At 39.3% G+C, this 72,089-nt stretch overlaps 2 protein-coding genes across 3 annotated transcripts in view; both read left to right on the top strand.

The window, feature by feature from the left end:
• Nucleotides 1-1,726: 1,726 nt before the first annotated feature.
• rbbp8.L (retinoblastoma binding protein 8 L homeolog) lies at nucleotides 1,727-44,665 on the top strand (the record flags this gene model as incomplete). Its single annotated transcript, NM_001092356.1, is given in 19 exon segments — nucleotides 1,727-1,834; nucleotides 17,427-17,634; nucleotides 20,117-20,159; nucleotides 22,015-22,110; nucleotides 23,153-23,265; nucleotides 23,983-24,055; nucleotides 26,362-26,552; nucleotides 28,596-28,691; nucleotides 28,847-28,935; nucleotides 29,089-29,180; nucleotides 30,192-30,966; nucleotides 32,124-32,241; nucleotides 34,840-34,931; nucleotides 35,018-35,117; nucleotides 36,511-36,675; nucleotides 38,209-38,281; nucleotides 39,291-39,387; nucleotides 40,158-40,299; nucleotides 43,389-44,665. Coding segments are annotated over 18 exon segments (2,571 nt in total). The 3' UTR covers nucleotides 43,487-44,665.
• A 5,327-nt stretch (nucleotides 44,666-49,992) lies between these two features.
• The window catches only part of cables1.L (Cdk5 and Abl enzyme substrate 1 L homeolog), a 53,258-nt gene continuing 31,161 nt past the window's right edge, over nucleotides 49,993-72,089 (top strand). Inside the window, exon 1 of one of the 2 annotated variants that reach the window (XM_018267942.1) lies at nucleotides 49,993-50,928. In XM_018267942.1, the coding sequence (XP_018123431.1) occupies nucleotides 50,351-50,928 (578 nt within the window). In that variant the 5' untranslated portion in view covers nucleotides 49,993-50,350. Of the gene's footprint in view, nucleotides 50,929-57,324; nucleotides 58,177-72,089 lie in introns of those variants that run through there. The other variant, XM_018267941.2, reaches the window with a different exon arrangement.

Below are 72,089 nucleotides of genomic sequence, written 5' to 3' on the forward strand. Positions count from 1 at the left end.
AGAATTTAGAAGTGCACCTTTACTTTAAATGCTTTTTATGTAATTGTAATCTACGATCCTAATGTATGCTTACCTATTGGTCCTGATTTCTTCTACACATTGTAAACAAGCTGTCAGCCTGCCTAATAATAAGCTGTGAGTTCTCTTCTAGTCTTCTTATGCCTTGGATATCTGCTCTTTGGGTCACCATCTCCAGGTCTGATAGGTGGTATAAGCCCTGCCCTGCCTGCATAGTTTACTATGAGCTAGGAAATATCTTTGCCAGTTGTAATCAATTAAAGTCTAGATCCTAATAAGATATGTAATTTGAAAGTAATACTGACAAACTTATAATATCAATCTCTCTCTTTGCCTTTGGCACTCACGTAGCAAAAGCCCACATGTGCCAAGGTGCACAAACTCCGAAGCTTGAATTGTGAATAAATTTAGAGGTAGAGTTGCACTTGCAACAGTTTTTTTAATAGAAGGAGACTGCCGTTTTGGCTAGAACCCTAGCCTTTCTCAAAGTAACACAGGTGAAAGCAAACACTCTATTTACAGGTGTAGGGGATGACATTATAAAACAGAGACAAGTGAACAACAAAAAAACCAAAGTGATATGGGAAAAAGCAAAATAAAGTAATAAACTATAAACCACTGTGATAGACTTCACAAACTAGGAACTCAAAAGGAAACCAAATACCTAGCAACTAAACTTTGTTGCAAGTAATACAACGTAAATCATAATTTAATATTGCAAAATCTCACTTCAAAATATCTGCATTATAACAGTACAAAAGTGCTTGTAAAACACTGACTACAAGACATCATAAAAACCTGAGTGGGAAATGAGCGGAACAAACTAACATCAAATTAATTGGATAATCGCTTTTACATTCAAAGGCCCACCATTTTAATGATAATAAAATGTAAAAACTTTCAGTGGAAAACAGGCCCATGTTGATTACTGTGAAAGTCAAAGTAATCAACATTTTTACATAAGTGCAGCTCAAGGACTGGCATCCTTCAGTACTAGTTGTAGACTTGCAATAGACGGAATATATCAGTGGGAGCCTCAGCTACTGTAAATATATACAAGCCTTCAATATATAAGCTCCCCTAGAGGCCATAAACAAGCGGTGTTGTTTTTATCTACAGAACTTTCCAGTGCCAAGGCAACAATATGGCAGCTGGCACACATTTACTGTATATCAAGGTCAATATGTAGAAAAGGAATGTTTTGTGTACAAAAGATATGCCCTCATACTGGAATGCAATGCTTACCTATAATTAAAGTATATTTTACATGAATGTAAATATAACAAAAGCTATATGAATACCACATTGTGAGAGCAGTAGACTCTGTATTTGACACAGACTTTCTTGCCACTCCCCCAACAGCCTGCAAAATTATTTTGCTGGAGGCTACAACATTCTCTCTCCATTTGTTGGGAGGTGCCTAAGGAATCAATCATTCAGAGAACTGTATGGAGCTTAGCGGTGCTCAGCCACAGCATGTTTCTCTGTGCTTTGATGTAGACTAGTTGGACTGGTTCCTGGCTCACTGAGGAACCGGTTTGACTGGCCTTTTATGCCAACAAATTCTGGTATCATTCCATGTTACACAGAAGGCTGAAACCTGCCCAGCAAGTTGAATGAAAGGCATATTAGGATATCCATTGCACATTGTATATATGTGAGGTGTAGCTTAGCACACATGCACTTCCAACAACACTTGCCCTAGGATGGTTAAGTCTAGAGTCTTCTCTTAGTTGCCTAGGTAGAGGCTGAAAGGAGAACAAAGCAGTAGATACTCAGCATCCCTAAGAGCTACTCATACGTCTTCAGTTCAATGGTAAGCTCTGGCATTTTTACATTTTTATTGTATACTTTTTATGTGAACTTTATTTTTCCAGTTTAAATGTATGGGGTCAAGGTTTAAGGGCTATTGAAGACCACTCTTTTTTCACTTGCGCTTAAACAATTTAAGTTTTGTACCCACAATTACATTTCACTGCACAAGCTGCAGTACTGGATATGTTTTATTTGGCTATACAGAGACATGTTTGACTTCTTTTGAAGTGGTCACATTTCGTGGCAATCAATGTAATTATTCATTTAATGGAGCAAGTATTGCACAACTGTAAACTATTGGCATTGTATTGCAGTTGTAGTTCATTTTCGTGCTGATCACACAAATGTCCATTAAATATAATCAGAGGCAAGTTTGCATGGCACCTTGTGAAATGAACTCTAAAGGACGTGCATGGTAATAGGGGCATAATCACTGCCAGGTAATGAATTAACTCTGTCTGAGGTTAAGTATTATGCACAATATAAACGAAATAGAAAGGAATGAAGGCAGGTTTTATCATGCCTGTGTGTCCTGGAACATTCTTTAGCTCAGGACAAATGGAATCAGCAAATCTTTAAAATACTTTTTTAAATGGACCTTGTTGCCTTCTATAGTATTCTATAGCAGTTCCTACTCAGAGGCTAAAATATGTAATACAATCCATTGTTAAATGATGACTTTCAGTGGCGTAACTACCGGGGGAGCAGGGGGTGCATTTGGGCCAGGGCCCGCACCCCCTCAGGGCCCCCCGGCAGTTCGCGCGCCACTTCATTGGTAAACGCGGCTGTAAAAGCTGCCGTTTCTGGGCGTACGGAGAGGGGCGGGCCCGGCTGCACGTCCCGCGCCATGACCCACCCCCCTCTAGTTACGTTTCTGATGACTTTCAAACCTCCCCTTTGAAGGAGAAGGAATGTCATCCTGTACTTGGGGGTGCCAAATGTTAGGCACCCCCAAGTGATTGTTTTGACTTACCTGAAACCCCAGGCCAGTGCTCCTATCAGCAGAAAACTGCACCGGCCCAGGGTTATACAAGTGAGCACCACGGAACGCTTCTCTTCTGTCTTCCTCTTCCTCCGTTCGGCTGCGCATGAGCAATGGAACGAAAAGCCAAACTTTAACTAAAATTTTGGCTATTTCGGTCAACTGCGCATGCGTTTGCCCAGGGAAATTTGAAGCAAGAAGAATACGGAAGTGAATCGCTCCATGGTGCTCACTGGTATAACCCCAAGCCGGTGCAGTTTTCTGCTGATAGGAGCACCGGCCCGGGGTGCTCCTACCAGCAGAAAACTGCCTAACATTTGGCACCCCCAAGTGCAGGATGATTTTCCTTCTCCTTTGAATATATCCGTAGCCTCCCTATTCAAATGGGAAAGTTGGAAGAAATGAACCTGTGGGGTTGTTGAGTTTTCGCTTTGCACAAAGCTTATTGCTTGTTAGTAAAATGACATCTGTGCTAGTCTTCCGGTGTGTTTCAGGGGAATGTAGTTCAATAACAGCCTGAGGGCAGAAAATGTAATATCTCTTGCCTAGATCACAACCTCTAGGACAAAAACAAATGTAAACTTGATTTCTGCATCCGCGGAAAATGTGGCTGGTAGTTTTCTCTTCACTTGTAACAATCTAATTAACAGTGGGCATGTGTGTATTTGGGGAGGGGGCTACTGGTATTTAGAAATATCCAAATAAAAAGACTGTATTTTCTGTTATACCAGCAGCTGTCACTTACTGCCTTCCTATCTGTGATTGTAGGCACTTGCATTGCATCAAATACATGAATACAGGGGCCCCCAATTACTTACAGTACCACAGTTTAAACTGCAAGTACAGTACAATCTGCCATGTTTTACCCAAAAAACTGCACTAGAAAACTAGAGTCCAAGCTTTTAAACACAATTATGTCCATGTCCAAATAGATTTAAGGTTAATTCGGACATGGATTTACTACTGGGATGTACTGTAAAGGGTTGCCCAAACCTCTGCAAACACTGCCTTTCCCTCTGTTAACATGGATCTCATTCACATGCATTTGGTATTTTATGGTACATTTATGGTATTTTAATGCATTTAACGTGTGCATGTTTTGCACCTATGATGCTAAATAGGTCTAAATGAAAATTCCCTGTATGAAGAATATATTATATAAGAATTTGCAAAAACTGTGCCACGCAGTCAAGGAAGGGGTGGGGGTCCCCAACTCTTTATACTCATGAGCCACAATGAAATGTAAATAGAGTTGGAGAGCAACACAAATATACAAAAAGTTCCTGGGGGTACCAACTAAGGGCTGTGACTGTCTATTTGGTAGACCCTACATGGACTGTCAACCTACAGGAGGCACTGTTTGACTGTAAACCTGTTTTTTATGCAACCAACATTTGCCTCCAAGCCTGGAATTTAAAAATAAGCACCTGCTTTGAGGCCACTGGGAGCAACATCCAAGAGGTTGGTGAACAACATGCTGCTCATGAGCTACTGGTTGCTGACCACTGCCTTAGGGTCTGGCCACACAGGCAGATTCGGGGAGATTAGTAGCCCCAGGGACAAATCTCCTCTTCTTCGGGGCGACAATCTCCCCGAACTGCCTTCCCCTTGCCCTTGAATCTCCCCTTGCCCTCCACTGGCTAAAATGAAAAATCACCTGCGTCAATGCACTCGTGGCGCTTCGATTTTCCGAAACTTCGGCGACTTTGGAAAACGAAGCGCCGCGTGTGCCTTCTCCCAGGCGATTTTCATTTTGGCAGTTTGGGGAGATTGTCGCCCCGAAGAAGAGGCGATTAGTCGCCAGGCGACTAAATCTCCCCGAATCTGCTCGTGTGGGCAGACCCTTAGGGTAATCTTTTAGTACTATAGTGTAATTACTTAAAGTTCAGCCCACATTATAAATGAATGCCCCAATTTCACTAGTTGCCATATGTTAATTAACCCTGGCCTAACTTTATATATGGTAGCCTAGGGTCTAAACAAGGAGGTTGGGTACATGGTGTCCCATGGATGCAATTGGTCAAAATTATTATCACTGCTCCTTTATCTATTCAAGTTATTTCCATTACTGTAATGCTGGTGTTAAACAAGAATTTTCCTTTACTCTTCTTTTGAGTGTGCCATTGATGTTAAGTGCAGCACTCACTGCTCAGATTCCGAACATGCTCTTAGTAGGTGTGGTCCCATTAACACATCCCCCAAAATTCTCTGTGCTTTGCTCTAACATGATTTTTAGCACCATTAGATCAACCTGTTTTCAATCAAAAAGGGGTTATATCTGAAATACTCAAATAGAAATATATGTTATTATATTATATTTATCTAATTTTCGTACTTCACTTATATATCAAAAAAAAAATATGTGTTCATCTCTTTACAGAGAATGTTCTGTGTATACAATAATAAATATCATCACATCTTCATATCAATTTTAAGGGGAAAAACACTACAGACATATAGGGGCAGATTTATCAAGGGGTGAATTTCGAAGTAATGGGAGTTTTTTTGAACTCCCATAACTTCGAAATTGAATTAAAAAAGTCCAAACTGAATTTTATTTAAAAAAAAAATCAACGTTTTTTTTGCCCGTGAATAGGCTGTATTCGATAGTTTGAATCGAAGTAAGATCGGATTCGATTTGAAGTATTTTCAAAATTTTTCTAGGTCCACCAATTGACACCAAATAGGTTCTAAGAAGGTCCCCCATAGACTAAAACAGCAATTAGGCAGGTTTTAGATGGCGAATGGTTGAAGTTGAAGTTTTAAAGAGACAGTACATGATAAAATTCGATATTCTAATTTTCGGTTTTTTTTTCAAATTCGAATTGCATTTGGACTATTCCCTAGTCGAAGTACACAACAATAGCTCGAAATTTGAATTTTTTTACTTAGAATTTTCCATTCAACTCTTCATAAATCTGCCCCATGAAGTTAATTTTTTTTTTCTAAAACAAGAGTAAGGGGCAAATTCATCAAGGGTCGAATATCGAGGGTTAATTAACCCTCGATATTCGACTGGGGAATGAAAATCCTTCGTCTTCGAATATCGAAGTCGAAGGATTTTGTGCAAATACTGTGATCGAATGATCGAAGGAATAATCGTTTGATCGAACGATTAAATCCTTCGAATCGAATGATTCGAAGGATTTTAATCCAACGATCGAAGGATTATCCTTCAACTAAAAAAAGTTAGGCAAGCCTATGGGGACCTTCCCCATAGGCTAATATTTGGATCGGTAGCTTTTAGGTGGCTAACTAGGGGGTCGAAATTTTTCTTAAAGAGGCAGTACTTCGACTATCGAATGGTTGAATAGTCGAATGATTTTTAGTTCGAATCCTTCGATTCGAAGTCGTAGTCGAAGGTCGAAGTAGCCCTTTCGATGGTCGAAGTAGCCAAAAAAACACTTCGAAATTCGAAGTTTTTTTCTTCTATTCCTTCACTCCAAGTTAATGAATTGGCCCCTAAGTATAAGGTTGATCTGTTAATGGAGGTCACTTCTGGGCTTTTGTGTGACAGGATTATTAAATACTACAGGCCAGATTAGGTTGCAGGTCAGGAATCTGGGTTGGGTATGGGTCTGACAGAGCAAAGCAGGACAGGAACCGCCGCCAGAAGAAACAGTATAAAAATGTGTGCTGCAATTTACGTGCAAAATTTCTACCTACGAAAGAAAAGATTTCAGAAATCTAAGATACATAGCACATTCTAAACCACTTTTTGGGTTTATTATGAAATTTAGTTTGGGTTAACAGTTAAAAAACACTTGGTGCTGGGTCATATTTTATATAGAAGCCTCTATAAAAAGGTTTCTATTGAAGCAGAGGTATTCAGGGTTTTGCCCTTTTTCGCCCAATAGCCTTTGCATCAGGTTGCTTTTTTTGAATGGTGCATCTGCCCTTTGTCAATTGATAAACAACCTTTATGTTTATAAAAGAAAATACTATTGAATCGCAAACTACAGGGCTCCCGTTTAGTTTATCCATGTAACATTCACACTATTCATAACCCATATTGTTTCCTCTTTTTTATTTACATTTGTGAATCAACTGAAAAGCACCACAGCATTGCCTAAAATTGAAATTGTGATTTGGCTGTTAACATGCCCACTATTCAGCTCTGACTGGCATTTGGTCTGAAAAAGGTTATGTAGCCTTATTACATCTTATGATTGCCTGTATATCAGCCAGTGTTCTGCCTTATTTAAATGGCTATAAAACTATTTTAAACTATAGGCAACTTTCAACCTCAAACAGTTTTATGAACTTAGAAATGCTCTCTTCGCCTACAAACATATGGGCCTGAGCATGACATTAACTAATAAATACTGTGTGCAAGCACCAGCACTTCAACATATTTTGTATCCTTTGTGTTTGTGTTTTTGTTATGATGAGACCATATTAATGATGAAAGAGTAGTATATTAATTCATGGCTTTTTTTGTGCAAAGAACTTGCACTGCTACTGTAAAGCACCATAGACATATATTCCCAACAGTGCCCTCTCCTGGTCATACAGATTTTATGCTTTTATGGTGCAGTCTCTATATGTAACTATTATGTCACAGCTACTATGCTACTTTACAGCCAATTCTAATAATGGAATGATTGATGGCTGCTTGACTCAGGGGGGAATTCAAACTAGACTAGTCCACCATAAAGCCAGCACTCTCGAAAAATAGTTTAAATTGCCTTGGTGCAGTATCATCAATTTAAATCTCTATCCAACATGTAAGAGCCTCAATTTTCAAAATGTTTTAAGTCATGAGAGTGCCAATCTTACTTGTTGTATATATATATATATATATATATATATATATATATATATATATATATATATCCTTGAGAAAGGTCCTAGCAGGGACCGAAACATTGGATATTGATGCGACAGAAATAGATGAGAATTTTCTATATATGGCAGTGCTGGTTCTCTTGAATATCATGTTTTATATATATATATATATATATATATATATATATATATATATATATATATATATATATATATATATATATATATATATATGGGAATATCAGTTGTCAGATCATCAAATTTTTTGGCTTGGTCCATAATTCTACTTCACTGGATAGGAACCCATTCATGAGTCCTCTTCTAGATCTAACCAAACCCCCCATATTTTGTGGAACTTTTCTGTGCAGTTTCTTCTCATGTATGCTAATTTGTATAGTGCTGTTGTTTTCCTAACAAGGTCTAGCCAATATGGGACTGTTGGGCCAGAGGTGTCCTTCCATTTGAGAGCTCTACCCTTTATTGCATACATTAGTAAAATAGATAGAAAAGTACTCTTCCGACAGACACCTCCTCAACCCTATTCAATAAAACTATAATATGATCCATAGGAATTTTTAAATTTGTTTTTCCTTGGATGATCTGCAGCACCTGCTGCCAGAAAAATTGTACCACAGGACAGGTCCAAACCATATGAAAATAGCCTGCCACAATAGCAGGGCACCTGGGGCAAGCCTGTGTTAGTTTGTGATTCATTCTATGAAGTTTTTGTGGGGCCAGATGTCTGTGTAGGTATTTAAGATGGATTTATTTATCTCTACTACATATCATCCTGTCTGAATAGGACTCCAGAGCATCTTCCCACATTTCATTGTCAAGTGCGGGTATATCTGCCTACCACTTGGCTTGGGTTTTTTCAAAGCAGAGTTAACATTAAGTGACTATAAAATAAAGATAAAGGTTTTCGGAGTTCTGGGTTATGTACATAGACCTCCAATCTCCTAGGGGTGGTATCCACTGGGAAATTGAGAATTCACTGCATGCCTCACTTGAAAATATCTAAATAGCATCCGGTAACTTGATTTTTCCTTCAACAAGTGCAATCGTTTACCATCCGCAGTAATATCTGTTATGTATTTAATCCCATATCTTGCCCATAACTGAGGGTCTGGGATGCTTGCTAAGCCCCCACTGTTGCAACATCAATATTTGCTAGTGATAAAAATTACAATTATAATTTCCCACATTGTCATCAGCAATAAAGTCATCCAAAGGTTTATTCAGACCATAAAAGGTTTTGGGATGTGACATGCTAATGCAAAATATTTATGATTGCTGTACATAAGACCAAAAATATATGTTTGTGCAGAAGTAGCCAAAGAAGTGGTTTTGTCTTCTGTAACTTATTGAAATCATTATCACCATTGTTTATATAGCACCAGCAAGTTACACAGCACTTTACATTAATTAAAAAATATATATAGGTCTTATATAGTTATAAGCTCACAAGAGCTTACTGACTGGTGCTACAGTGTACATCAGAAATAAGTACAAATAGTAATTTGTATAGTACAGAACACATATGCTTACAGTATATGCCTCACTAGCTTTTTACACTGTATCTCCTAGATACCTGAGAGACATAACATTACAGAGAATGCATTGACTGCATTCCCAATAATGGAGGACTTGTCTGTTTAAAACAATATTATTGTGCCAGTTGATTTACATGGGATCAAAGCCAAAGAAAAAATCCAAAAAAACTCAAATATGTTTATAGCAAGAATGTGAGTCTGTTTTTCCCACACTTTTACCGTCTAAGGTGTGTACATGTAGTTATATTCAAATAAACAAGCTGTTCCAGTTTGACCAGTAAGACTAAGAGATCACATGAAAAAGTAAACAACTGTGAATACTGGGATTTACTGATAATTTCACATGATCATATTTACAGCCATACTTTGCCAAGCTTTGCCTTTATGTCTTTGCTTTTTTTTTCTTTCTTTTTATTGTTTTAATTGAATGTTTTCAACAAGTACATACATTGTATCTCCATATACTTCTCTTAGGATTAAGGTCTAATATAAACTATAAAGCTAACATTAAAAAAAACAACCAAAGAAAATGTAACGTTTAACAGCAATATATCTCCCAGGGTAGGTACTATTCATATTCCAAATGGGTGTCCTATAAATATTGCATAATTCTTTGTTTTTTAACAGTAATATGGGTTCTAGAAGGAAAAAACGAAAGAGGTGTGGCAGAAGGAAACCATATAATTATGAGAAAAATGCGGCTCTGTAAGGTCAAACAAATCTATGAAAACATTTACATATATAAACATAGAAGTGCTTTTGCACTGAAAGCAATGTCCAAACATGGTTTATCCCCTTGCATTGGTATGACATATAGAAAACTTTGCAGGTCTACCATCTAAATATATAAAGACATATTTAAAGGGAATAAAAAACAGCGGTATTGTCAAATTTTTATGGAATTTAGTGAATCTTCAGTTAACTGATTTCTAAAGGGGGAAACAGTTTGATGCAGAAGTCTAGACACAATTGGCAAATTGTGTTTTTAAAACATGACCACGGTTGAGCACTATGAAACCACTCTGCTGGGACTTAATAGGGAGGAAGAAGAAACCACATATAGAAAACTAATAAATAGCATCTAGAATAACAAAGAACATGAACTTAGACTAAGCACATCAGAGACAAGGGAACCACACACTGATTGGGAAATTATTGAACAGGTCAACTCAACTCCAAGTTCCCTGGTCTCCATATTTCTAACACAATAACTTGGAAAGAAGCATGACGAGCACTGCAGAAAATATCATGAATAATGATTTCCTTTAACTAGCCAACCTGGACTAGGAACAATGCAAACGACAGCATCATGATGATCACCAGTGACCTAACCCAATCAGTCACAACTATTTATTGTAGCACAACCCTAAATATAATCTCAGACACAGTGGGCCATGAAGTATAAATGCCAGAAGAAGCAGGCTAAGGAATGCCAGAAGAAGCAGCATACGGAATGCCAGAAGAAGCAGGCTATGGGATGACAGAAGAAGCAAGCTAAGGAATGCCAGATGAAGCAGGCTACAGAATGCCAGAAGAAGCAGCTTACAGAATGCCAGAAGAAGAAGGCTAAGGCATGCCAGAAGAAGCAGGCTAAGGGATGCCAGAAGAATCAGGCTATGGAATGCCAGAAGAAGCAGGCTAAGGAATGCCAGAAGAAGCAGGCTAAGTAATGCCTGAAGAAGCAGGCTATGGAATGCCAGAAGAAGCAGGCTACGGGATGCCAGAAGAAGCAGGCTAAGGAATGCCAGGCGAAGCAGGCTACAGAATGCCAGAAGAAGCAGGTTACAGAATGCCAGGCGAAGCAGGCTACAGAATGCCAGAAGAAGCAGGTTACAGAATGCCAGGCGAAGCAGGCTACAGAATGCCAGAAGAAGCAGGTTACAGAATGCCAGAAGAAAAAGGCTAAGGAATGCCAGATGAAGCAGGCTACAGAATGCCAGAAGAAGCAGGTTACAGAATGCCAGAAGAAGAAGGCTAAGGAATGCCAGAAGAAGCAGGCTAAGGGATGCCAGAAGAAGCAGGCTAAGGAATGCCAGAAGAACCAGGCTAAGGGATGCCAGAAGAAGCAGGCTATGGAATGCCAGAAGAAGCAGGCTATGGAATGCCAGAAGAAGCAGGCTAAGGAATGCCTGAAGAAGCAGGCTACAGAATGTCAGAAGAAGCAGGTTACAGAGGGATGCCAGAAGAAGCAGGCTAAGGGATGCCAGAAGAAGCAGACTAAGGAATGCCAGAAGAAGCAGGCTAAGGGATGTCAGAAGAAGCAGGTTACAGAATTACAGAAGAAGCAGGCTAAGGGATGTCAGAAGAAGCAGGCTAAGGGATGCCAGAAGAAGCAGGCTACAGAATGCCAGAAGAAGCAGGCTAAAGAATGCCAGAAGAAGCAGGCTAAGGGATGTCAGAAGAAGCAGGTTACAGAATGCCAGAAGAAGCAGACTAAGGGATGCCAGAAGAAGCAGGCTAAAGGATGCCAGAAGAAGCAGGCTAAGGGATGCCCGAAGAAGCAGGCTACAGAATGCCAAAAGAAGCAGGCAAAGGAATGCCAGAAGAAGCAGGCTAAGGGATGTCAGAAGAAGCAGGTTACAGAATTACAGAAGAAGCAGGCTAAGGGATGTCAGAAGAAGCAGGCTAAGGGATGCCAGAAGAAGCAGGCTACAGAATGCCAGAAGAAGCAGGCTAAAGAATGCCAGAATAAGCAGGCTAAGGGATGTCAGAAGAAGCAGGTTACAGAATGCCAGAAAAAGCAGACTAAGGGATGCCAGAAGAAGCAGGCTACAGAATGTCAGAAGAAGCAGGCTAAGCAATGCCAGAAGAAGCAAGCTAAGGAATGCCAGAAGACGCAGGCTACAGAATGCAATAAGAAACAGGCTAAGGAATACCTTTCTCCAAAGGGCAATTGACTACTACTACTACCACGGACAAAACCTTTTTTTTTTTAACTTGTTTTTATTTGGAATTTTAGACACATCTGTCGGTTAATATTGATTGTACAATAGGATTTATGTCTATTCCAATAACATTATATATGAACATTATAATAACATTGCTGTAATAACGTCATATAATTTCTAACAATCAGCTCTTAAGACTTCGATGCTAAGACCCTATAAAGAATTTTGTGGATAGGAGGCTAACAACCTATTAGTTTGATGACTCCTGTGGGGTGCGTAGTCTGGTTGTCTTTGTTCCTCATCTATTTTAACTCATGCTTAGAAAGCAAATTCATAACTAGAATTGTTGTAAGAACAATAATTCCACCAGTGCATTGTATACCAATATGTGTGTAAATTACTATAATTTGCTTTACCTTCACAAAATATTGCTGTATTTATCATGATTCATTATCAAGCGTACTAAGGGGTGCAAACTAGCACGCTCATAGCACTTAGTGCTCATTTAAAAAGCATTTATGTCCATGGGTGGCTGTGTTCTGCACCTCGCACTACAGCATTGCAGGCTGAACATAGCACAGCAGGTGTAACTGTCTAGTAGTACCCTCATTTTATTAATATTGTTCTCACAAATTCTAGGCCTTTTGGAAATGACAATGTAGTTATTATTATTAATACCCTCAGCGGATCACTGTTAAGTTCTGCCAATGCTTATAAAGATTTAGACAATAACTCATTATAATGTTATGATTTGTGTTACCTTTTAATATCAAGGACATCAAATTTTGCTTCTAGTGGCCAGGTGGCAACCTAAATTGTGTTATTTTAATGCTTGCAAGTAGTTACTAGGCCAGGTCCGGCCCAGACTGGGAATTTGTAGATTCTGGGAAATGCCATAGACAGTCACTATGAAGTGGGTTGCTTTGAGCTTGTTTGGGCCTCTATGTACTTGAAGTGCCAAGACCGACTGAAATGCCAGGGCCAAGCACACTCACTCATGAAGCCACTTGAGCAATCCCTCAGTTTCACTCATGGGGGCAAATTCACTAACCTGCGGAGTTGCGCTAGTGCAGGCTTCGCCACACTTCGCCGCACTTCGCCAGGCGAAGTTTCGCCAGGGCACGCTAATTCACTAAAATCCGAAGTTGCGCTCAGGGTGGCGAACAGTAGTGAAGTCACGCTACTGTTAATTCATCAAGCAAAGCGAAGTTACGCTAGCAATGCCTAATTTGCATAAAGCGCCAAGTACAATGGACGTATATGTAGCAGCAAATACATTACACTACACAAGCCTGGGAAAGCTTCATAAAATAAAATAGAGGTGTTATATTGCCTTACACATGTGCCCACTGTATAGTTTAGGTGCCATATGTTAGGAAATGTAGGTGGGAAGGAGGGTACCGCCGAAAAAATTTACGATCTTTTTCAGCCTATCACCCTGTAAAAAGGAAAACCCTACATGGGGGTAAAGAGCAATAGGGCACATGTTTACATAGCAAAGATAAACTCTGTGGAATACAATGGTTTTTGTACTTAACTAGGTAGATAAATAGGGGTCAAAAGTCACAATGATAATACATAAATACACAAAACAATGGTTGTGTGCCACATGATAAAACAAAACCCCTTTTTGTAGATAAACTAAAATCAGACACTGTGTTTTCCCCAGCCAACAGAAATACATTGTTTCACACTGATCATAAGGTATTAGTTGTACATACACATGCTTGAACTGCAAACAAATATATATTTAAGTTATACTTTTATAGGTTTGTTCACCTTCAAACAACTAGTTGTTTTCAGATAGATCACCAAAAATAACTTTTTCCAATGACTTTCTATTTTCTATTTGTGACTGTTTTCTAATATTGAAGTATAAAGTGTCATTTTTCACCTTCTGAAGCAGCTCTGGGAGGGGGGGTCGCCCTGTAAACTGTTCTAAATGGATACATTTCATTGATACATTTATTATCTTTGTCCCTGCTGAGCAGAATCTCTGGGTTTCATTACAGGCAGCTGTTAGGGTAAATGCACATGCTCAGATTCGGGGAGATTTAGTCGCCCGGTGACAATATCCTTCATAGGGGCAAATTTTCTTACCACCGAAAATTCACCAGCACTGGCTTTGCGCACATCGCAACACTTCGCCAGGCGTAAATTAGTCTGGACAACGCTAATTCACGAAGATCCGAAGTTGCGCACAGGGTACCGAACGCTTGTGAAATTGCGCTAGCGAAAATATGATCAGCAGTTTGAAGTTACGCTAGCGTTGGCTAATTTGCATACGGTGTGCAGTTAAAGTACAATGGCCATATATGCTGCAGCAAATACATTACACTACACAAGCCTGGGGAACCTTAATAAAATAATATAGAGTTGTTATAATACCCTACACATGTGCCCACATTATAGTTTATGTGCCATATGTTATCAAATGTAGGGGGGCAGGAGGGTACCCCAAAAATGTTTTGATCTTTTTCAGCCTATCACCCTGCAAAAAGGAAAAGACGCCAGCGTTTTTTGGGACTTTTTTGACCAAGTCCTATATACTCTATTGCACTTCACCTGGTCTGAGGTGGCAAAGGCAAGTCTGGCGATAGAGGTAACGTGCAGTAAAATCAAAAACTTAGTGAATTTGCGTAGTAACGCTCTTTCGACAGAGCGAAAATTCGCCTGGTGTTAGAGTGCGAAGTTGCGCCAGATACTATCTCCTTAGCTAGAGTAATTACGCCAGCGCCCGTTAGTAAGTCGGCGAATTTTTCCAAGCGTTAGCCACTTCGCCCTTAGTAAATTTGCCCCTTAGTCTTCTTTGGGCGACCAATCTCCCCGAACTGCCTCCCCGCCGGCTAGAATCTAAATTGCCGGCGGGATGGCACTTGAATCGCTTTGTTTTCCGAAGTTGCCCGAAGTTACCTCGTGAGGCAACTTTGGGAGACTTCGGAAAACGAATCGATCCGAGTGCCATCCTGCTGGCGAGAGGAAGCGATTTGTCGACTAATCTCCCCCAGTAACTTTGTGTGCCCCTGCCCTAAGAATTTATACAATAGTTGCTAATACTCCAGAGATGGCGCTGAGAAATGTATCAACTAAATGTTGCAAAATTGTAACTGAGTCTGCACCTGAATTACTGAGCTGCCAGACTCAAACACCAGAGACACGAACATTCAACTTTAAACTTAGATTTTGGAAAAACAGTAAAAAAATAAGTAATGTAAAGTTATTGAAAAAAGTATTTATTTCTGGGGCACAATCTGAAAAAAATGTTTGGAAGGTGAACAACCCCTTTAATAGAGTTTCTGGTACTTTGAACGTTTGCAGCCTTCTCTCACAGAGAGAACAACATTTCAAAACAGTTGGTCAAATGTGTGGAATTTGCAGGGTGCTGTGTGAGGTAAACGGTACCAGGCACCAAAATAATGAGCAGAACCATAATTAGACTGACTGGGTCACGGGGCTACATAACGCGGATTCAGTCACTGAGATCCCGTTGATTTGACTGAGGAGCGAGCGGAACAACGACAGTATCACGGCAATAGTGTAAATAGTGTAAATAGTGTGCGTGCGCCTGTCTCCTGTTCTCGGGAGGGCGGGGAAGGGAAGTGAACTGGGCAGGCTTCCTGCTTGTTTGTATTTGGCGCCGGGCGCTCGGGGAGGCTTGGTTGTGCTGACTGGGGAAGGCAATAGAGCGGATACCGGAGCCGTGGGATGATACTGGGAGACCTTCCTTGAAGAGGGAAGCCCACATGTTGTTAGAGTTCTATTCACTGTAACCATATCACTTCTTATGCTTGGAATCATGCGCCTGCTTATTCTTTGTGTATATACTTCCTGAAGTTCCTGCCTGTGTGTGGTACGTATGCCAGGCTGCTGCGGGGGTGTGCACCGTGTGTTGTGCTGCTGCTGGGGTGTGTTGTGCTGCTGCTGGGGTGTGTTGTGCTGCAGCTGGGGTGTGTTGTGCTGCAGCTGGGGTGTGTTGTGCTGCAGCTGGGGTGTGTTGTGCTGCTGCTGGGGTGTGTTGTGTTGCTGCTGCTGCTTATGGGGTGTGTTGTGCTGCTGGGGTGTGTTGTGGTGCTGCTGGGTGCACTTTTAAAGGGACATGTAGCCCCCAAAGTGTGTTGTGTTGGTTCATTCATTGTGGTGTCACACATTACTGGGATAACTGGTACTTTGTGCTGCAGGTAATCTACAGTAATGGCTGCTACCTTGTGCTGTTAAGATTTAGGGGGAATTATACAGTAAGTTGTGATGTAACTTTATTAGATGAATATTACAATACTGTGTAATGATTTTTACTTTCTGCATGCTGCAGACATTATACACACTTGGGTGTAAATACAGGGGACCCACGTTTATGAAACAGGTTGTTGAGTATTGCTGCTGTCATACTGAAATGGGCGTGATTTTGTGCTGTGTGATGGCAAGCAAATCGTTTTTAAAATTGGCAGTTATTGAAGGAAGGTGGAAGCCAACATGTCTAATGTATGCGTGTGTGTTACAAGTGCATTTACCTACATTGCAGTGGCTTGTGCACTGGGTTAAGTGAGGGCCAGCCCATATAGGTTTATTGATGTGTTTGTCTGCCAATGGGTCTGCATAGGCCGATATCCGGACTGATCATTGGTCCAGGGACCAAACAATCCAATAAGCCTAATTTGGCTCACCACATGGGTGGCAAAATGTGGCAAAGATACACTCATTTATGGACACATGAGATGGATCTATTTGTGAATGTCCAGCTCTGCATGTAGCCATGTATGTCATTAATCCATCTCATAAGTGTTAGATGCTGCATTCTACCACTAGTCTGTGCATGGATAGATAGAAAACAGCATTAAAGCACTTTAAATCCTTTATAAATTGTATTGCTGAAAAAGTTATAGGCATCAAATAAATGACCCAGAGACAACGGTTTTCATAGACATGGCTGCAATTCACCCTGTGGGCACAGCAACATGCTGATTGCATTTAAGCAAGTTACTGCACAAACATGCAGAATTGGCATGTTTTTCCACTTGCAGAAAACCACTGTGTCTGTGAATTGGACCTTAAGGTCAGAATCTTAGAATATTAGAATGCAGATAAGAGAGATCTAGCTGCTGTGCGTAGTGGAAGCTAGACTTTTTGCGTGTTGTAGTGACACCATTTGTATTGTCACAGTGACAAAAAAGCCCATGGGTACCAAAGAGCTACAGTGCACAAGTAATTGTATATAGGACTGTATATGAAAAGCACATCCAAAAGTTTTCTGGCAAAATCTGATTGTGTCTTCTTTTTATGAACTTGGTCAGTGATAATGTGATTTTAATAAAAAGATGTGCAAGTCCTGTGCATTTCAACTGCCTGGATATATTCTTATGTTCTGTTTATGAATCCCTATTTCAGGTCACTACAATCTTTTACAAGTAAGCAGTTTCACTATGTGACTATCCACTAAAATCAGCACAGTGATTATTGACTACAACGCCCGACACAATGAGCATCACAGCATCCACTTGTGGCAGCCCAAGCTCTTCTGAAAGCCTCCCTAATGGTGACTTGTTCAAAGAACTTTGGTCAAAACTGAAGGAATGCCACGACAAGGATTTACAAGGTACACAGAGGATATGCACAAGTAAACTAAGGACAGTAGTCAAAAGAAGACACCAAATCTCCCTGGTGCCTGTTATTGCTGTCACCGAAAAACACACAATTAAATAGAACTTCTCAGGAAATTGTTGCCTGGAAACACAGACTGATGTATTTCCAAGAGACTATTGCCTGAAAAGTGCATATATTCGCTCTTTAAAAGGGGTGGCTCACCTTCAAGTTAACTTTTGATATGTTATAGAATGGCCAATTCTAAGCAACTGTTCAGTTAGTCTTCATTTATTTTTTATATTTCTTTTTAATTATTTGCCTTCTTCTGACTCTTTCCAGTTTTTAAATGGGGGTCACTGACCCCATCTAAAAACAAATGCTCTGTAAGGCTACACAATTATTGTTATTGCTACTTTTCATTACTTATATTTCTATTCAGTCCTTTCATATTCCAGTCTCAAATTTAAATCAACTCATGGTTGCTAGGGTTATTTGGACCCTAGCATCCGGATTGAATGAATTGCAAACTGGAGAGCTTCTGAATAAAAAGCTAAATAATAATTTCAGAATATCATTCTCACCACCATACTAAAAGTTAATTTAAAGGTGAACAACCCCTTCAAGTGATTGTTTTAGTAGGTAGTTACAGGTTATTTGGAGCCGTATTCCAAGCTACTAAAAAAACATAGTGCAAAGGGCCCTATGCACCTGTGTCTGACATAATGCCATAAAATAGGACTTACAGGAGAATGTACAATTCGGTTCTAAATCAAAAAAGGTTAACAAGGTTCTAAAATTTAGCACTGATATTAGTAGATTAATCCACATGACCTTTTAACCGTGTATCATTCTAAAGCTTTACAGTTTTGAACAACGAAACATAGTAATGTTCATGAGCATGATCATTTTGATTTAAATATAAAATAAACCGAATGAGCTCTCATGTATACAGGTATGTTGTCAAGCCCCCATCTATCGCTTGCTTTCCTGTCTTCTCCAGAGACCAAGTTAGGAATGTATCCCAAACATCCAGTGCTATAAGGACTGTTGCAATTGTTATTTTTGTGGGACTTTTTTCCTCTCTGTGTCTTTTCTTCGTAAGACACAGCTCTTAAAGTTTCACATGTTGTCATTTATTATTACTTACAGGCTGTTTAGAAGGATATTCAGCAAGAACTGCAGCTCAACATTACTAGCTTCATTACTTATTATTGATGTTGTTAAAAAGAGAAGTGATAATTTCTAGTTCAAATGCATAATTTACTATCCTAGAGCCAAGCCAGCTCTAAGGCCGTGGGGTAATATTATTTCACTTTTACTGCTTGATTGTGGGTAAAACATCTGACTTTTTTGCACAGAAGGGTTTAGTTGCGTGACCTGAAAAGCAACGAGAGCAATTTCTGATCAAGGCTGAAATATATGATTTATGGCTTGGGAAAGTAGTAAAAGCATAAATGGTTTCCTGCTAAATTTTCGATATACATGCATAATACTAGTTTCATCAATCCTTTTTCTTTATCATGACTAAACTGTTATTAGTAGTATACAGTGTCGGACTGGCCCACCGGGATACCAGGAAAACTCCCGGTGGGCCCAGGTGTCAGGGGGCCCTTGTGCTGCTAAAGATGTGGCCTATTTCATGGCCATTTCATATTTCTTTGAGAACAAAGAGGCTAAATAGATGGAATAATAGATTATAGTATGTAAAGAATAGAGAATAGGAGACTAGATGTTGAGTGAGGAGAAGAATAATAATAGTACTGAGAGTGGGCCCCTGGTCTATGGTTCTTTGGTGGACCCTTGGTCTAAGGTTTTTGTGCCCTTGGTGTCCCAGTCCGACACTGGTAGTATACAGGGGTATGGCTGATGTAGGTCCATATACAGTAAGAGCACACTTTGGCCCATAAATAGGCTTTCTTATGGTTACAATGTATTCTGTAAATATCATAACAAAATGTGATTATGTTTGGCAGAGGTTAGACAATGGAGCAATTTTGTCATAACTTGTATACTATTGACCAAGACAGCAGCCATTGACCTGTGTATAGGACCACAATGATACCCTGTCAATCAGTATCTGATTGGCTGTTCAGACCAGGTGGCAAAGTCATTGATAGAGGACAGTATAGGGTTTTGATACAGGCCTCAGTCTCTGAGTACGAAAATATTCAACAAAGTTGCAACTGAATTTTATGAAAAATATCTGAAACCACAGTTGCCTTAAGTATCATTCTTAGTTATTATTACAGCCAACCATCAGATAAGACTGGTGACCTATGCAGACGCACTGATTGAGGGCTACATCCAACATTGAATGCTGTCCCCTTTTTCTTGGAGACTTTATTTTTTTCTTGTTTACACTCTTTGAAAGAGAGGCTGTAAAACAGCACACATTGCTAGTGGCACATACATAATCCTTGCATCCTGAAATTCCTATTGCAAAAGTTATACATTACATGCACATCTTTTATAAATGCATACATTATCTTTTTCAGAACTGCTTATGAAAATTGGCAAACTGAAGAAAGAAAGATGTCTGTAAGTATTATTTTCCACTAGGTGCATTAAATCTACTGTGGTCATAATGCAACTTCTCAGCATTTCTAAAAAATATAATTAAAAAGCATATCCCTGTCCTGCTAAAAATGAAAGATCTGCTTTCCAAACAAGATGATATTTATGTATACGGCCAGCTACGGTTGTGATTAAATACTACAAAAACAGTGGTTTTAGCATGGCAAAATGCATACCTTAATTTTCTCTGAACTTAACTCCTATTTCTCTTTAAAAAACAGCAGTCCAGCATGATTTTATAACTGTTGGCCAAAATATCTTTACAAAGAGTGATAGTCTTATACACCACTCTTTGAAGTGAGGGCACCAGATGAGTGGATATTTAACCAATTAGACTACCCAAATGGTGAAACAAATTTTTCTCCTATGAGCATTTGTTCTCTAGGCCAGTGTTTGGATCACATGGAGGGCAAGGTAAGGTGCTGATTCTCGGCTTACATTGCAGGCCTAGTTTCGGCCCGGTGTGGCATTAGCTTTTAGGTTCATAAACATTGCCCCATATACAATAAAAAGTGCAATGCTTTGCTGGTATGCTAGTTACAACACTTCATAACCCCCTGTCTCTGTCACAAATGGCCATTTCACCAGCAAGTATCATCCTGTGCATGATACACTTTAACGTTGCTTCAGGTTGCTGTGTGAAAGAGTTAAGTTTGACACAAAGCATGATTAGCATCGTAAACTTTTCAAGCTCAGCTGGGCTGTCTGAAATAAATGAATTATCAGCAAGCTTGAATAGTGACTTGATGCATACCACGCCAGATGCCTTAATTATTGTTTACTCGAGTCTCTTGACAAGCACACTGTAGTAGATACAATAGCTGTCTATAGGTGTTCTTGTTCTCTGTGACCCTTTCTGAATACCGGAGGTTTAATATTTCAGAGCTGATAACCAGCATGACAATAGACTCCTTATGTTTTTCCAAGCTTTCTCATTGTATCAAATGATCTTACGGAGGCTGGGTCACAAAGCATGAGTGCCAGTGCATTATGAGCCAAACTGTCAGTCCTTTACATCAGGCACATTACTAATGTCATCTTAGCATACTTTTTGGGAAATTTCTCACACTTTCAGTGGTAGTATATTAAAAAACATATGCAATGCAGCAGGGATTCCTAAGTCACCACTGGTAGATTCTTTTTTATGTGCTTTCCTGCTGTAGAACATTTTGTATGCATTCTTTTATAACTATAAATAATGTGTCTAAAGAGTAATACAATATAAACCACATGAATAAGCTTCTCTGACCAAATAACTATACCCCATGGATGTTGGTTTGTGAACTCTGCTCAGCCAAAGTCACCTAATCACAGACTGTTGTCATTGACCAAAGGCATTTTAATTTCTGACTAACGGCTAAACAACTATTGTAAAAAAAAAAAAAAAAAAAAAAACCTACCTGATTCTCTTAGACAAGGCAATATTCTTGTTTCTTTCGGTAGGCAGCCCAAGACTTGCTGCACTTTGGTTAGTGCATTGTCCTTTAGGCTTAGTGTTTAAGGCTTTCAGTTGCCCTGGCAAGTAGTTATCTTGATGGAGAATTTAATCCTGCGGTTTTTCCCTATTGTCTTTGGAGCATATTTATCATTCTGTGGAGTGAAGCATTACCAGTGATGCTGTCCAAAGCAACCAATTAGCTATTGGATTTTAGAAGTTAGAAAACAAAAGCAAAGACCTGATTAGTTGCTTTGAGCAATACCACCGGTAATGTTTTACTCCACTTTTTACACAGCATGAGAAAGTAGACCCCTAGTGTACTACTGAATGTTGGAGCCTTAACTTCTAAGAATAACTAAATATTATATTGGGTTTTACTAGTGATGCACAAAGGCTGGAAGAGTTTTATACAAAAAACCAACATCTAAGAGAGCAGCAGAAGACACTGCATGACACGATTAAAGTTCTTGAAGACAGGTATGTGGACGTAAGCCTTTTATACTCAGCTCTAATTAGAAAATACTTTTAATTTTAAGTATCCTCAGAATGCTCCAGTATAAATGCAGTCACTCGGCTTTAAACATATTCTCTCTTTCCTTGACAATGTCACTTTTAACCTATAAGAAAATACCAAGACCAACTTCTGTCAGTTATTATGCATTCAGATTTACTTGCATCTTTTGCTTTCTTTTGAATAACCATTTTATGCATTTTTTTTATATAGTTCTACCATAATCACAGGCCCACAAAAATCACCTGGTGTGCTTTAGTCTGGCGCATAATTTTTACACTTCCCCTTTACACAGATCAGTCTTTATATTTCCCTAAGATGTCGTGCTCTTGTGTTGGCCAGTATTTGTATGTAATCTGTTTGATGTCTGCACCTTTCTTTTGTGCAGTGCTTTAAAGGACCAGTAACACCAAATTTTTTTAAAAAAAATTGGTTAGTATCGAAAAATAAACACAAACACAAGTTAAACTTTTAAATTGCAAAGCCTTTATTAAAAAATAACTCCCTGAAACTCCACTTCCTGTCCTCTTGAGAAAAGGCGACCATCCATACTGCAGCAGTTGATTTCTTCTCCCTGGCTATCTCTCCTGGCCGCCCCATTGTCTGGAGCGCTCTTCTCTGCCGGCAAGATTGACAGCTGGTACTGGTCTATGGAGCAGTCATGGTTTGCAGGAAATCGGCGTGTACTGTCCTATGCCATACCCTTTCTTTGCAGGATCAGGACGATTTCCTTCTGACTGTCCCAGCGGAGATGTTTCCTTTCCTCCCTTGTCGCTCTGAGCAGTGAGACTGACACGGACTACACGGCGTGTCACCAAAAATTTGGTGTTACTGGTCCTTTAAAATATGATCCAGCTTTATTTAAAAAAAAAATCATAATAGTGCTATAACAGTGACTGAAAGATTATATGTTGGTCAGTATTTCATTGATCAGTTATATTCATATAAGTGGAACCAATCTTACTAAGCTTCTCTTCACTTGACACCATGTTTTTTTTTTTTCTCCAGACTCCGAGCTGGACTATGTGATCGTTGTACAGTAACTGAAGAGCACATGAGGAAGAAGCAGCAGGAGTTTGAAAACATTAGGCAACAAAATCTTAAACTCATCACAGAGCTCAGTGAGATCCCTTCTTACACTATTCTTCCACAGATATGACGTCCATTCTGTCAGAATTTCACACTATGCTTGACAGCCTAGAAAAGTGAAAGTATATACATTATTTTTGCATTTATTGGTATGGTGGCCTTATATATTTTATGCCAGCCTTGTTACATAGTTAAGTTGGGTAGGACCAAAGTCCATCAAGGTGATGTCTTTAAACATCAACACAACTGAAACAGGAAAAGTTACTGTATGTAGAACACATGCCGTTACAATGTTGAAACATCATAATAATGACACTTTAAATAGCGTATTCAATGTCGATTGGGCAGGTTTAAAAAAAAAATCCCTTTGGGGCAACGAATGCATTGCAGCCTACTTGTCCTGCTTTAGGCCAACTGGTCTGATAAGCCTGTTATTGCCTACGTCAAGGTGGGCATATCTGTAAAAGATCCGCTCGTTTGGCAATCTCGACAAACAAGCAGATCTTTACATGTAAAGCTTAAGAAACATAATTACTATTTAAGAGAGGCTTAGATATTAAGTTCAACACATTTTACAGTGATTCTTATTTTGGAAATGCCTATTCTTTTAAAAAAGAATGGGAAACTGCTGTCAGGTATGCTGAGAATCTGTATAATAGGGATGAGCAAACAGCATAATTTAGTTGTATTAAAGCTTATCTGGTTGCTGGAAATTAAAAAATGACAAACTTGTGTTTGTTTTGCTGCAGTGAATGATAAGAACGCTCTCCAGGATGAAAATAAAAGGCTTTCCGAGCAGCTCCATGACATGCAGAAAAATAGGCAAGTACAAACTTTTATACTTTTCCTTTTATCTTTCTGTTGCAAAGAAGTCATTGCTATACCTAGCATGGGGGGGGGAGATACAATTAAAAATACTTTATTGGAATTTAGAACATTTTGCTCAGTTAACATTGTTGCCAGCATTTGGCTTTAGACCTACTGCTGTTACATTATAATTCAGATGTTATTTAATCTTGCATCTTTGCTGGCTATTCTTTTATGTATAATGGAAACAAGCTGTGGCTTCACTAAACCCTTTTTCTGGCATTCTGCTGAAAATGATACAGTACCTGTTCCTGCAGACTCATTGGTCTTGACTTCCTTTTCTTTGTTCCTTTGTGAGTAAAAGCTTGGCTGAGCTGTCTGTTTAACAGATTCCAGTGTTTAAAGTCACATTTCCATTTATCCTGGCACTGTATGGTGACATGTTTTGTCCCTTTCTTTATGTGTGTAATCACATAGTTATCTCCATATGTTCTTTTTTATCACAATGCCACATGTCACACTTTATGGAGCAGATTTATCATAATGTGATATTAGAGCTCTGGTTAAAAGTTAGTGTTCAACATTTGATAAATATGATTCTAAAAATGCCATATGAATAAATGGAAAGTGGTGAGCTCTAATCTCACATTTTGATAAATCTGCCCCTATGTTTGAGATTATACTGTAACTTTTATTCTTTTTTATGACTATTAGGCTAAGGCCTATTACTACATGCAGAGGGTTGACTTGCCTTTTTTCTACTGGTAGAGAAAAAGCTTTGTGTAAAACTAGTGCATTTTTATGGACTGTGGAGGTGACAGTCTTCTGAAGGTAGACCAATAAATAGAGAATTGCAATAGTCTGTACTAGATGAAAATGTGAATTCTGGCATCTTGTGTGATTAACCACTGTATTTTAGAAATATGCCATAGGTGAAATTGACACGAGTTAGGGATTGATTGGATACGATGAGTGAATGACAGAACAGAATAAAAAAACATAACTGTCTACAGTAATTCACAGCTTCTGTTCATCAGCCAGGGTTATGTGGAATGCATGTTTCAGCAGCTTCTCATCTATTTTTGTTTGTATCCACATGTGAGAGCAGAAACGGAACAGTTCCATTGGTGTATTAAAACAGCTGTCTAGTTTAGGGTACACTAAGGGGCAGATTTATCAAGGGTCGAATTTCGAATTCATGGGAATTTTTTAAAACTTCTATGAACTCGAAATTCGACCAATCAAATGTATTTAAAAAATAGAATTTTCAAAACTTGGGTGAATAAGATCTACCCAAAAACTCAAATCCAATTTGAATCTAATTGGATTTGAGTTTTTAAAACTCAATGAAAGATGACCTGGGATCAATTTGGAGTTGTTTGCAGCCTTCCTGACATTTCAAGTTTTTTTTCGACTAAAAGTAATTCAGCAGGTTTTAGGTGGTGAATAATCAAATTCGAGTTCTTAAAGGGCCAGTGTATGATAAATCTCAAAAATCCAATTAGAATTTTTAAAATAAACAGAATCGAATTTTTTTTTAAAAAAAAAAACAGAATCGAATTTTAATAATTCCCTAGTTGAATTTGACATAGTGAGTGACATGAGTTTTGGCCATAAAAACCATGCGAAAATTAGAATTTTCACTTCGACCCTTTCAATCTGCTCATAAGTACATTGCTATTTCATTACTGTCCTAACAGTTTGGATTAATTTACTTTATCTTGGTAATACTAAGACATTACCCTGCACAGGTATAGGATCAGTTCTCCAGAAACCCCTTATCCAGAAAGCTCTGAATTACGTAAGGCCGTCTCCCATAGACTCCGTTTCATCCAAATAATCCAAATTTTCAAAAATGATTTCCTTTTTCTCTGTAATAGTAAAACAGTACCTTGTACTTGATCCAAACTACCGTAAGATATAATTACTCCTTATTTGAAGCAAAACCAGCCTATTGGATTTATTTAATGTTTACATGATTTCCTAGTAGACGAGTTATAAAGACCCAAATTACGCAAAGGTCCATTATCTGGAAAACCCCAGGTCCCGAGCATTCTGAATAAAAGGTCCCATACCTGTACCTGATGCTTAGATCAACAACATCCTATTGTTTTTTTTAATGTTTTAATTTTTTTTTTTAGTACACGGAATACATAGAAATTGCTCCAACTGTAATTGCCACTATTTACATTTTCCCAGCAGTGCTCACATGTGCCAAGTTTAATTTGTTCTTAATACGGAGCGCTGCATATATTTTTAATACTAGATCACTGTGTGTAACTATGCAATATTCTAATAACAAGTACATTATGAACAAAAAGGCACAGGCGGAAGAGCGATGAAGAGAATCCAGCAGATACAGGAGATGGTGAAGATGGTGTTATCCCTGACTCACCACTTAGTACCTTTTCTCTGAGCATGGTGAGCAGAATGCGGAGAAAAAAAGAGAACAAGCACGTCCGTTACACGGAACAAACACAAGAAGACGCATTGACATTTGATCGCAAGATCAGTAAGTCTGCTGTTCACTGCTTCTTATGTTCATGAGGGTTTTAGGGGTATGAATAATTTCCTCTTTATACACAGAAGTGTGAAATAACCCACTTTAGTTTCATTAAGAATATTTTTGAATTTAAGGGCTCATTTAAAAAATAAATAATCAAACACAAAGGTAAAAATGTGCAGAAAGGTATATCTAGTATAGGTCAATCTAAAAACAACTGGACTTGCTGAGTAATCAATGAAGACGTTTCACTACTCATCCGAGCAGCTTCTTCAGTTCAACTGACTGGTGTGGGAAGTTCTCGGCATATAAACTATAGTTTATATGCCGAGAACTTCCCACACCAGTCAGTTGAACTGAAGAAGCTGCTCGGATGAGTAGTGAAACGTCTTCATTGATTACTCAGCAAGTCCAGTTGTTTTTAGATTGACCTATACTAGATATACTATGACCTGGATGAATGAAAATCTTCATAGTTATGCAGAAAGGTATGTGCAGTTATTGATCCTCCTCAATACTTGGTATTTGCAAAAATGCTGGTTGTGCTTGCAATTCTGAATAAAGTTGAAGGTGCAGGGCACACAAACACAGTGGGCCCTGGAATTAATGCAGGCCATAGACGTGCAGGTTTTATTCTATGTACTACGAAAGATCATTCGTTTCACTGTACTGATCTACAATTAACCATTCAGAATAAATAAAGTAGTAAAAATAGCAAATCAGACGGTTTTTGACATTGACAGACTGCATTCGTACGAAAGTTATGTCCGACAAATAGTAGTGACAGTCACCCATTGATATTGTCAGATAAGCAATTCATGCAGAGAAATTATCGTTAGCAGACAGAAATCTACTAACCTGTCTGATCAACTAGACGACCGATCGCCATGGTATGAAAAATGTTGCGACAATCCACACACAACTTTATCTTTGCTTCTATGGCCAGCTTTACACTTGTCTGGAAGAGCTCTCATTGGTATCTTGTGTCTACCTACAACTAGATTACATTTTATTAATCAACAATTGCACAATTGAAGCCTCCCATGAATCTCAATACAGGGAAGCATGCTCTATTTGCAACAGTTGCAGCAGCGATACTTCTGTTGTATAGTGGTAGTTGGATGCTGGTCTGTGCAACTGAGAAATTATACATTACTGTCTTTAAGGGAAATGTAAATAAAAGCCGCGTATTAAGTCTAAAGACGACGGTAATATGTAATGGAATTATTTGTCAGATTGAGAGGTTATATCTCTTCATATGTAAATTACACTAATGCAAATCAAGGTAAAAGAGTAGAATGATTTGCTTGATGCAAATACACTATAAAAATAAACTAGAAAACTGCTGGGAGTGTTACATTTACTTGTAAAAATTGTTTCTTTACCTATTTAGCTGTCAGACCCCAAGTTTTTTTCTTTTTCCTATAGAGTCAGTGGTTGGCTTGGTATTGGTATATAGATAACTGTGGAGAAATGCTGCCACTTAGTCTTTTCTAAAGATAAGTGTCATATACAGGCCAACTGTTGCAGGTATTTAAAAGATTCACGGACTGCCAAATATGACCATAGTAATACCTGTAGATGTTAGAAATATAAATGTCAGTTTACTTAGATATTAAATTGCAAATAATCATTTAGGACTAGGCTTACTCGCTGTAAGCGCAATATGAATAGCAGCTCATAGGCAAATGTTGCCCTAGAAATGTGTCCTCGCATATATTCAGGCAGCATTCTCAGTTCTGAGGTGACCTGCTCTGTTTTCCATTGATAACGGGGAATGGGTTGATAATGGGGAGGGACCTGAGAGTTTTTGCCAAATTTAGACAGCTCTTCAGCACATCATCGTAAAACATCAGGATAGCATATTTTAATCCAGCCATTCTACCACAACTTAAATCTTAGAACATTAACAGGAAAGTGAAAATGATAAGCACAAAAGTGCAATTATTAGGTTTATTTTGCTTCATTCGTTTGGATATATTTAAAATATACAAATATCAAACTATTATTTCTGCCATACTATATAAGTTATTTATGTGTGTTTATGTTAAGGCTCTGGGACCAGGCCTCAAATATCCACTCAAGTCAACATGAGAAAAGGAGAGGATGTCTTGGTGGCTGAAACACTAGAACTTGCCCCTCTTCCAAGTAAGTTTGTGTCATTTGTGGTAAGGATGTCTAATACTACTGGTCTGGCAGACACTTTGGCTCAAACAGTTCATGGTGAATTTCATTCTGGTCTTTAAAGCATCTTGATACTCAGGAAGCAAATCTAAAATCATTAATTTTGTCTTACATCCCAGATAAATATGAAGTGTGTACAGAGAAGCCGGTGTTCAACCTGGCGACTGTTGTTGCAGAAACACTTGGCCTTGATGCTATGGAGGAATCTGTAAGTTGTAGTAGAAACAAATAGTTCCTGTGAAACTTTGAATGCATAAAATGTGATCAGTGAATAAATTCTGTTTTGTAACTTTTTTTATTGTTAAAAAATCCTTGATCGTTGATTGCTATGCATTGTTATATCATGTTATCTTCATTGTAGCAGTCCCAGAGTGTATTTAATCAGCCAGGGATCACCTGTGCCCCACTGTTTCATAAGAGTGAAGATTCCTCCCCACGGCAAGTCAAAGTTGAGTAAGTGTTAAATGACAGAATGTGTTTAGCTGTGCCTTCATGTCTAACAGTATTTCAGACCATTCATATATATCTTTTGCTGTCCGTTCGATTGGTTTTTCTGCATTAGTTTGCAGAGCAGACACACTCATGGGTCAGACGAAAATACATTAGCCTGCATTTTCAAGCAATAACTGCCTGACCCACAAGTACAGGCAATTACTAGAGTAATGAATTGGGGGGACAGTCCAGATATTTTTTACACACCCCACACCTATGTAGGTGCCAATACATGCTAAATTTCCCCGCGTGCCATTACCCTAAAGTGATTCTATAACAATGTGTTTTTGTTTGTTTTGTTGTTTTTATAAGCTCCCCTACTTTTCTTGTGTAAAGAGTTATCATGCTGCAAGGACTTCTAAAACAAGTGACTACAAGACTCTTCTAAGGGGCAAAAGCACACAGGGTGATATAGAGCATTGAAATCACCATTTAAATACAATTGCCTGGGATGACAGATGCACTTTTTTTGACAGACAATCTTTTGTCGCAGTGTATCTTATTGTCTGAATGGAAATAGTCTTAAAAACAGGACAACACAACAAAGTGGATTAGAGATGATTTGGAGCTTTTTTGTCTCCCATCTATAGAGCAAGCAACAAAAATCACCTCTATGAGCCATTGCTCTAAAGGCAGTGGCAGACTGGATATTTAGGAGTGCTTATAGAGCCTTGTTTTTAGGCATCCTAAAATGCAGTACTAATGTGCCTGTAATTAATATGATGCTAAGACATTAGTTCTTACTCTCCAACCCCACTTTAAAACTCCAACCCAGAGTTGGTCAACCTAAAAGCAGAATGAGCCTACCAATAACTTGATTAGTCTGCTGTTAGCTCAGATTTTGGCATCTAGAACTGCATGTGCCCACACTTCTGCAAATTTGTCCTTCTGCATGTGAGCTCAGAACTTTGCAAATATCTAACCTATGAGAAAGTGCAGCAATTCATTATTTTTCTATTGGTATTTATTTAGATTCACTGAAGGTTCTATGGAAGGGTTTCAGACTAACGATGATGACACGGAATGGAATAGAAGGGAAGCATCACCTGTTTTTGGAGAACCTGTGAGAAACATAAGGAGAGGCACAGACATGGACTGTAGTTCTCCCCCCTTACCAGTTGGATTGAGCAGCAAATTGAAATCCCATTGTTCTAGAAACGCACCAGATTTTTCTGTACATGCAAAGGCAGAAGATGGAGCACTGTTAACTCGTCTCAGCCATTGCATAGAGACAGATTCCGTAATTAGCCAATGTTCAAGCAACAGGCAAGATGTCTTGAGGCCCAGTCCAAACAAATCAGATGCTCAGATGGGCAAATACATTTTTGACAGTGAGCAACATAAGCAGACAGGGAACAGATATGTAAAAAGAAAAAATGCGGAAGCAGAGCAAGAGGAAAGCTGTGAATCCTCATTTGATAAAGAAAACAATATCCCTCTAAAAGACATTAGTGGAGCAAGACATAGCATGCTGGACAAGCCCCTTGATCTTTCTGACCGTTTTTCAGTGCTCAGACCACAGGACAGAAGTCATGAAAGCAGCAGTAGAACAAAGCTAACCATTTCACTGGTACCAGAGAAGCCTGACACCAAAACAATATTGCACATAGACTTAAAGGAGAACCTTCACCAGCAAACAAGACAGAAAAAAGTATTTGTGTCTGGGTTAGTAGAACATAGTGCCTTCAATTTGCATGAAGATAATGAAGTAACAGAGGAAGACAATAAGCCTTTTCATGATTCAGAGGTAAAATATATCCAGTCAGTTGTTGACTTAATAATTATGTCACTGTGCTATATATTTCTAATGGCAGATTCACATCAAACCTAGCATATATGTATTCAGTGTCTGGCATGGCTTCATATTAAATGGGTTGTTCACCTTCAAACACCTAGTTGTTTTCAGATTGAAATTGAAAAAGTCTTTATTTCTGGGGAACAATCTGAAAACAATTGAACTGAAAAAAGTGTTTGGGAGGTGAACGACCCCTTTAAAGGCATATATCTCCTTTTTTTCTTTTGAAGGGAGCATATAGCCAATACAGGATCAGGCTTTATCTTCTTTTTCCTTTCAATGATTTTGAAGTTGAGGACAACTGTTGAGCTAAGACAATATAGTAGTTAACAATATGCAGATAACCGTTCTCCTTAGAGAAAATTGTATGCTTCCATAATTGATATCGTCATACCACTGTAAAACGTAACTTCTGGGACTGCAGTTGTAGCCCTGTGGTATTCCAAGACATTCAATTAGAATCACAAACTGACTCTCTCCAGCTTTCCTTTAGAGGGATGTTAGTAACAAAGTGCAATGTGTTAAGTACAAAAACACAAGCAAATCCATTTTTTTAACCCACAATGCAGAATCCCAGTGTGATAATCGGAGCCTGCAAAATGAAGTGTTTGCCACAACTTGCGCATGATTTAGCTAAAATCTGCGTTTGTAAATCTCTAGCAAATTGCTGTCCTGGTTTATCTTAACCTTTAGAAGTCATTTGCTATGACACCTCATACTTGAATACAGATTGATACATAAGGCACTGTAGTACCCTGACTTTAACTGTTTGAGGTCAACCACGTGAGTCTTTGCTTGAGTGCAGCCCTTTAATTTTAGGGATTACACTACCCTTTAACTTTTTTAAAGGGAAAATAAAATTAAGATATGCCTTACTGATAAACCTTGGATATATACCATTTTAAGCTATTGATGTCTGGTACTAAACAGCCTTAGAGGAGGTAAACAATGTGATACCGTATGTCTTTACGATATTAAGAGGTGGTGCATTTGTATTAATAAGCTCGGTTGATGAATGGTAGGAAGTCTGATTTTTATGTGCTGACATCCATATGTGTCCGTACCTTTTGGTACACTTTATGTACTTCTTTGCCTCTTTTTTTTTTCAGACAGAAATCATGTGTCATGTGCCAAAAAGAAAACCAAGAGCAGTGCACAGAGGTGTACAGCCGACATCTGTCCTTCAGCCAAACCTACATATGGTTCATGCTTGCCTGGAATCTCAAGGTGCAGTAATTCCATTGAACTTGTAGCTTACAATCATATCTAATCGTATCTGCCTATCTACGGGACATACCACACACATACTTCTACCTCTTCTCTGCATTTTATACTTAAAAGAAATATTTTATTTGAAAAATAATCCTTCCTGAAAGTAATGTGTGGGCCACTTCATGAAGCCTAACTAGTAGATCTAAATAGCAGATATGCAAATGTTCCGTGACCAGGCACAGTATGCATCTCTACCCTCACTAATATCCTGTTTCGCCGAACACGCGAAAAAATGGTTGAACATCAGCATGTTTTTTTTTTTCTTAGATTACAAATGTAGCATAACCTGAATCATAATAGGTGTCTTTGTTAACACTTTACTGTTTTATGTATCCTGTTTTATAGCAGGGTACATTCATGCCTTTTATGCAAGCTAGGCAAATTAACTAAGAAAAGTAACTATTTTAGGGCTCTTACACATGAGCGTTTTTACCTGCGTTCCGTTTTTTGGCGTTCAGCCGCAGGGGAGCGCAGGAATAGACGCATTTAATTATTTCAAATGGGGCTGTACTCACACAGGCGCATGTAGGCGCCGAACGCAGGTTGAGACGCAACATGCTGCATTTTTCCTGCGTTCGGCGCCTACATGCGCCTGTGTGAGTACAGCCCCATTTGAAATAATTAAATGCGTCTATTCCTGCGCTCCCCTGCGGCTGAACGCCAAAAAACGGAACGCAGGGGAGCGCAGGTCAGAACGCCAGTGAGTAAGAGCCCTTATTGACAATCTCGACCTTTCCGTTTCTCTGTTTGCTTCTGTTTTTTTTTTCAGTGTCAACTTGGACACAGATGGTGGCCACACTATTACTTTAAACACATAGTTGTCTCAGGCAAAACATTGAGTAGAATCTATGTTTCTGGTATTCTGGAATCATTCTACATTGATGGCAGTTGAAGGGGTTTAAGATGCTTTGGGAGCAGCTAGTTATTTTGAGAGTCCTGGGATGTCACTGATGACCTTACTCATCAATGACTGCTGCAACTGACACACAACATGGTTTCCTGTCGGAAAGTTATTAGTTTGAGAAAGCAAAAAGAAATAAAATCTATGTATTTAAATTAATTACGAAGAGGCACATTTATCAAGGGTTGAATTTCAAATTCAGGTGAGTTTTTGAAAACTCCCATGAACTTAAAAAAAAAAAAAATGCAACGTTAAAACACCTGAAACAGGTTAATATTGACAACTAACCAATAAAAGCTGTGATGAGTTAAATTCAAGTGGAAACCAGAGACTCTCTCAGATGGGACAAAGGCTTTCTGTAATCCCTTGATATTTATTCGCAAACTTGCATTACACAAATAGCCATGTGTCAGGGATTAGGCAGGGGGCGCTGTGGAAACTGATTGGGAAAGGGCGAGTCCTTGAGGCAGGGGCTGTATGTGCCTAGGGAACACTTATAGGGGAGGAAGGAACAGGTTGATGAGGGCGAAGAGTCAGTCTGGATCAGGTACATAGCAGAACAGGACAGAGAGGTCTGGATCATGTACAGAGCAGAACAGGACGGAGAGGGCGAAGATCAGGACTGGACTAGGCTGGATGAAGAGGGCTACGACTCAAGACAGGAACAGACTGGATGGGACAGGACGGTGGGGGCGTAGATCAGATCAAACTCGGGATAGTGCAGAAGGAGACTAGAGCAGGATAGCAAGAGAGGGAGACTGGAGCAGGATAGCAAGACTAGGGAAGCAACAAGACAGGGCACAAGACAGGCAGGTCAGGAAGCAGGAACCGGCAAGGCAGGTACAAGATGAAGTGATAACAGGCAAGGGTCAGATCAAGGTCACGGCTGGGCAGGTACAAGAAAGGGTAAGCAAGACAAGACAAGGACAGGCAGACAAAGGCAAGGAGGAATAAGGGAAAAGGGGCAAGAGCTAGAACTGCCTGGTTAGGGGTGCTGCCGCAGTACTAGGGAGAAACAGTGCAATGCTCTGGCAAGGAGTGTTCTAAGTGCTGCCCTTAAATAGGGAAGAGTCAGCCCTGATTGGCTGATTGCAACTAGGCAGCAGCTGAGTTGGAGCTGTAGAGGCTAAACAGGCTGCAGCTAGGCTGGGGCTGGAGAAGCCAATCAGGCTGCAGCTGAGCTGGGGCTGCAGAGGCCAGGCAACACATAGCGAGCAACCCTACAGGCTGCTCACCTGGCCAAATGGTTAAGGCATCGAGCCAGAAACCTAAAGGTCCCTGGCTCGAATCCCAGCAATACTTGACACCATGGAATATATGCACTGGCATGTCTGTGTACCATGCAGTACATAATTCTATAAACCATATCCTCTCTTTGTGCTAAAACTAAAAAGGCAATGACTGTATATAAAGTACCATTTATTTAAAATGTCAAACATTCTGAAATTCTGTACAGTAATGCGCAAAATGTAAACTGTAAAATACTAACAAGAACAAACAATACTAGGTCAGTTTTTGTGCTAAATGACAAATTGAGTGGGACACAAATAATGAATTATGTTATGTTTTAAATGCTACAGTACATTACATACTTATGTAAATACCAATTTACCTTTTTAAGAAATAGGGGCAGTGATATATCTGTATTTTAGGGAGGCCACCAATAGATAACATGCAGTGGAGCATTGATCCAGGGGCTGACCTTTCACAGTATGAAATGGACATGACCATGGAAGATTCTAAGGTACAACAATGCAGTTCTACTTTAATTAGAGTGTGCCTAGAAATGTACATGAAATTACATTCACTACATTTTATTTCTTTATAAAGAGTGGGAGCCCTGCAAAGCCAGAGCTGGAGGATATGGATTACACGTATGTGAATGAAAGTTGCCTGTTAAAAATGAAGATGGGGGATCCAGATGACAGTGGTAAGTGTGGCCAGTTCTTTCATTTTATCATCCTTATTATTACTTATTCTGCAGCATTTTATAGAGATTATACTTCATTCACATCGGTCCATTTCCCAATGCAACTTAAAATCTAAGGTCCTTGTCACATTAACTCATATTATGGTAACCTGCCTTTATTTTAAAAACATGCCATGTACAGAAATAGCCTATGCTATTTGTGTTTTTGTAATGAATGATTCTTTTCTATAATTCACAACGGTTTGTGGGATCTGTGAATTCCTGCTATATATTCTTTAGTAGGGATGCACCGAATTCAGGATTCGGTTCGGGGTTCGGCCTTTTTCAGCAGTATTCAGATTCGGCCGAATCCTTCTTCCTGGCCGAACTGAATCATAATTTGCATATGCAAATTAGTGGCGGGGAGGGAAATTGCGTGACTTTTTGTCACAAAACACGGACGTCTAAGCTGTTTTTCCCTTCCCACCCCTAATTTGCATATGCAAATTAGGATTCCGGTCGGTATTCGGCCAAATCTTTCACAAAGGATTCTGGGGTTCGGCCGAATCCAAAATAGTGGATTCGGTGCATCCCTATTATTTAGAGTATGGATTACCTCCTCAAGCTGTAGGTCTGAGACATGTGTACCCGGGCCGCACACACCTAATGGTAAGCCTTAACTTTAAACTTTTTCCAGGTCCAGAGTTTTCTGCATAACAGGTCCAATAACCGTAATTCATAATTTATATGTTAGTAAACTGCATTACCCAGAAAAAAAACCATGTAAGAATTGTGAGTTTCTTGCATTTAGCTGCTACCATGCTTACCAAACATGCAGCAGAATTCTGGGAATAAATAAAACTAGTAAAATCTTTAGTATGGTCAACTTTCTTCCAGGGTAGTTGAAGTATCAAAACATATAAATAAATATGGGTATGGGATACATAATCCAGAAACCTGTTATCCAGAAAACTCATAATTATGGGAAGACCATCTACCATTTTAATTAAATAATTACAATTTTTAAAAATGATTTCCTTTTTCTCTCTAATATTAAAAACAGTATCTTATACTTGATTCCAACTAAGATAAAATTACTCATTATTGCAAGCAAAACAATCCTACTGAGTTTATTTAATGTTTAAATGATGTTTTTAAAAGACCTAATATATCTAGTTCCCAATCCATATCGATTATATGTGCCATTCCCAATTATGCAAATATAACTGTAATTCTTTAAACCTTTTGCCACTTATTGGCAAATGTTAAGCCAAGCAAAATGGCAGCATGTGCATACGTCATTGGCTACTTATTAATAAATAGCTGATAGATAAAGGCTGCTAATAATAGAAGTTATGTAATTTATTTTTTTCAAAAGTTCCTAGTGAAATAATATTAAATTTCCATACTGCAGAAGCAGAAAGCAAAGATCAAGACAGCTTTGGAGAGATGTTTGACAAGACTGAGTATGGGGAATATGCGTCGTACATTAAAGACAAGAGCCCTTCCCAAAGCATCAGTTGCAAAGAAAGAAGCGATATACCTTCTATTGAGAATAAAAAAATCACAAGTGAAAAAGGTCAGTTACTTGTCTAGTTGCAGAGTAGAAAATTGCATCTGAAAACCCATAAAGGATTAATGTGAAAGCTAAACGCACAGATCAGAAAAAATTTATATTGTTATATGTAACATTACAAAATTAAGGTGCTGACATAGTTATGAATGCATGTGTTACATTACGCTACAATCATACAGAGAAGTTCAGCGGTTCCACATTAAAAAAAAAAAAAATCCAGTGTGAATGAGTTCTTAAATAGGATGAGAAACTGCAGGAGAAATATTTGCCTCTATTGGTTAACCGTTGGGTCCTCTAAATACACAGGAAACCAGGAGTGCTAATTTGATCTGTGAGAAACTTTATTTGGTAGCAAGATGTCCTTAGAGCTAACTGTGTGGCTTGAATCTTGACAGACTTCAAACAGCACCTGCTGAGTGGAGAGAAGCAGATCTGCTCTCCTCTGCAGCTCAGTGTAGCTCCACTGACTGCCAATGTTTTTCTGCATGAGCGTCTATTGTTTGGTATTCTATTTGTGATATATTCAAGGTCTTAGCAGTAATTCACATATATATTTGATGACTCCTATATCTTTACATTTAATATATATGGAGTTAATCTGTAAATAAAAGAATAATTCTATTCAGAGTATAGTTTAGATGCATACCAATGTCCTTATAGCTGTCTGGTGGGGTTTCCTGGAGAAATAAATGAGCCACTTTTCATCTAGCAGTTTATAGCCTTGAATAAAATGTAAAAGTATGCTGAAAACCTTTAGTTAAATACACACTGGTCTTAGGTGAGAGGGTCTCATGCTTTATGTAATGGTGCCCTTAGCTACACTGTACTGAAATGGTATAATTACAAGAGCAGTTTCCTGGTACGTAGCTATAGGTAGGTGGTGTACATTTTATTGCTCATTTCCAAGGAGATTCTTGAGTTTATCTTCACTTCTTTCTCCTCTACTGCTATACACAATATATAGTGAATAATGCACCCTAGAGTCCTGCACGGGTCCAATTGGAAGGACCCGCGCCTGACCCAAACCCGTTGTCCCCTACCCTGACCCGCACCCGTCACCCAACAAATCCCCTACCTAGAGCCACTACCCGACCCTATAAGTCAAACTTACCACCCGACCAGGGACCCGTGAAACCAGTGAATCATCTCTGACTGGAAGTGACGTCAATCCCATGCCTGTTCATCCATCATGGGCAGCTTTACCGTCTGAGAAGATAAAGAGCCTCATCCACAACTGCCACAAAATACTTCAAGTTGTCATTGTTGTTAAAGGGGCAATACATGGTATTAAGAACTGGGTATGTAAACTTTTGATCAGGGTCATTTGGGTAATTTGTGTAGTGATTATGATTTAAAAAGAGTAAACATAGTTGTTTGACAATAAATGGCTTCAGCCAACCACCAACCATGAGTGAAAGAAAAGTTTTTGTGTTATCATTCATATTCTCTGTAAAATGGTTAAGAAATCATAAATTCTGCCAGGGTATGTAAACTTATGAGCACAACTGTACATATAATTGTCTTTTTCTCTATCAGAACATGAATCTAAAGGAGAGCCCTATCAGAAGCAGAAGGCGTTTGTGGAGCCATATTTCCAAAGACCTGAACGGTAATGTAAATATAACCCGCCCTGTTTTAGTAGACTATAGACCTGACATATAAATTGTAGTTTGCACTTGCTTTTTTAGTCAGAATACTACAACTTTTTGCTGTTTGAATACACTGGATGCTGTAGTTTAGCAAAATAGTTGGAGGTTTCAATGTATACGGATTAAAGGACAAGGTAACCCAAATTTACTGGGTGCTTATGGTTTTCCCTGGACCAGTGTTCCTTTTAGTGAAAAAATACACAGACCTGGGTAAAATGCTGCAATTTTACGTACCTTTCCCAGTCTTCTTAAGTGCAAGGAGAATTTTACACTTCTGCCTATGCATGGGTCTAAGTCTGAAGAGAGACACCTGGGAAAGACAAGTAAAGATGGCCATACATGGAGAGATCCGCTTGTGTGGCGATGTCCCATCCGATCGAGATCTCGATCGGGGAAGCCCGTCGGGGGGCCCCATACACAGGCCAATAAGCTGCCGACACGGTCTGTCTGCAGCTTTTATCGGCCCGTGTATGGCCACCTTAAGTTGGTGGAGTGGTACTGCATTCATTTTTCCCTAAAAGGAGCACAGCCTACGGGAAAATAACTTTTCAATTCACTGAGGGGTGTCTAACATATTGGCATCACCCAGTGATTGGGCTTTTCTTATGCTTTAAGGGTTTTTCATATCTTAAATTCACTTATTTTTGTAAAGATATTCTGTTTTGATATGTAAGCCTACCAATCTATCCAAAGTCAGCCGTGCATCAGCTGTTTAGGTATCCATGTCAGAGGTTAGACCCCTACCTTCTAAATCAGTGTTTAGATGAAGCAGCTGTAATCCACTGGTAGGCTTGTCATAATTGCTTCACAATCAGCCCAGTCTTGAACAGGTGTAAAGTCTGAAACCAAGCTGCGTGGCCATACTGGTGCGTGCATAGCTGCTTTTAGTATGTTTGTACTACAAAACCTGTTTTACAACTCTTTAATATGCCATTGGTATTTTAGTGAACCCTGTATTTCAATCTGCAGAAAAAAGCCTGCAATTGATTTTCCTCACATTGAAGTTGTTCGCAACAAAGAAGAGAGACGAAAAATGCTTGGGCATACTTGCAAAGAGTGTGAATTAGTAAGTATAAAGGATCATAAGTACCTTCCCTTACTGTTAACTTGCATTGTGTCTATTTTAAAGTTCGTGTTTGTCAGTTTTGGGGCCACTGGGCAGTAACACCCCATAGCAGAGAATGCAGTTCAACTGCTCAAAGCAGTCAATTACTGACATATTGATCAAAGCAGTACATGTTTGTTAGACACTTGTCTGAATTTTAAAATAATCAGTACTGCTTGAACTGCTGAATTCCCTAGTTTGTTATTAAGTAAATATTCCCACTTGGTAACTGATTTTTGTAATGATGTCCCCTAAATAGGTATTATCACGGCAAACGTGTTTAAGTGAATATTTTATATTTTAACCAAAGACTTCAATGTTCTTTGTTTTAGTATTTTTTTTTATCATAAAAGTCATAGTAAAAAACTATAGATGCTTTACATCAAAACCTCATACAAACTTACCATACCTTTTGGCTGAGATATTCACCAGTTTTATTTTGTGTTAATTGCTATAAATTCTTCAGACAATTCTGTAAAGTATCCAGCCATGCACCCAAATGTAAAGTAATAACTGTGAGAGTTCTGATTGTAAGCTATTGGCAGATAAATACAAGAGACTTGTAGACAAATAGTTTTTTGAATGCAGGCTCCTTTGCTCTCTGTGCATTTGTGCTTGTGCAAATACTGACCAAATTTGGTTTATGATGGAGCATCCCTCCAACATAAATTTGCACAAATGTGAAACATGAAGCAAATAGGCTTAATGTCTTGTGTATTGTGTCTTTTCAGTACTATGCCGACCTTCCAGAGGAAGAGAGAGCAAAGAAGCTGGCTTCTTGCTCAAGGCACCGATTCCGATACATTCCACCAAGCACCCCTGAGAATTTTTGGGAGGTGGGATTTCCTTCTACGCAAACATGCAAAGATAGAGGTAAATATAAGCTGACAAATCTACTTAGCTTTCCAGAAAACATGACCAAACCTAAACCTGTACTGTACTTAATGGAGCAGTCAAGAATCATCATCAGCATTTATTTAAATAGCGCCAACAAGTTACGCAGTGCTTTACATTAGATAACAAACAAGAGCAAAAAAAGGTTTTACAGAGTACAATAGGATTAGAGGGCCCTTCTCACAAGAGTTTACAAACTAAAGGTTTAGGGTACAATTGAGAAATAGGGATTTTAGAAACAGATTTATGATTTATTGATTAAGATAAATTGAATAAGCTTCCCTATACAGGTGGGTCTTAAGGGACTGTTTGAAAGTTTAGCCAGTGAAGGGATTTGCGTCTGAGTCTAGCAGCAGCATTTAAAACCGATTGTGAAAGGTGACTTGTTGGGATACCTGCAAGGAGCAGGTTGCAGCAGTAAGGGCGAGTATTTTTGGATGTGTGGTGAAAAAGACAGATGAGAGTCTGTGTGGTTGAGTGAAAGGTGATGTTAATTCTAAGCGGGAGGATCTTGGAGGAAATCTAATGAGTTCTGTTTTAGAAAGCTTCCGTTTCAGTTGGTGCTGTGACATCCAATAGGAGAAAGCGGAAAGGTAGTCTGTAACTTGGAAAAAGACAGAAGGAGAGGGGTCCGGAGTAGATAAGTAGCGTTGGGTGCCATCACCATAAAGGTGATACTGAACGCCAAACGACTGAATAAGTTTTGCTAGTCAAAACCCACAACCTGCTCCCTTGACACCATACCTTCCCACCTCCTTTACACAATCTCTGATACACTCTCTCCTGCACTTAGCCACCTATTTAACCTTTACCTTTCTACTGGTACATTTCCATCTTTATTCAAACAAGCACTAATCACTCCTATATTGGAGCAGCCAACATAGAGCCTTGAGGAACTCCAACAGAGAGGGAACGTAGTAGAAGTAGAGTTAGAGCAGGCAACTTTGAAGGAATGACCAGAAAGATGAGATGTAAACCATGAAAAAGCAGTGTCATGAAATGGCAGGGAGTATAGAATGTCTAGGAGGAGCGGGTGGTCAACTGTCAGAGGCTGCAGAGAGCTGTAGAAGGGGGAGTATGGAATAGTGACCTTTAGACTATGCCAGGAGAAGATCATTCGTTACTTTGGTGAGTGCAGTTTCAGTTGAGTGGAAGCCAGATTGCAGGGGGTCAAGATGGGAGTTGTTAGTGAGATTCTGGACCAGGCGTTTGTAAACAAGCCTTTCCAGCAATTTGGATGTGAATTGAAGAAGGGAAACTAGACGGTAGTTAGTGGGAGAGCTGGGATCATGGGGTGATTTTTTGAGGATAGAAGTGATGACTTGTTTGAATAATGTACCATTAGAAGGGAAAGGTTAAATAGGTGGCTAAGTGCAGGAGAGCGTGTATCAGAGATTGGGTAAAGGAGATGAGAATGTATGGGGTCAAGGGAGCAGGTTGTGGGTTTTGAATGTTTTAGTATCAATGAAATGTTGTCCACTTCCTTCTTTACACATTTTGTGGGTCATTTTATCAGATTTATCAGATTTGTTGAGCCAGTATTAGATCTGCCATGTTTTTTTATATTGTTATTCCATGCTTTCTCTCCTGAGAAAGGAATTGAAAAGTAACTCTGGGGGAAATGTCCAAAATAAATTAGCATTGACAAAATGTTTGGTAAATCATATAATCATAGGTAAAAACAATTAAGTTGAATGGGATAATGGTTATTAAAAGGTTTTGGCTAAGATTCATTATAAATAACCCTTCTCAACAATCCCAATAAATGAAAATATGATTTTCAAAGTATGTCTCACTATAGATCTTCAATGTTTGTAATCATATATGGCAATGGAATACTGAGAAATATATGATTTTACCAGCATTGACAGTAGCAAATACAAAAAAAGCTTTATTATCTTGCTAAGCTCTCTGTATTTTTGTAGTACAGGTATGGGACCTGTTATCCAGAATGCTTGGGACCTGGGGTTTTCCGGATAACAGATCTTTCCGTAATTTGGGTCTTCATGCCTTAAATCTACTAGAAATTCATTTAAACATTAAATAAACCCAATAGGCTGGTTTTGCTTCCAATAAGGATTAATTATATCTTAGTTGGGATCAAGTACAAGCTACTGATTTATTATTACTGAGAAAAAGGAAATCATTTTAAACATTTGGATTATTTGGATAAAATGGAGTCTATGGGAGACAGCCATTCCGTAATTCGGAGCTTTCCGGACAAGGGATCCTATACCTGTACTATATTGTCTTCCTGAGTGCTGTCTAGGTCAATGGTTCGTTAAAACCCATTAGTGTGACATAAAGTTACACGTGCAATATTACAAGCATATGTTCTTGGTACAGAACACAGATTATTTCTATGATAACAAAAAATCTTTTTTTTTTTGTTTTTTTTAAAGCGTTAGCTAATACTGCTGCTCCAGCAGACTTCTGCACTGAAATCGTTTTTTCAAAAGAGCAAACTGTTTTTTTTTTAATTGTAATTTAATTTTGAAATCTGACATGGGGCTAGACATATTGTCAGTTTCCCAGGAGCCCCAGTCATGTGACTTGTGCTCTGATAATCTTTAGTCACTCTTTACTGCTGCACTGCTAGTTGGATTGATATCCCCCCCCATCCCACAGCAGCCCATCAGCAGAACAATGTGAAGGTAACAAGATAACAGCTCCCTGATAGATCTAAGAACAGCACCCGGTAGTAAAAATCCATGTCCCACTACGACTCCTTCATTTACACTTTGTAGGAGAAACAACAGCCTGTCGGAAAGCAGTTCTATAGTGCAGCACTGGCTCTTTCTGAAAGCACATGACCAGGCAAAATGACATGAGATGGCTGCATACACACCAATATTACAACTAACAAAAAAATATACTTGTTGGTAAAATTCAATTTTACATGGTAGAGTGAATTATTTGCAGCGTAAAAAGTGTATTTTAGAAATAAAAACTAGACTATTTCCCTTTAAGCCTTCGTCAAATGGTTAGTTATGTCTATATCAGTTATTTAGCTGATTAAGCAAACAACCACAGCCTAATATGTAATTATGCATTACTCTTTCCTTAAGGCTACATTAAAGAAGAACTCTCTCCTTGCCAACGCCCTCGAAGAAGACAACCTTACAATGCTATATTTACATCGAAGATTAAAGAGCAGAAGACCTAAACCCCACAACAACTGTTTTATACCTAGATATTCAAATATCAGATTTTAAGCAGTCTTGCATATTAAGCAGCCTTGGCTAATTATGCAAAGTTTTAGCTCTAATGTGAGTACATTCTGAGATGAAGGGTTATGTCTTCATGAGAATTTCACATTTAAAGGAGAACTGCTGTTGCTGAATGCACCCAAACTGTTATGAATGTTTAATTATTTTTCACAAATAATTATTTTTTCCTTATAGTTTTTGAGATGCTTATTAGAGTGCTTCCTCAACCTAACTTTCTCCTACTGTAAGCACAGTTGCTAATTTCTGCCTCATGCTAGAATCAGACAGAGCAGTTAATGAGCAACACAAGTGTGTTGTTTGTAGCTGGAACAAAATAATGTTTAGGTTTAGGAAAATGGTTAACTACTTAAAGACAGAATTAACAAAGATTATGCGTGAAACAGATTTATTAACCATCCACTGCAACTTAATTATTTTTATAATTGCAGCAGTTTCCCTTTAACAGAGTGCTTAACCTGTGTCATGCACAGAGTGATGTAATAAGCTTTTTGTACCAGAAATATATGTCATTTAAAAAAATTAGATGTATGTAATTGTATCTGCCTTCAGATATGGAGGAAATTACTTGAAATGTGTTAGGGATTTGAATAGGCTCATTTATTAGGGAGTCCATGTTCTGTTTAGGAAGCAGCAAGGGCAGCCAGTATCCATACACTTAACTTACAGGTTTGGTGTGTCAGTGTACTCATGCTGCACTTCTTGTCGGTCCAAAGAAACCTTTCCTAATATGGACCTGACTTATGACTTAAAGTGATTGTCAGCACTTGCTTTGCAACAATGCTTCAAACAGTAGTTGCAATGCTACGTTTTAGAGGGTAGATGTGAAAATATTCACCACTACTGTATATATACTTTTTGCATCTGCCATGGTGGGGGCATTCACTAGAACAGTGAAATAATTGACTTTGCTATGGTACGGAGTCCCAGGTAGTGCACTTTCTACTTCTAGAAACACTAGAAATGTCTGTTTGCTTTTTCACCAGTTCGCAACCAAAAAAATATATAAATGGGGTTTTTAGCACCTTTTTAACTAGTAGGGTGCTGTGTTTTGCACTGTTGAAATAAATAAAGATTTGTAATACAAGTATAATAAATAATAAAAATGTGAACAAAAATATTGTGTCCAACTGGGATTTCACTAGTCTTTTGGTAGGATTAAAGTTGTTTCTTCCCCCTGTATCTGCTTACTTAAAGGGCATGTAAAGGCAAAAATAAAATCCCATTTTTACTTTAATGAAAAAGAAACCTATCTCCAATATACTTTAATTAAAAAATGTTTAATGTATTTATAAGAAACCTGATTATGCAGTGAAATTCTCCCTTCCTGTACTTGCTATTACTGCTGTGGATAGGAATTGTCAGATGGTCCCTAACTGCTCTGCAGGGAAACGATCATACTTATGAACAGCAGAGGAGCCCCCCGCTATACTTCCCAGCCATGCAGAACTCAAGCAGTTGTTTCACTGTAGAGCAGTTGGTGACTGTGTAGACTTTTGTATTTTTGCCTTTACATCCCCTTTACTGTTTCCAACTCCAGTGGCAGGGGCAAAGATCATGGAGCCAGATTTAAACAGATAAACTGGGATTCTATTTGGAGGATTATTTTACTACAGCCACTGGTTCTGCAGAGTTGGAGAAAGTTTGTATTAAACAATACAAAAACTATAAAATCCACATTAGATTACATGACAACACAGGATCCAGTGCAGTTGGCATGTTCTGATTATTAATCAATCGTGCTGTATCGGCGTCTGGCATTTATTACTTGACTTGTGCTGTTTTGATAATTTATGATGATCCCTAAGCAACCCAGACCACACTGAACATGTGCACAGTCTTGGTCTTGCAAAGATGTTTAAAAAGTTACAAGATGGTGACCCCCTGTAGTTAGTTCATGTTTAGTATACAAAATACAGCATTTCTAGCTTTATTCTATTTTAGACTTTACTTTACCTTTAAAGGAGAATGAAATGTAAAATCATGTGGGAGGGCACAACCTAGCCTACCTGTTCTTTTCCTCCGCCCCAACACTGTCTCCAGCAGTGGTTGGGGGAAACTTTTTATATTTTTAGTGCTGTTGTTTGCTTTTTATATAGGCAGTCCCGTTAATGCTGCTATGCTAGACACATGCTTATGGGTGTCTGTATATAAATCTGGCCCTGGCCTTAAAAGATGATCTTAAATCTCTCATATAATTTACAATGCATGTGCTATAGAACTTGTTGAATTCTTTAATTTAAACCCCCTGCCTCCTACAGGTCAGAAATAAACTATTGTGCTCGATGCACTAAAAGAGACACATTTCTGGTTAAAAAAAGAGAAACATGGCTCTTAAGTTTACAAAGTTTTTATATAGGCAACTGTGGGCTGTCCTGTTAATGCTGCTATGCTAGGCACAGGCCCATGGGTGTCTGTATATAAATCCGGCCCTGGCCTTAGATGCTGACCTTAAATCTCTCATATAATCTACAATGCACGTGCTAAAGAAATTGTTAAATAATTCTTTAATTTAAATCCCCTGCCTCCTACAGGTCAGTAATGCTGGGAAGGAAATAATCCATTTTTCAGGGTCAGTTCTATTCAAATTGCCAAAAAAAGGGCACTTTTTGACTCCAATCAGTTTGGACAGAAGCTCGAGTTTTGATGTAGCGCGTAGTAGAAACCAGCATCAAATACAATACTTTTTAATAATTGATTATTTAATTAAAATAAAGATTAAAAAAAAATTAATTGCAAACGGCTGAAATCCTAAATCATCTTCTAAAAATGAGTATTTTAGTACACTGCAGAGATCTGGCAGAGAGTGCAAAAGACGAGATGTTTTTTTTTGGGGGGGTGAGGTTTATTGTGTCATTGTTTCTAAGTTTGGCGCTAATGCAGCAGTTAAAAATTCAGGCAAAATATCTGCACTTTATAAACAAGCCTTTGCATATACGGCACAAGCAGCAGGGCACCCAGTAATAAGGCGCTCTGGGATTTTACATGATTCTATAGAATACAATGTTCTTGTTTTTGGCAGTAACTCAATTAAGTAATGCTATGAAGGTCTCGCTGGGTTTTTAAGAAATAGCCAAGTGTATCAAAGCCAATACCTGTGTCAGTTGGTCAGAATGTCTTCTACTGCTTTGAGTATTTGAACAGCATTGTCCTCTGTGGATGATAGTGTTGTTCAGTAGCAGTGCTAAGAACCTATCTGAATCCTTGCTCCCTGATTCTTATCACATGTAGTGAGAAGGGATTCAGACAATTTGTTTCCACTCTGGAACAGATTGTTCAAGGGCAGAAATAAACTATTGTGGTCTCTCTGCACTAAAAGAGATACATTTCTGGTTACAAAAAGAGAAACATGGCTCTTAAATTTCCCAAGGGCAGCTATTTGTTGTCCCTGGTGAAATGCAACCACAGACAAGTATTTTTTTTTTTTCTTGCAATGAACATTCCTATCAAAAAATGGTGCATGTGTGCAAAACAGGCTACCGTAGTCTACAGCACGATATACATATAGACAGAACGTCACAGCACGTTGTTGTATTATTCATCAAGTAACCCCCTTCTGGCAACGAACACTCCAGTCTGAAACCAACTGTGATGGTAGTTCACAATCCAATAAACATTTATGGGTTTACACAGGAACTGACATATGGTAAATGACATCATAGTTGTGTCGTAGTAACTTCCCAGCTTGACAGAAGCTCGAGTTGCTAAGCAGCCACCTCCACATCTACAAACAAATCGGAGAACAGTTGAATATACATCCTAGAAATAAATATACATAAAGATACTAATCTTCATACATACAGACATGAAACGTGTAGGGCGCATGGTGGTGTTGACTCCTTTACTGTAAACTTTAAATAACATTTTATCTATTTTTACATTTGTGGCCAATTGTGGAATCCTTGCAGTGCCTATGACCATGCTGCTGTTCTTTGCCTCACAATTACTGCCTGTAGCCCTGCATGAAGTATTGGTAATGCCTATATCTGGATTGTACATTGTAATCAGAGGGAATGTAAAACTCTGCTTTGCTTCCCCACCCTTGACAAATGCCATTAAAGCATATGAACTGTGTACATAAGGCAGCTAATATGGCAGAGAGCAGCTGCAGGGACAGGAAATGATAAACTGTACATGTTTATTCACTTATCTATTATTCACACAACTACTGGTGTGTTTAATATTCTCTTGTGCAACCTATCAAACCTATCAGCGCTTGTCTAGAGATCCAGCCTTAACGGCTGACTTTTGCCCTTGGGAAATGCTTTTGCTGTTAGAAAGTGGGCTGAGCGTTCAGGGATACCAGTTTTCAGCTAAAAAGCAAGTCGCCCACTGCAAAATGACTGCCGGAAATGGTTCTGCTGTACTTTATATGCCAATTCTCAAATATTATTCAATTAATAACAGCGGTTAAGCAAAATGTGCAGCACTGATAACAGAAAATGCTGTTTGTATTTATGTATTTTTAAATTAATTGTATTACCATCCATTCCATGAATAAATCTCAGCTCATACTGGAAAGATTGGTTTATATTTCCAGTGTATGGATCAGCAATAGGAATAATAGCATAGGATATTGCACATGGCACTATAGCAGGTGTAGGACTGTGCCAGAAGAACCCAAAATGAAGTTCTGCTTGGAAGAGTAGCGTAGTCATAGGCCTGCTGGCCTTGGGATGTGGGGTAGTTGCTCTATAACCTACATTATATCCCAACATCTTAATGTGGCTTTTATTTACCATTTTACAATCACAGACAGCATTTAAGGGGTGGTTCACCTTTAGGTTAACGTTTAGTTTATTATAGAATGGTCAATTCTAAGCACTTTTTAGTTAGTTTTCATTATGTATTTTATAAAGTTTTTTTCATTATTTGCCTTCTTCTTCTGTCTCTTTCCAGCTTTCAAATAGGGGTCACAGATTTATCAAGGGTCGAATTTCGAAGTTAAAAATACTTTGAAATTCAACCATCAAATTGAAATACTTTTCAGCGAATTTGGGTATCCTGTGGTCGAAGTAAAATCATTCGATCGAACGATTAAATCCTTGGAATCTAACGATTCGAAGGATTTCAGCGATCGATCGAATGATTTTACTTTGACTTCCAAAAACTTAGAAAAGTGCTCTAGAAGGTCCCCATAGGCTAACATAGCACTTCGGCAGGTTTATTTTAGCGAAGTATTGAAATCAAAGTTTTTTTAAAGAGACAGTACTTCGATTATCGAATGGTCACATATTCGAACGATTTTACTTCGAATTTAATTCAAAGTCGTAGTATCCTAATGATGGTTGTAGTATCCAAAAAATTACTTCGAATTTCGAATTTTTTTACTTCGAAAATTCCCTCGATTTCACTTCGACCCTTGATAAATCTGCCCCTAAAGCTGGCCATAAATGTTGAGATTTTTAAAAGATCAGATCCTGATCGTGAGACCACGATCTTCTCAGAACGATCGTACGATTGTACGAATTTACCATCAACTAAAAAGACCGATTTGCCAGGAAAACAAAGGGGAGCTTCCTGCTTGGCCCTGCAAACATAGATAGATTGCACTGGGACCGACAAAGATTTTTTGACCTGGCCGATCAATTTCCCGACAGATGTCGGCCGAAAAATCGTAAGATGTACGATTGTTCGAATCCAACTAACCGCACGATAATTTCGAAGGATTGGTCGGACTTCCCTAAAAATCAGTCGTTCGGCAAGAAGAAACGTCACGTCTATGGGGAGCTTAAGAGTTATTTATTAAAGGGGTTGTTCATCTTTGAATTAACTTTTAGCATAATGTAGAGAGATATTCTGAGACAATTTGCAACTGGTTTTCATTTTTTATTATTTGTAGTTTTTTGAGTTATTTATCTTTTTGTTTAGCAGCTCTTCAGTCTCCATTATAAATAATCTGGTAGCTAGGGTCCAAATTTCCCTAGCAACCATGCATTGATTTGAATAAGAAACTGGAATGTGAATAGGAGAGGACTTTACTAGAAATATGAGAAATACAAATTAGCAATAACAATACATTTGTAGCCTTACAGAGCATTTGTTTTTAGATGGGGTCAGCGACACCCATTCCGACTATTCTGGAAAAAGACCGAAAAATATTGTACAATTTGTTCGATTTTATCAAGTTTTTTTCCCAATCCAATATAATTGTACTTTTAAATAATAAATAAGGTCAAATCACGGATTCTACTTTGCTTGGACTTTTGAACATGATCTTAGAAAAATTCTGAATTTTGATAAATAACCCCCTAAAAGTTAACTCCAAGGTGAACAACCCCTTTTAAGAGTGAATGGATTTCTCCAATTGTATGTTGTGTGGGCTTTGGTTTAATCTACATGCTAATAATAAGGTCACACAGAACAAAAAGAAGAGAATGAAGACTGAGGGAAGAAGCTCACTTTCCTTTAATTCATTTTAATTGAAATATAGATAGGGCTACATCAACCAAAACTCTTCCTCCTGGAAACAGAAATATTGTGTCAGAAAATCTTCCTAAAATGAGAATGTACCATACTGCCAGACGCTGCAGGCGTTGACATTTCTATGGGAGAATCCATGTAAGTGACAGGGGGCAACCTTTGGCAATGGGACAAGCCACACGGCCGGCCTGTAGCGGCACCGCTCAGCCCCACTAGGAAGCCCATTGCTGTTGCAGGAGTGAGGAGGAAGCATGTCATGTGTGATCCCGCCCCGTTCCCAGCAATAACAAGCAGTGTGGGAGTGAGGGAGCCGCTGGGATCTATGAGGTAACCCTGCAGCCCGCCGCTCATAGCCCATTCATAGTCTCGCACGGGCCGCTATGGCCACGGCCGCCAGCAGCAACCAGAGCAGCGGCAGCAATGGGATAATGATTGCAGGATCCATGAAGTCCCCGGGTGCCCACAGTGTGGAACACGGCAGAAGGTATCAGTCTTCGGACCTTCGCAGGAGGCAGGCTGCTCTCTCATTCCTCAATAACATTTCTCTGGACGGACGCCCCCTACAGGTGAATACGTGCGCGGCAAGCAAGATTTTGCAGGGTCAGCAGCCGCCGCCACCTGACAGTCCTGCACTTTATGCGGTATCGCCTGCGACCCCTCTGCTCCAGCAGCATCAGCATGTGGCTTCCCCGCTCAGCCGGAGCAGCCGGGCCTCTCCCCCGCATCTGGTGGCAATGGAGGAGAGCACTGAGGAAGAGCTGCACTTACAAGGGGAAGGATTCGGAGTGAGCATTCCTATCGCTGTTCCCGCTGTATGCGCCGTGTCCTTCCCCCCTCTGTGCTCGGGCACCCGGGGCAGACTCAACTCATTCACCTATGGCAGCATTCTACCGGCTGCTTTCTCTAGGAGCGGCTTCTGCAGCCCGGAGCAAGGTGCCTCTGACAACTCCAGGGCACGGTAAGATACCACCAGTAACTACCAGTAACCTCTCTAACACAATCCACTGCCAGGCAGTGGATTGTGTTAGTGAGTCAGTGACTGCCTCACTAACACAATCCACTGACTCACTAACACAATCCACTGCCTCACTAACACACTGATCCGCAGCCTCACTAACACACTGATCCGCAGCCTCACTAACACACTGATCCGCAGCCTCACTAACACACTAATCCGCAGCCTCACTAACACACTAATCCGCAGCCTCACTAACACACTAATCCGCAGGCTCACTAACACTAATCCGCAGCCTCACTAACACACACTCGCTCTCTGCAGCCTGAACTTGCACATTTGCCCCTTCCCAGGGCAACTTTACTCTCATTCCATTAGGTGCCCCTTGTGTTACCCACCTGCCCCACTGCACAGTCACATGACTGCTCTGTTGCCCAGGCACCCCCCCTTGGTGCAGAAGCACAGGCTCACCTTCTGATTATGGATAGAACAGGAGTTGGTTTAAAGTGGATGGGGTCATAGAGACATCAGTGGGACCATTATTGGGGTATGGGGTTGGCGCTCTGATCCTCAAACTCTTAGCTTCAAAGCCCACAGAATATTATGTATTATAATTATTAACATGTATTTATATAGCGCCAACATATTGCGTAGCACTGTATGTTATAATGCTATTATGTGTAAAACGAGTGGATAATATATTTTAGCCTACATGTGGTGTTTTCTCTGCTGTGTAAATACTCTGAGAAAACTCCAGTTCATTGCCATTCAGCTGTCATTGCTCACACGGGTCACATTTCATGCTGAAACTGTGCATTTTTGCACCAAAATCCATCCTGTGTGCACATCCCTCACTGTCAGTCACATCCCTCACTGTCAGTCACAGCCCATAATATATTCCTTATGCTCTCAACTGAAGCCACAATAATAAGAGGAAAAAGAAGCAGAACCTTATGACAGGGGTTTAGTCCAAGTGCACCAGAGGGGTACAGGACGTATTCCACACCCAATAAATACTCTGTACGGAGACCTGAGAGAAGGAGACACTGCACCATCTCTAGTCCTACGTACGTATATATCAGGTTGGTGCATAGAGTAAGTAATGTAACAGGAGATGTACTTTCTGGATGGCAGGTGGACTGGGTAACACAGGACTAGACATGCTTCAGCCAACCACAAGTCCAGGTACCTGGGAACAAATTATAACACAGACAAATTCAATAGCCATGTCTTAGTTCTGTTACTCCCCCAGAAACACCTGCTATACAACTGCAGAATGATTTAAAGGGGTGGTTCACCTAAAAAGTCAACTTTTAGTAGGTTATAGAACTGCTACTTCTAAGCAATTGGTCTTTATTTTTTTTATTTTTTTTTATAGTTTTTTAATTATTTGCCTTCTTCTGACTCTTTCCAGCTTTCAAATTGGGGTCACTTACCCCATCTAAAAAAACAAATGCTCTGTAAAGGTGGCCATACACTATAAGATCCGCTTGTTTAGCGAGGTCGCCAAAAGAACTGATCTTTTCCACGATATGCCTTCCAAAGGCAGGGCGATATTGGGCTAATCAGATCGTTTGGCCCTATGGAATATGCGCAGATGGGACGAGGACTGCATCAACTAGCTGATGCTGATCAAACCTGCCCGATCAATATCTGGCCGATTTTTGGCCAGATATCAGTCAGGGAGGCCCGTCCTAACGCTCCACACACAGGCAGATTATCTACTGAATCAGCCTAAAGGACCCAAATCTGTAGCTTTAATCTGTCCATGTTTGACCACCTTTAGTCTACAAATGTAGTGTTATTGCTACTTTTTTTTTGGTCATCTTTTTATTCAGGCCCTCTCCTATTCATATTTCAGTCTCTTATTCAAATAAATCTGTGGTTGCTATGGTAATTTGCACCCTAGAAAATGGATTGCTGAAATTGCAAGCTGCTGAATAAGAAGCTAAATAAATCAAAAAAACACAAATAATGAAACATGAAAACCAATTGCAGTATTGTCTCCGAATATCACTATCTACATCATACTAAAAGATAATTTAAAGGTGAACAAACCCTTTAATATGAAAGAATATCTGTATGCCATAACTAGGCATGTGTTGGGGTAGTAATAAGAAATGTAACCTCCTGAGTTACAAAGGGGACTACTAGAAATCCTATGTTTTTTCTTCTTCACTTTTTTCAATGTTGTATTTTTACTGAGTGGGTGACACAGTGGGTATAATACTGATCTTGCATGCCATAAGTTCCCCATAATTTTGTGGATTTATGGCCTGTTTGCACCTATTATAGTTGGCCTGTTTGTTACAACAGATTTAGAACTGCAGTTTCTGGGTGCCTTTAGGTACATGGTGATATTTATATTGTTGGAAACCACCGTTGTGTAGTCGGGGCTTTGGTCTAATTGATGTCATATGACTTTAGAGTGCTCGCCAATAATTCTGGACACTATAGAATACTTACACAGGGTGCAGCTCTCACAGGCAAACCATTTATGCTAACCCTTTAGCACATTATACTGAAAAATATTTAAAAGCCAGCACTTAATTGACCAGATTCAAGTCAAATATTTCCATATTGGCAAGCTACAAATTCTACTATTTCTATAAAATGCGGAAATATAGACGCATCTTCATGTACACATCAAATATACAAATATTGACCAATGGAAGGTGTAAAGAGGATTTGCTTAGAATCCAACAATAGAGGGGAGTAGGAGACCCAAGATGTGAAGATGGCCAAGATCAGGAGGTTAGAGAGTGGGGAAAGTCTCTAGAGTCGGGATTAATCATTATCATGTCACAGATTTTTCAATCAATAATTGACATGATGAGAGTGTGAGTTAGAATTTTGGTGGCAACTTGTGTAAAGGATGTGTGTGTTGTGCTTTAGAAATGTTCACAGCCCAAACTATGAGATCTGTTTTGTGATTAGAAGAGAGCTAAATATGAGGTATCGTCACTATATAGGTGGTATTGGTAACCTTATGAATGGATTAGTTGACCATTGGTAGATGTAAAAATTGAGAATAATAAGGGTCCTTGGGCTGGGCCTCCAGGAGCCCAACAGAGGGATGTGTAGGAGAAAATGATATTGTTCTTGTAGGAGACACTGAAAGGTTTGTAAAGTAAGAGGAAAATAGGACGGTAAGAGGAATATCCAGGACAGGGCAGTATCTCAAAGGCCAAGAGAATGGAAGGGCTGTCAGAGGAGTGGGTGATTGATGTGTTTGATCGCTGTTGAGAGATCTAGGAATATTTTAAGAAGTAGGTTGTTGGCAGAACACATTGGTGAGTCATGTTAGATCAGATGAATGCTTTACAGATATAAATACTATAAATATTAGTTCTGATACCATTTTTGGGACTATTGGCCTTGGTTCTTAATACTGCTTTGTAAACTACATAGATCTTGGCAGTATCCTGTGGAAATGGAAGGTACATTGAGCATTCATGTGATTAGTTGGATGTGATTAAATCATGGATGTCTACATCTGGCAGGCTAAATTAATAGCCTTGTGTAAAAACGCCTGTAGAGATGGAAACCATATTAAAAATATATTGCATAAAACATTTCATATGAAAAACCCTAAATAAAAAATGTTCATAAAAATATACTTTTTTTTGTAGTATGCACCATTGGGTAATCCTAAATAGAAAATTGCCATTTTAATTACTAAGGGTCCCCCCCCCAGGATCCTACAATTCACAGTGCACACAAACAACCAAGGGCATGCAGACATGCTAGATCACATGAGCCAATTAATAGACAAAGCCCTAGCCACAACAAAGAACAACTTTATGTTTTGATCAGTGGGTCCCCTTAAACTACAGAGTTTGCAATATAACACAGGGCTTTTTTGTGTAGGACCTTGAAAGCAATATGCTGTACATAGGTTGGAATAGAAAAAAAAAGGGGCTATGGCAGTTGACTTTCTGCCAAGAAAGAATAATTTCCCATATTTTTTGGAGAATCTTTTTTCTCATACATTTCTGCTTTACATGGGATTATTTTGAGCTGTAGGACTTTTTCCTAGTGAGCTCAATAGCATTTTTTTTAGAATGAAATTGGCTGGTGTGTGTTGTTCCCGTTGCTGTTTGAGAATGGTATGGTTAAATATCCCTCTTATACACATAAAGCCATATTGGCTTCATGTAAATACTGTATTGGCTGCTTAGGAGCATCATCAGATTTTACAGCTGCATCCCCAGGACAACTGATGTTCTGAAAGGGCAGTAAAGGGATTTAGGTTATAATGTGGTTACACAAATTGATGTGTTGATGAGTGTATTTAAAGTGACACTGAGCATTTCACTACAAGGAAACCTCTGTAGAAAGTTGAAAAATAGTAACAACGGCTCATAGCTTTTGTTGTATTATTTTTGGAAACCTTTGCATATTTATCTGTGCTAGTAGAGTCCTGTGCGGGTCCATTTTTTGGAACCCGTGCCCGACCCGTACCTGCAATCCGCAACCCGGACCCACAACCCACATTCTTACCCGCTTGGACCCCCGACCAGCAAGTACCTTATCCGCAACCTGGACCCACGACCCGCTGACCATCAAGAATCAGGAAGTGCTATCATTATAAACTGGAAGTGACATCATCGGAAGTAGACATGATCAGAAAAAAAGGAGTAAAACAGGAAGTGCTGTCATTGTAAACAGGAAGCGACATCATCATCAGAAGAAAAAGGAGTAAATATCGTTTGTGAGAAGACCCGCGGCCCGACCCGCTTAACCGTCGACCCGCATCTATACCTGCACCCGGAACTTCTACCCACTGGGTACCGCAGGTTTTTGCGGATAACCCGCGGGTACCCGACCCGCTGCAGGACTCTATGTGATCGTCTCACTGTGTCTTTTCATTTAAAACATTTTTGACCAGGCTCCTGTAACACTTCCCATAATCCTTTACAGCATCAGTATTGGTCCTCATCTCCCTCCTCATACTAACCACAAGGACATTCCATGCATGCCCAGGTGCAGGGGTGATGACTGTGGAAGCCTGCCGCCTGCCAGATGTTGGTATTCTGGGTGTTTTAGCTCAACAACATGTGGAGGACCTCATTTATAAAGCAGTGTCATGCAGTCTAACCCCCATATGTAATAAAAGGCACTAAGTTTGCCCACGAGCAGTAACCCATAGCAACAAATAAGCTGTTTGCTTTTAAACAGGTGACTGGTAAATTCTACCTGCTGATTGGTTGCTGTGGGTTACTGCTCCTGGGCAAGCTTAGTGCTATTTATTACATAACCACTTACTGTATGTGTTAAACCTCCAGAGAACCTGTTTATGAAAGTGCATACATCAGAGTTTGAATGAACACATTGGAACACATTAAAATACAGCATCAGATGGGGAGCACCCTTGTTTCTATTTCTAGGTATGGGGTTATCTGGAAACCAGTTATCCAGCTCCGAATTACAGAAAGGCCGTCTCCCATAGACGATTTATAGATTTATCCAAATAATCCAAAATTTTAAAAATGATTTCCTTTTTCTCTGTAATAATAAAACAGTACATTGTACTTGATCCAAACTAGATATAATTTATCCTTATTGGAAGCAAAACCAGCCTATTGGGTTTATTTAATTTTTACATTATTTTCTAGTCGACTTAAAGGGATTCTGTCATAATTTTTATGGTGTAGTTTTTATTTCTAAATTACACTGTTTACACTGGAAATAATTCACTCTACAATAAAAAATGTAATCCCTGAACCAGCAAGTGTATTTTTTAGTTGTAATATTGGTGTGTAGGCTGCCATCTTAGGTAAATTTGCCTGGTCATGTTCTTTCAGAAAGAGCCAGCACTTTAGGATGGAACTGCTTTCTGACAGGCTATTCGCCTACTCAATGTAACTGAAGAGGTGGTACCTGGATTTTTACTATTGAGTGCTGTTCTTAGATATACCAGGCAGCTGTTATCTTATCTATCTGGTTACCTTTCTTTTGTTCAGTTGTTAGGCTGCTGGGGGGTGGGGAGTAGGGGTGATATCACTCCCAACTTGCAGTACAGCAGTAAAGAGTGACTGAAGTTTATCAGATCAGCTGGGCAGCTGGGGAACTGACGATATGTCTAGCCCCATGTCAGATTTCAAAATTAAATATAAAAAATGTTTGCTCTTTTGAGAATTGAATTTAGTGCAGAATTCTGCTGGAGCAGTACTATTAACTGATGCGTTTTGGGAAAAAAAATGTTTCCCCATGACAGTATACCTTTAAGGTATAAAGATCCAAATTACGAAAAGATCTGTTATCCAGAAAACACCAGGTCACGAGTATTCAGGTTCCATACCTGTATTTTGATTGATCCGTAGCCTTTAGCATGCTTTATTAGAAGCAGGAAAACTTTTCTATTGCTCTTGCGTAGAATGTCCTGCAGGTGGCGTAAGTGATCTGTGAAGAGGATGCAGTGACGATTAGGTTGGTGAGAGCCAGCCCATTAGTGCACACGTGCTCTAGGCATAAACAGGGGAGGGGAAGAGAGGAAGCATGTCATATATGATCCCTCCCAAGTGCTAGCAATAACAAGCAGTACCTTGCTGCTGCTGTGCACTCGTGTGCTATGAGGTAGTCCTGCAGCCTGCACTTATCTCTCACCATTCATATACAAAGTATGGCCACAGCTACCAGCAGTCAAAGCAACAGTAATGGGATCATTCTAGTGGGATCTGTGCAGTCACCAGGCACCCATATCCTGGATCATGTTAGGAGGCAGCAGCGCAGGAGGCAAGCTGCCCTCTCGTTTCTCAACAACATCTCTCTGGATGGGCGACCCCTGCAGGATAAGGGGACAGTGGGACAGGGGGCTGCTTGTGCAACAGGCAGAAGTCGTCTGTTCCAGCAATCCACAGAGAAAGGATCAATTCACAGCCCACCACCTAATGCAATTATTCATGCAACACCTCTGATGAATGCACAGAACAACAGGACAGCTTGGGCCTCTCCTCCAGAACCACTGCCTTGTGCATTGGCATGCAGACAGGAGAGCATGGAGCAAGAGATGCAAATCAGAAAACAGCAATTAAGACAGAATAGTGAGGAAGAGGAGGAGGATGCATTTTTAAGCAGCGTTCCAGTGATGGTACCACCTTCATGCCCAGGGAGCAGAGGACGCCTGAACTCCCTTACATCTGCCATTCTACCTGTTGCTTTTTGTAGGACACCTGTTATTCAAACCTTCTGCTGCCCTGAGCAAGTGCAGGGTGGGACCAGCAGTGCCTTCGATATGCAGAGGTCACGGTAAGTACCAAACATGCCATACAAAGCTCATGACTGAGGTTTATACATCTAGTTCTACTATATCAGTAGGAAGTACGTGGGGACAAGGATACACATTCTGGTGTAGAACGTATAGCTGTGGGTTTTATTAACTTTACCATTGATGTATAAAACGCCGTACTTATTTATAAATGAAACAAATTGCAACCCTTTGTGCTAGGCACTAGGCAGTTGCTAGGAAACTTTTAACTGCAAACGAGGTTACGAATGCCTTGAGATTGCCTAGATGCCTGGGTAAGCATGAAACACGTTAGGCTCCATGTGGGGGGTATTGTTGTTTTTTTAATATAATGCAATAAACTTAAACTTTTTAATAGCATGAGTATAGACATTTTTTAGCATAATGGGGTTATATTCTGACTTGTGGGCTTAACATAAATATTGTTTATAAAACATTCAATTCTACTGGATGAGAACCTCTTGGATTAATTTATTGTTCTTCAGTTGGGCGTTAAACTAAGTATGAGCTGCCATTCACTGCAAGGTTCCATGGCATGCTGTCTCAGGGGGAGATCAGCTTCTTGCTATTCTAGTCCAAGCGAGAAACGACTACTGAACATAGAGCAGACTTTGCCATTTATTTGTGAAATATTTAATGAGCCACCTTCCATAATGGTCTTTAAAATGAAGGGTGGAGGTGGATGATGGAGACAAGATTTGCCAGTCTATTTCTGATGTTGTGTTAGCTATAAATGAAGTCCTGTTTTGTTATAAATGAAGTCCTGTTTTGTTATAAATGAAGTCCTGTTTTGTGATGCTTTGGCTTAGGTGTCAAAGTGTCTTTTGAGACATAGGGGTGAATTATTAAATTATTGGGTTATTAAAGAATGAAGTTAGAGATCGCTCAGTCCGCTAGAGTGAAACACTGCCTGCATTTTTAGTGGCGTATTTATCAAAGGGTGAACCTTCACTTTCATCCATTGATAAATACTCTTTTAAAAATCCCATAGAAATGAATGGAGAGTGGTGGACTTTCACTCTTGTGGACTGTGGTGATCTTAGACTTCACTCTTTGATAAATATACCCCATAGAGAGACATATACAGGACAGGTTTGAGAACTGTTATTCAGAATGCTTGGGACCTGGGTATCCAGAATGCTCGGTTGATGGGGTACCATGGATCTTTCCGTAATTTGGATCTTCATACTTTGTCTACTAGAAAATCATTTAAACATTAAACAAACCCAATAGGCTGGTTTTGTTTTCTATAAGGATTAATTATATCTTAGGTCTGATCAAGTACGAGGTATTGTTTTAATATTACAGAGAAAAAGGAAATAATTTTTTTTAAAAAATTGGATTATTTGGATAAAATTTAGTCTATGGGAGATGGCCATTCCGTAATTCCGAGGTTTCCAGATAACAGATCCCATACCTGAACACACTTTGCGATGAAGTTAATTTTCCGTATGTTACATTTAACCTGGTTTCTCTAACTTCTCTTTACTTTGGAAGTCTATAAGTAACTAATTGCATTGAATCAAAGAATTAGGGTTGCTGACATAGTAATTAAATTCTACTCCTTATGTTCCCAGCAGTTTATCTTAGAAACTAGGATGTTGGTGTAAGACTAGCTGCTGCTCAGTTTATTCAGTCTGAAATACTCCTATTATTTGTGTTCTTTATTTTATGCTGTATAAATGGATGTGTTCAATGATATTCCTTCAGAACAGAGATGTAAATCATGTGGCCTTACAGCTGCTGAGTACTGCAATCCCATGAAAGGGCAGGTAACCTAAAGCCGCTTCATTCTAAAAACTTCATAAACTTCACAGGTCATAGCAATAGTTATGTTTAGGTGTTTATATATTTAGGATAGATATTGATATCCTCAAAAAGCCTCTTGTCATATCACCCCAATGCCAGGCTTCTTTTATCCAGGACCTGTGATTACGTGGCATTTAGATGGCACGTGAGTTTAAATATCTGTTGTTTGTCATGATGTGCATGACCTAATGCTGTTTGGGTTGCCCTCAAAACGTGTTGTAATTTTACCCCTGAATAAGGCAAGTTATGTTCACAAGTAAATCTTGACCTATGTAGGTTAGGGCTCAATCAGGAATGGAATAAAGGCTTGGAATAAATACTTTGCCTTTAAAGTTTTTGCACATCCTTGCCACAGATTTGCTGTGAAATTAAAAAAAAAAAAATCCAAAATGTTTAAATTAGAAATTAAAGGGGTGGTTCAACTTTAAGTTAACTTTTAGTATGTTATACAACAGGGGTGTCCAAACTTTTTGCAACGAGGGCCAGATTTGGTTAGGTGAAAATGTGTGGGGGCCGACCATTTAGCCCGGCATTCTTTGAACCATTCACACTATTTAACTCATTTTAAACAAGGAATCGTGTAGCCGTAGCAGTAATATATGGGCACATTAATGAAATGATCTGCCACTTGGTCTGTACTGCTGCCTGTGTGCTGAAGGTGTTAGCAATAGACACGTACTGGCACATAGTGACGCGTGCTCTCCACTAATGTGCCCAAATATTACTGCTACGGCTATGCGATTCCTGATTGCACTGTGCTGGCGGGCCGCATTATTATTAATTTCATGCTGGAGGCTGAGGGCCCATGTAAATTTGAAAACGTGCCGCATTTGGCCCCTGGGCCTCACTTTGGACATGCCTGTTATAGAATGGTCAATTCTAATCAACTTTTCCATTGGTCTTCATTATTTATTTTATATAGTTTTTGAATTATTTGCCTTATTCTTCTGACTCTTTCCAGCTTTCAAATGGGGGTCCCTGACCCCCTCTTAAAAAAAATGCTCTGTAAGGCTGCAAATACATTGTTATTGCTACTTTTTATTACTCATCTTTCTAGTCAGACCCTCCCCTATTAATGATCCATATTCTCATTCAAATCAAGGCATGGTTGCTAGGGTAACTTGGACCCTAGCAACCAGTTTGCTGACATTGCAAACCGGAGATCTGCTGAATAAAAAGCTAAATAACTCAAAAACCACAAATAATAAAAAATGAAAACCAATTGCAAATTGTCTCAGAATATCACTCTCTATATCATACTAAAAGTTAACTCAAAGGTGAACAACCCCCTAAAATTTATTGGGGTTTCAACATATCTTATATGGCATCCTATCTCCATTCATGATAGGGGCAATATTGCTGGCCCCACATTTCTACCTAGTAAAGTACATGTGTCGAGGCATTACAGTAGTGGAGTTTTCTAAAAAGATAATGTCACGGTTAAATTATTTGGTGCGTTACATTGGAGTGTTGATCAAAGTAAAAGTCTGACGGCCATTCTTAACTAGGGAAGAAAATGTCTCACTTGAGTTTTCTCCCTTCTTTAGGACAAGATGGCAGTTTAAGTAAAATACTATTCTAGATCATTAATATGTAGTTATATGCCATCTCAGACTAACTAAGGCAAACAAATTCTCATCTTGTGTGGTTGCCAGTTCTACCTGATGAACAGGGTCAGTTTGCTTTCTTTTTATGCCCTGGAAGTTTTAGTTCCTGTAAACATCCTCCCAAGAACGGAAACCTTTTTGAGTGTTCGTGATCTGTCACCTGTAGTTCTTGCAAAGAAGTCCCTAAAACACAATTGGCTTATTGGTTTGGACCCATAATCATTAGCTACGTTATATGTAGACATTTTGGTTCATTATTCTACTTGTTTAATTGTAGTTCTTGTTTGGTTCAAAGAACAAAAAGCAGCCGAGAAGTTCTTTTTCAGATTTGCTCTTTACGGGATATGGAGAAGTCTGAATTAAAGGGGTTGTTCACCTTTGAGTTAACTTTTAGTATGATGTAGAGAGTGATATTCTGAGACAATTTGCAATAGGTTTTCATTTTTTATTATTTTAAGTTTTTGAGTTATTTAGCTTTTTATTCATCAGCTCTCCAGTTTGCAGTTTCAGCAGTCTGGTTGTTAGGGTCCCAATTACCTTAGAAACCATGCATTTATTTGAATAAGAGACTGGAATGTGAATAGGAGATGGCCTAAATAGAAAGATAAATAATTAAAAGTAGCAATAACATTTGTAGCCATAAAGAACATTTGTTTTCAGATAGGGGCAGTGACCCCCTTTGAAATCTGGAAATAGTCTGAAGAAGGCAAATAAAAAAACTATAAAAAATAAATAATGAAGACCAATTGAAAAGTTGCTTAGAATTGGCTATTCTATAACATACTAAAGGTTAACTTGAAGGTAAACCACAGCTTTAAAATTAATACTTTGACATTATGTGCCCTGTGGCCTCAAAGGGGGCGTCAACCCAGAAACTTTTTTATGGCATTTTTTTTTATTGTCCCCATATTTATAATATGACACCTGAAAGACCCGAGGACTGCAGAGGGTTACTGCTAGGATAAAGGGAAAATATTCAAGTAAGCAGTTAGCACACCTCTGTTTTTCCTCGCAGACATGAGATAAATGGGTAGCTCCAAGGCAGCTCTGTTGTTGTGGGAGTACAACTCAGCTGGTGGGAGGAAGTGGCTTATTTAAGTAAAATTATACTGAGCTGTTTGGGCTAAGTCATCAAAACAGCATGTCTGAGAACAAGGATGCGTGGCTGCTGGATAAATGTAAATTATTTAATGTGTTTTCCTACACTGAACATTGGATCTAGCTGCCTGCAGTCAATTGTTCAGCTCAAATGACAGGATACTGACCTTGCGTTCACTCAGTGTTGATAAGAGAGCCAAGGAAGCAGCTTCCTCCCTGTTACTGCCGAGGCAAGCGGCTGCCTGTCTGTATAAATGGCAACAACAGCAGCAAATCGGAAAAATGCATAGCTGTAAGCTACAGCTCGGCAAAACCTGGCCAGTCTTACTGTAGTGTAAAAACTTCTCTAAATACCTGCTCTGAATTTTTCACTAAAAAGTTTTATATTAAAGGAGAAGGAAAGGCTTTGTGCACTTGGGGGAGAGAAAACAATGCCCCCATACACACTTCCCACATTTTCAAGGTCAAACCTATGGATCAGTTTTCTGCTGATAGGAGCACCGGCCCGTGGTTTCAGGTAAATCAATACAATCACTTGGGGGTGCCTAACATTTGGCACCCCCAAGTGCACCAAGCCTTTCCTTCTCCTTTAAGAGGTTTAGATACCTTCTTTAGTGCCTGGTTGGGTGGGCACGATTGAAGGTGCTTGTTACTAGTGGCCCTTCACCTAACAACAATAGGGATTGGGCATATATATATATATATATATATATATATATATATATATATGATCCATAGGCTTGACCATGAAAATGTGGGAAGTAAGTGCGTATGGGGGCATTATTTGCTCATCCAAAAATCCCTAGTAGACAGAGATTGTCTAAGAATTAAAAAATAGACACCTCACATTAATGATGCCCCGCTTCCCCTGCCCCTTAAAAAAGTGGAATTTTGGGATCAACGTCTATAAACCGACTTGTAAATCTAAATTCCTAGGCAATATCATGTTTATGTGACTTGAGAACTGGGGTTTCTTGGCAAAAGTCAGACTTTTTTTTTTAAAAACAACATTGAGAATGCAGACTTATTTTTCACAAGTGAAATATATTTTTTCTACAGGGCTGGCATTAAGTACAGGCAGGCCCGGACTGGCAATCTGTGGTTTCTGGCAAATGCCAGAGGGGCTGCTATAACGTGCCATAGAAAGTCACAATTTACTTGGCTGGTGGGGGCTGTTTGGGCCTCTGTGTACCTGAAATGACAGGGCCTATTTCAATTCTCAGTCCGGACCTGAGTACAGGGCTCCTCCTCTGAGCACAGTAACACTGTGGTGTAACAAACGGCAGAATAAGTTGCCACAAATCGGCAGGCTTCACTGTATAAAAAACAGTTTAATATTGCATCATTTTTTAACGTTGAGCAATTTCTGCGGAACTACTTACAAAAGTGTGAAGCAGTGTAAAAAAACAGTTGCAAATCCATTATATAACATACTAAAAGTTAACTTAAAGATGACCCACCCTTGATCCACTGGCCTTTAAGCTCAGTCCCCCCCCCCCACCACCACCACTACTGCATCAAGCCACCCCTGGGGAGGCCCCACAATCTGACAATCGCTGGTCTAGTGGGTTTTTACTAGTTATGTGTGGGTCCTTTCTTCAAATATATCTCTAGTTTTCCATCAGCCTTGCAGGTAACTGTTGATTTTTTTGTGCATTTTTTACATGCTGACATTGCCCCTCCTGTATGTGAGCACCTGCACTGCTTATTTATGGCAACTGGAGAAACCTGTTTGTGCAGTCACATGAACTGTCATTCTTTACAGAGTACAGATGATCTGTTAGCAGAGATGGGTGATGAAACAGTGTTAGAAATATTCATATAGAATACTCTAAGGCCGATGGCACACGTGGAACTTTCTGTAACTGTCGCCTCCTGTAGTTCCCATAACTTTGAATGGTAAATGGCTGTAGTAGCAAGTGCCAGTCGTCTGTCGCCTGTTAGAGAAATAGAAACAGAACAGTAGAAATGAACGGTTCGGCTCATTATATTCACATCTTGAGCTTTGTTTTCTGCCAGCTTTGTCCGCCTTTCCTTTTTTTTCTCCATTACCCTCCATTTTAATAAAAGATCTGCATTTAGAGAATGACAACACAGACCTATTTTATAGCTAGTACAGGTATGGGATCTGTTATCCTGAAACCAGTTATCCAGAAAGCTCTAAATTACAGCAAGGTTGTCTCCCATAGACTCCATTTTATCCAAATAACCCAATTTTTTTACTCTGTAGTAATAAAACAGTACCTTGTATTTGATCCAAACTAAGATATAATTAATCCTTACTGGAAGCAAACCCAGCCTATTGGGGTTATTTAATGTTCAAATTATTTTCTTGTAGACTTATGGTCCAAATTACAGAAAGATACATTATCCAGAAAACCCCAGGTTACGAGCATTCTGGATAACAGGTCCCATATCTGTACCTAATGTAGCCCCAGTCCTGACCGGTCTCTATATCCGTGTCCCTACTATTCTGTATCCTTGCACAGGATTCCCACTTTCCTTCCTGCATTCCCACACAGCACTGCTAGTCCTCCTTCCTACATTGCCACATAGCACTGCTGACCATCCTTCCTGCATTCCCACACAGCATTCTGGCCCTGCTTCCTATATCCCCACACAGCACTGCTGGCCCTCCTTCTAACATTCCCATACAGCACTGCTGGTCCTCCTTCTAATATTCCCACACAGCACTGCTGGTCCTCCTTCCTCTACTGCTGGCCCTCCTTCCTATATCCTCACACAGCACTGCTGGTCCTCCTTCCTCTACTGCTGGCCCTCCTTCCTGTATTCCCACATAGCACTGCTGGTCCTCCTCCTTACATTCCCACACTGCACTGCTGGCCCTCCTTCCTGCATTCCCACATAGCACTGCTTGCCCTACTTCCTACATTCCCACACAGCACTTTCAGAAGTCACCTTGGATTTCTGTTGTTTAACCTATTGTAAATTCTGTCTGACTAACATATTTCCCTTTGTACTTCCAAGCAAGGTGTTTATTCTGTTACTCTGCTGAAGTACAGGTATGGGATATGTTATCTTGAGTGTGCAGCAAGCCAGAAATGCTATACCTTAGAACACTGATTCCCAAAGGTTTATTTAAGTAATATTTGGATGAAGAGAATGCCTTCTAGTTCAGTGATCCCCAACCGGTGGCTCATGAGCAACATGTTGCTCCCAGTGGCCTCCTATTAAGAGACAATTTTGATACCTGGCTTAAATTTGAGTTTTGGAGGCATAAAGTCACATGCTTACTCTTATAGAGGCTCCTGCAGGATAGTAGTCCATATGAGGCTATCAATTAGTATATTACAGTCCTTATTTGGCATCCCCAAAGAATTTTCCTTGCATGTTTGGCTCCACAACCGTTTTTAAATTTGAGTGTGGCTCATGGGCAAAAAGGTTGGGGACCCCTGCTCTAGATTAACCCCAGCTTAAAGGTCAAATAGGTTGAGATTTGGGCTAAGCATTTATTCTTGTTTTACTGCAATATATGTTTAACCATGTTATGAACTAAAGTGGGCCCTGACCTAAGCTTTTACATCCAAAGGGAGTGTAAAGGACCAGTCACATTAAAAAAAAATTTAAGTTAAAAAAACATTATAGCCCCCTCTAGTACCTCCTCCTTCCAGCACAATGTTCAAAATGTTTAATGCTTTATTAAAAAATAGCATAATGAATATCTTCTTCCGGTGCTGTGTCTCAGAAATAAGGTGATATGGCGACATGCCCTCAGCTTTATCCTACGTGCGCGCTCCACATCTCCTGACCCGACTTCTTCTTAAAGGGGTGTTTCACCTTTACAGTATGTTAAGCAACATTTCAATTGGTTGTCATGATTTTTTTTTATAGTTTATAAATGATTTGCCTTCTTCTTCTGACTATTTCCAGCTTTCAAATGGGGGTCACTGACCCCATCTAAAACACAAATGCTCTGTAAGGCTACACATTTATTGTTTTTGTTACCTTATTCCTTTAAGCCATAAAAGTCCAACATCCAATGATTTAAATCAGGGTTTCTTAACTTATGAATCTCCATGATTTTTCATTAAGGTTTTAAGGTCTCCATAATCCCTTTTCATACAGTGCCATTACTTGGTTCCCAGACTTAATATGGGTCCCATGAGAAAATAAACCTTTGTTTAAATAAACAATTCTTTTTTTATTGGATGATTTGCTTCCAGAAAAAAAGTCCTTATATCAACCCAGTATGAATTCTTTATGGAAATGTAACTGTTTCGGGTTAAAACTGTTTAAATGCTTAGCAGATTACAGAAAGTTGCTTATCAGGGAAAACCTGGGTCACAAGAATTCCAGATAACAGATCCCTTTTGTGGTGCTGTACTTCCGCTAACAAAAAAATGATGGTAATGGTGTAAAGGCAAGTAAGGATTACAGTCATTGAATAAAATCAAGTGGTGCTGGCATAGGTAGAACCTGAACTACATTGGGAACTATGGTTTCATATAGAGGTGTTATGAAGCATCCAGGACTCCCATTACACATTTGGTGGACATTCAACTACATTCAGCCATTTTGTTTGCAAATATCTTACACAAGCAAGGAAACAGTTGACTCTGGTTGATTTGCCACAACAACATGTAAGTGGTGCAGTGGCCAGTGTTCCTGGTTTGCTTATTGGTGCCAAAACTGGTCTTTATGCACCTAGTTAGGCCCATTACAGTTGATTACAGTAACATTATATCTTGCTTGTCTGGGAGAAAAAGACTTTGAACATGATCCAATTCACCTTGTGCTTCTAGCAGCTTCTAGATCAGCAGCCACTATAGAGCCAAGGCTTGGGCTTTGCTAATATGCATGAAATATGGATCAATGGATGCCGCTCTAGACTCCAATGTATTCACCCAGCTACTGTGTTCCAACCCTTCACCAAACGACGCATGTGAATGGGTCAATTTTTCCCAGCATTCCTCTCCATTAAGATACTTGAAAAAACAGCAGAGCAGCACCCCAGTTAAAGGGCAACAATCTCATGATTTGGGACAGCGAGCTATTGATTACAAGACCTAAAGAGTTTTAGACGAATTATGTGGCCTAACGCATTTCAATCACCTTTGAGTAAGTTCTGATGAAGTGGCAGGACGCCACGAAGCGCGTTAAGCGGGCAGCCAGGGTTCACTGCTGCTGTAATCTGTTTTTATATGCATACTAAATAAAATAATTTTTTTTTATACTTTTACTGGACTCCACGGTGCTCTGCTGTTTTTGCTTTTCCTTGGAATGAATTGACCGCATGGGATGGCGGCAGGGTGTGCAGCACGTTGTGTCCAGTGTCTGGTAAGTGCTCCCACTAAATTACAATTTTTCTGGAGTAAGTTCATGGTGCCTGAAACGTGGCCTTGTAATTGCGAAGTGTTATGATCATTGTCATTTTCCTGAATGGCTTCTCTACTGTCTCTTTTCAAATATGCATGAATAATATACAGTTGTTCTCAATGATTTGATATGCAAGTATAACAAAGTGGCGAACAAGAGAAATAATTAAATTAGAACATTAAAGCCTATACTATTGCATATGATCAAGCTAAAATAGAAGTGATTTCTTTCTGGGCAATGAATGGTTTATTCTCTGAAGAATTTGTATTCTGACGTGTTTGAGCAATTAACAGTACAATGTGGGGATAATCTGTTGCACAGGGCATTGTGTTGAGTGTCTCATTTTATTCACAATGTGGGACTGGCATAGGGCTGCATGGGATTTTCATGTCGCTATTGCCATGCTTTAATGCTGTAAAGTAATTACTGCCCTCAGGCTTTGTCACATTCTCAGCTGTCTGACAATAGAATGGCTCTCGCAGGATTTTCACTTTTAATAGACACTCCCGTGCTGTCAGATTAATAATAGGAGCGAACTTCTGCCCCTTATTGCCATTGTTCATTGTTAAAAATGACTGTCTTTTACCATTCATATGTTATGTAATAATAAAATAATAAAAAGTAATCTAAACCAGGTCATGGAGTGCCAGCAAAATATTCTACTTTCTTCAATATAATTCTGTTAATTAAGAGACTGAATGTATTTTTTTTTTTAATGAGGTCCCACTAGAGAAGAAAAAATAAAATTTAAAGGTGATGTTCTCTAAAGTATGTCCCACTGTACTAATCCTAGACAACACCATTTATTTATTATTTATTCAGTAAATAATGCAATCTGCACCGTGGTTCTCTTTGTGTATCCCCTCATAACTGAAGCTCAATAGCTTGCATGTAATACAAACTGATGGCTGTAGTATTCATTTGTTTTGGTAGAGCTTATCTTGTGACCTAATTTATTTATGTCTGTTTTGTAATTTCTTGAACTATAGCTGCATTCATCCTGTCCATTTCATGCTTATTTCCCTTCAGCATTGCTCCAAGGATCTAGCTTTAGTAGTTATTACTTTCTGCCTTATTTACTTACAAGTGTACGTGGGATTGGTTGAATGCCTTTTTCCCCTTAGATTGCAGAAAATCACCCATATTGTGACAAATACAGTACAAGGTCCCTTTAAGCCTGTATACTTAAAGGCAGTTATTTGTGACAAATACAGTACAAGGTCCCTTTAAGCCTGTATACTTAAAGGCAGTTATTTGTTTAATGGGTACTGAGTTAAGTTCTGCCCTATACACTAGGCCTCATTAACAAATTGCAAAAACGGGCCACCATTTTTTGCACTTAAAATAAAAAAAGAGAATAAAATTTGATTTCCCTTAAAGAGGTGGTTTAAGTAAATTTTTTGTATGTCTTAAAATACCCTATTCGTAGCAACCTTTAGATCGGTTTTCATTGTTTATTTTTTAAAGTTTTGCCTTCTTCTGCCTCTGACTCTTTCCAGCTTTCAAGTGGGGGTCAGTGACCCCATCTAAAAAACAAACAAATTCACTGTAAAGCTAAAAATGTATGGTTATTGCTACTTTTTATTACTCCTCTTTCTATTTAGGTCCTCTACTTTTCATATGCCAGTCTTTTTTTCAAATTAATGCATGGTTGCTCAGGTAATTTGTAGGGATGAACCGAATCCACTATTTTGGTATCAGTCGAAGCCTGAATCCTTCACAAAAGATTCTGTTGAATACCAAACCGAATCTGAATCCTAATTTGCATATGCAAGGGGAAAACATTTTTACTTCCTTGTTTTGTGACAAAGTCATGTGATCTCCCTCCCCGCCCCTAATTTCCATATGCAAATTAGGATTCGGTTCGGCCGGGCAGAAGGATTCGGCCATATCAGAATCCTGCTGAAAAAGGCAGAATCCTGGATTCGGTACACCCTAGTAATTTGGACCCAGAGTGCCGAAATTTCAAACTGGTGAGCTCCTGGGAAAAAAAACGAAATAACTCAAAAATCACAAATAATAAAAAATGAAAACCAATTGCAAATTGTCTCAGAACATCACTCTCTACATCATACTAAAAGTTAACTCAAACGTGAACGTGACTTAATTCACATGATTTTAAGGGTTTGGATTTGGTTCAGCCAGGCTCTTGATTCAACTGAATCCTAGTAAAATAGGCTCAGATTCACCCGGAGTTAGTATAATTTTATAATTATCCTGCATATACTCAGTAAGGCATTTAAACTGCAGCCTGAGGTGACATTGCAAACAAGTAGTGCTGTGATTGACTGTCTCCAAAATGAATAGGAGAGGCCTGAAGCATTCGATTATAATGAGCTTTTCTTACTGTCTGCTTTCTGGTTGCTAGAGTCAGTGACCTTAGCAACCAAATGTTTTTTTGTTTGGTAGGAGGCAAAGCAGTGTAACTGCAAATTCACACATATTTAGACTGTAAGCTCTATGGGCAGAGACCACTTTCCTACTGTGTCTCTTACCACACAGCACTTAAGCTTTGTGTACTGAAATGAGCTCTGTGTACTGTATATGTGTACTATGCATTATTTATTTGAGTACTGCTGCACTGAAGTAACAGACAAGGATATCCCATTCCCATTTTTTTGTTGTAACCCAGACTGTAGTGTAAATGGCATTAGTAGTGCTGCTGCTGGAGCTGGCAATGATTTGTGCTTGGATTCTGTGCCATTTAGACTTGGCTGTGCTTCATGAAACACGGGTGAAGTTTGGTCATTTCAAAAATACATGGGTTTGTGTAAATTTGGAGATGAGAATGGAAAGATGAAGAGGTAGCAGCATGGCCAGGAAATAATGCTCCTGAGTTCCAAGGATTAATTTTACATGAAATATTCATCTTTTATAATCCTAGCCATAACTGAGCCAAACTGAAATTGTATAGGAGAAAACATGTTCCAATAGCCATGCTCTGTATTATGAAAACTGTATACAGAGGCGCTGCACCAATGAGGCGAGTTGAGAAACTAGTTACCAAGGACGGCAAAATGCTGCTCCTGGTACTTTAAGAGCAGAATTACAGTTTGAAAACGGAAAATTCGGCTCTTCTAGCGCAGAGGGCGCAATTTAGGAAAATAAGGAAAATGCCATTAGGCCTATCCAATCACTTTTGTAACTATATTGTGTCAATTAGACCTTTATATTCATTTTCGCAACAATATTCTGACGCTATTATAAGTTTAAAGATTTTGCTCTCTGCGCTAGCATTCTGGCCCTCTCCACTGCCCTCGTGGACCGCAAGGACCCCTACAGCGAGAGGGGCCAGGATTGCCCATGACTGTATACGGTGGTGTTAGAGTGCAACTCTATAGGTAATAAACACAAATAATAGCCATCCTAGGAATGCAGATTTCATGTGTGGTCTTTACCTAATAACCACCCCCAGTTGCTGCTGGATATATGCAAATAAGGGAATAAGTGCGGCTCACCGAAAATCCTTGTTGGTTTAATTCCACAGGTTATCCAGTGTTAGATATCCCAAATTAATGTATCAGTAATGTGAATTGCCCATGACAATCACTTGCTTTTTGTAACTATATTGTGTCAATTAGACTTTATATTCATTTTCGCAAAAATATTCTGACGCTATTATAAGCTCGAAGATTTTTTTAGCTAAAAAGACTTATATCTATAAAATATCTATTCAGGCAAACATGTTGCCAAGCTGTTACAAACAGCATAACGACAATGGCTAATGCACTGCTGCTGGATATACCCCAGCAGTGCATTACAATGCTCTCTCTGGTGCCTGACCTTATGATAGGCTTTGACAAAGGCCGGGCCTAGGGCGGCAATATTTTAGGGGGAACATGCAACCCAGCCGCATTCTAAGGAGCACTGGGAACATACAGCTCCCCCGTGGTCTGGAGCGTGCGATGGGTTGTACGTGTGATGTTAGGCGGGTGGGTGTGTAGGAAATCCGTGCCTGGTAATAGGCCCTTACACTGTACAGTTATATGAGTGAGGGACAGTTCAGATATGTTTTTCCTTCTGCAGAATTTGGTGGTTGGATGTCTGTTATATTCACATGATGT

The sequence above is a fragment of the Xenopus laevis genome, chromosome 6L (assembly GCF_017654675.1).
Source record: "Xenopus laevis strain J_2021 chromosome 6L, Xenopus_laevis_v10.1, whole genome shotgun sequence".
Taxonomy (NCBI): domain Eukaryota; kingdom Metazoa; phylum Chordata; class Amphibia; order Anura; family Pipidae; genus Xenopus; species Xenopus laevis.